Here is a 72,089-nt window from a genome sequence, read left to right on the forward strand (position 1 = left end):
GAATACCAACTTCGAAACCTAGCAACCAGCTGGTGGATTTTGATAAATAAATGATAAGAAGGCAGAGGTATGTTGATTGTTGGTAAGTGCTTAGAACAGAATTTTGTTTATAGTTCTTTGCCACAACAAATAGAAATGATGAGAAAGAAAACATACCCTGTAGAAGTTGAATATTTTGAATTAGAGAAATGCCTTCTTAGAATTTTCAAGTCTATTACAATTCTTTGAATTGTAGATGCTGAAAAGCTCAAGATTGAATGAATTATTTAATGGCTTGAATCCGCAGATTATGTCTGAATAAATGTTGATGACTGAAACATTTTGTTTAAAGACATATCTTTGTCTAAAAGAATTGAAGCTGAATGATGAGTTAGGAAAATGGAATTGTAGACATGAAAGAGTCTGTGAGATACTCACAACTCTATCTACAATTTGTATTTTAGAACAGATATGAGGTGAATGATATGAGAAGAAATCTCTAACTCTAGCGAATCGAGATGGATTAGTCTGATTCTGAATGCAGAGTATATTAGACATTATTACACTTTTTGTGGAAGAAGATATCTGAACAAACAGTGTAAGGACAAGTCAGACAGATGTGCTAAAATTTATTCAATGAATAAATAGCAAAAGTATATAGAGGATCAGAATGAAATTGCACCTGAGAATGAAATTTCAGGTAACAGATTTATTTTGTTTTGACCTGGTTATTATTGGTGCAATAGATACATAATAGCTGAAAGCTTATTATATGATTACCTCTGTATCAGAAAAGAGATTTTGTGAATTGAACTGAAGAATAGAACTATTGCTTCGATGAACTGAAACTGAACATGATATTGTTCATGTGAGAATTTACCTAAGTACTGATTAGTGATAGTTGCAGATTATTGAATCAATGGATTTTGTGATTTAACCAATCAGTATGATGATAAGAAGCGATAAAATTAGATCAACAGGAACATGATATGCATATGAATATGATGATATGATATAGAATCTCGAATTAAGATTCTATGATTTCGGTTTGCTATATGATGTTTGATTACAGAAATATTCCGAAATCAGTATATTCAATGCACGAGATATGTTCAAGATCTAAATTAGCATTGATAAGTACGCTACTGAATAGAGATTACAGATATGTTCCAGTAAGATTTTTTTGACTTTAGTTTAAGTTGTGAACTGGAATTCAATATTGAATTGAATAATTAAAGAATTTATGAATTACCGACTTGATGAGATTATGAATTGGATATTAATTTTGAGGTTTAGAAGATATATGATGATATGAAAATCAGTTACAGATGAGTCTTTTCTTTGATTATGCTGAATCGATTACATCAACTGGAGATATAATTCTTGAATGATTTAATATTGATTGGCTCTCATGGCACATTGCTTTCGTTTAGAGCCTGTGTTGATTTACTCATTCTGAGTTATGTGATGCAAGTGAGTTGTTTTCACTTTGCAGAGTTTGTTATCCAGAAGATTTGATTTTGGATGACCTTGATTGAGGGATTTTCTCAATCTTCATTTATTTCTTTTGATTTTGAGAATTATTGATCCTTTGATGTTATTTCGGCGTATTTAAGATTGTGACTCGTAACTGATAGAAGAATTTGAATATGATCCATGATTTTTGGTTTAGATGATATGAATTGTCGGTATTTAAAGATAGAAAAAAAGAATGAAATAGGCATCCGATGAATTGATTTCAGATTTCTGTGTATTCTGATTTGAATATTCAGATGAATATAACACCAATCAGAATGATTTTTTTCGATTGGAAGGAAGGCAGAATTATTCAAAAGATTAAAACAACACAGAAAGTAAACTGAAGTGATTAGAATTCAGTACAGAATGCCAGATTGAGATATGAATTGAAGCTTCAGATCCGAATGAATGAATTATATTATGATTGATTATTTGATTGTGCCTGATATTTCCGGAAAGAGATATCAGAATTTGAGGAAATTCACAACAATGAATTCAATATTCATTCGATAATTGTTTTATCAGAAGATAAAGCAAATAGAAGTAAGAGAATTAGTACGTTTTTGAAAGTTAAACGTACAGCGAATTTCTGATGAAGTTGAAAATCGTTGATCAGATGAGTTCAATATTAGTTTGGAAACTCCAAACATTGAACCAAGATTATAATTTGAAAGAATATTTTGCAACAACTACCGTGATGAAATAGTATAGATGAGGTAAACAGGTGGTAGATATGAACTGATTCATGAACATTACTGTATACGATGATCTGTCTGTATGATCAAATCACTGAATTATGATTAAATTCGTTGCAAGATGAACAGTAAGCCAGGAAATAATGTTTTAGATTGAAACATTGGGTTTACTATTAATTTTAATACAGAAGATCCGAAGACATTGAGTACTTTTTGAGGAAAAGGTACAATATATTATCCTTGAATGGGAAGATTAGTCAGAGATGATGAATCGAATTTGTGAGAATGAACTTTTTATCTGATATGATACCGAGTATCAACAGTTCTGAATATTTTGAAATCTGTGACTACAACATATTATACTATGATTAATTGATAGTCCGAATAGACTAATCAGAATTTGGCAGAATACTCTGTATGAGATGTGACGAACAACTATCCATTCAGATCCGTGAAGAAGATAGAGATATGATGAAAGTACGGGAATGATTAAAATCTATTGCCCGAATTAAGACTTTAGATTTATTTGACAGAATGTGGCATCGATTGATTGACTGATATTCTGAGAGTTGAATTCGATTGATGGATTATCTGAGTCGATTTTCCAAATATTGAGGATATTCTCAGAACTTTAATACCTGATTCGGTATTATTTGATTTGATATGTTTCCACTTGAAGATTATAATTCCTGTAATAGCTATTGAGCCGATTTTGAGATAATGTTATGATATTGAAAAGAACTCCGATTTCTTGTGTTGTAATGATATTACCGAGGTATATGACATCAGATCAGACATGATTTGTCGATATCCGATCGGAGTTGATTCGAAATACACAACGAATTTGACGATGAATTTGTATGAAATGAAAACGGAAAAGAAGAACCAGAATTAGTAATTGAATGATAGATATAACTTTGGAAGCTGAAACGGATTAGTTAAGCGACAAAGTTATTCTTGAAACATCATTCAATTCAGAATAGAGAAAAAGCAGAATTTCATTTACAGATTCAGAATATGATGTTGAATATTGAACTTCATTGAATAAGATGTCAGATGGAATTGACGATGGGAAAGATTTATTCTTTTCAGTTTGATACAATGAATCTGAATTGTTTCACGTATCTACTGAAAGAGTGGGTGCCCAGTGAGCCAACTTGTGGCTATGGGCTTTGATGACTCTTTGTAAAAACAATCTTTTGTTTAATGTAATTTACACTTTTATTAATGGCAATGACTTTATATTACTTCATATTGTTATATTGTGATATACTATTGTTGTTTTGATAAAGACCTTGAATATACCATAGTGTATGTAAGATGTGGTAGAACATGGAGATGTCTATCATGAAATACATCTTATAGTCACTGTATATTCTAAATTGTTCCTAGTCGATTGAGCCGTCCGATAATAAGGATAAGGATCGCTCGAGTTTGAGACTAGCATTTGCGATGCGGAGTACCACGTTTCATTGGTAGGGAACATAGAGATGTTCGAAGCATGCAAATGGATATTCATAGGATGAATAATCGAACTACCCTATCCGGACTTTCCAAGTGGTTATCACTTATCGAGTGGATAAAGTCCGCGGTTTTGGTTGTACACCATTAGTCCTTACGACTTGAAACATCATGGAGACTCTATATGCTAGTGCTGTGCTTTGACTCGTTTACCGACTCTATGGGGGTCATCAGGTGTCGAGATTGGGTACAGTTACGACACATATAGGAGTCGATGCATTGTTGTCAAGGATTCACCACATACTTGCGAGTGTGGATATCCTATGCGATCTGAGGAGATATTAGTGTGACGAATCTCTGGCCAGAGTACTTGATGTGATTTAAGAAATGGTTTCTTAGTAGCACATGCGATGTCACTAATTTGATCTTCAAGATGTATTGCATAGTTATCGAATCTTGAGCGACTCTCGATATACCAATGGTTGTTGATTCGATCGGGATATATGGATGAAGGGACCGTACTGTACGCTAACCAAAATCTACTGGTTCTTGTAGGCACTATCAGTGATACCTAGGGAATCATGGGGCGATGTTGCTAGGCGCTTTACCATGATTCGTTGGGCAAGTCGGAAAGTGTTGTTCCGAGTCACAAGGAGTTGTGAGCCCACGGCTAGCTGTATCCCTGAACCATTGAGGGTCACACAGTGTAATGGAGTTTTAATCCCCGTTGAGATAGTTAAATTTAAAGAGTTAAATTTAATGAACCAAGGAGTTGGACTTCTTAAATAAGAGTAAGGGAGTAGGATTTCCTAAAATGACATAGGGATGGACATTTTTGGAAACCACTGAATTCGGATTCAGGAAAATTTATTTTGACTTTAAAACGTGCAGAAATGGTTTCTGTGCACATTGGTGAAATCGTTTCATCAATCGGAGTCACGATGAATTTTATATTAATTTCTGAACGAGCGGGCGTTGCTTGTCGGGCCCCAGCTTATGATTAATGGGCCCTAAGGTGTTAGTGGCCTGCATTATAAATAAGTTATTGCAGTACAGAAATTACACACAACAGGTCATAATTTTTGAGACAGAGAAAATTTTCGAACCCTAGCTCTCTCTCTCTGTTCGGCCGACCCCTCCCCCTCTGCCCGAGATTTTCCGGTCTGTGATTTTGAATTGCAGTCTGGAATAGCGAATCAGATTCGTTTATTCTCTTCGCAGAAAACTTCTGATAGATTTTCTAGTGCAATCTATCAGAGGGATTAAACCTCTGTTCGTGGACCTGATTGAAGGAGTTCATCGGTTCCAGGGAGAGACAACAAGAGCAGATCAAATCTGTTGGTGTCCATTAATCTCGTTGCGAGATTGGAGGTAAAATTTAATTAATTGTTATTTGAATTTTACACACTAATAATTTAATCGTTGAACGGTTGATACCCACACTATGGAATTGTTCCATAACAAAATTTTTAAACTTCCGCTGCACCGGGTATCAATCGTGATTGATCTGAGAGCCGCGTTTTCCAACATCTACAGTAAGGAAATATTGATAGATTCCTTCTGTGTACTTGAATCAGACAAGAGGAATACTGAGAGAATTATATTCAGTACTTAGAGTACAACCGAACAGATTCGAGTTGAATGATTGAAGTGAAAATAACTTCAGATAATCATTCAGTCTATCAAACTTGATATTTGGCTTGACTACGATTTCGAGGACGAAATCATTTCTTAGAGGGGAGGAATTGTAAGGCCCGAAAATATTCAATTATTAATTATGGAATTTGAGAATTAAATTCCATATTATGGGCTAATATTGATTTGAGAAGTTATGAAAATGATAGATTTAATTTACGAGCTGAAAATATTTAATTTGAGAATATGCGGATTTTGAGAATTAAATTCCGAGAATTCTTAAATTAAAAGAATAAATATTCGATTTGAATATTTATGGAATTGAAGATTTAATTCCATGTTTCGAAAATTAAAGAAGATGAATTTGGAAGATATAACTTGATCAGGGACTGATTTGCACATACTGACATTTGAAGTACTAGAATGCAAAAGGTCAGGATTATTTAATTAATCCAAATTTAATTTATTTTAATCCGAGAATATTTAATTTGGGAATATTTAGAGTTGTGATTTAAATTCTAATATTCTTAAATTATTTAGGATTGAAATTGAATTAAAGCGAAGGCCGAGGACTGAAGTGCAATTACTGAAGACTTCAGGGACTAAATTGCAAATTATGCAATAGCTATCCAATTTAATCAGATTATTCAGTCTATTCACGTGTAAGAAGGAAGAGGAAAGTCAGAAGTCTGAACAGAGAGCCGAGAGCTCAATTTTTTTTCTTTGAATTCGATTGTTTCAAATCGCCGTAACTTTTGATCCGTTCGTCCGATTTCGATTCCGAAAGATGTTCTGGAATCCTTGAGACAAGTAATTCGATTTGATGTAAGTTTCTTCTTTGTTTATTAAGGTTTGAGAATTCGAAATGGACAGATATCAGAAACTTGTGTGGAAGTGTTGTTGTTGAGCTTTTAAACTTGTGTTCTTGAGGATTGGATTGAAGATTGATTTGTATATCATGTTCTTATGAATTTCCAACTATGATTCAATCCATATACCTGCTGATATGTTAATTTTGAAGCTTCAACAGCCGATATATATGTGAGAATTGTTAATGATATGTTCGAAATCGCCGAAGTAATACCGATATGCCGTCGAACTCTTGAATTGAAATGATTTGCTATTGTTTTTGGATTCTGAAGTTGCTGAACTATTGGCTGATGATTCCTTGTTATGTTTATGATAATAGCTGTTGGTTTGAAGAGTTGAATGACAATGAACGGATATGAAAAACCGTAAGAATGGAGTTGAAATTAGAAATGAATTCGATACCGTAACGATTCCCGATTGTCAATCGCTACGATGTTTGGTTATGTTTTGAAAACATACTGATAGTCTACAATTGAGCTAATGATCTTGGGATTGTATACTGATTTTGTTAGATGCAATCTTTATATTTCAGACATGCTACAAGCTCAAGCAACTCAAGAAGTCGAATTGTGAACCGAGGAAGTTCGCTTGAGATTAACTCGATTCTGAAAGGAATGAATTGAACGAAGATTAATGTACATGTTTTGAGGTTGAAGAATTCAGAACGGACAATATACGAAGGTAAAAGTGGACTACGATTTGATTGGGATTACAACTCGAGATGGTTTGTATCGAGTTCCCTTAAATCACATACTTGTTTGCTTAATTGCTCTTATGTGCTTTCATTTGAGTTGTTGAATAAGTTTTTGATGTTATGAATTCCTTGATGATGATATATGTTGCATTCATCTTGAAGACTTATTCCTTGATTTTGAAATGAACGGAAACGTTCGAATAGACGATTTGAGGAATCTTATATGTATGGCCTGGGTGGTTGATTTAGCCTAGCGTCTGATTTGCATATATGATTGCTTCAAAGTCTAGAGAAGGAAGATAAGTAACCCCACCTCGAGCGGGAGAGTCGGTGAATTAGTTATGATATCTACTTCTCGGGATCCCAACCGACGAATGATGAAATGAACCTTGTTTTGAAAACATGCGTTGTATTTACTGTTATATAATGATCTTGATATATGTTTGATATGCATGTTTAGTTGCTTTTACTGGGAAATATATTTCTCACCGGAGTTATCCGGCTATTGTTTTGTTGTATGTGTCATTGCAATAGGGGGATTGGAACAGGGCAAAAGCAATCATGAAGAACAAGGATTGAAGAGATATAGTGTGAGGATCCGAGTTAGGAGTTGTTTGAACTGTCATGAAGTTTATTGAGTCGTAAACATGATCATTTTAGAAGTTACTTGTATCAAGACTTGTTAAGGATGATCTAAAGGTCTTGTTATTATATTTGAAACTTGAGTAATGTTTCAAATATTTGACTCCAACATGTTGTATCTTGAACTAGTTTTTATATGACAAGATTATTGCATGTTTATTAGATTTTGATTATGTTGTAAAGCCTTGGAATGGTTTATTCCTAACAAGTATAGCATGTTAGAATGCATGTTAGATGTTATGATTGATTAAACCATGTCTAGACTTTTGTAAGAGATGATTTTGAATCAATTGTAGGCTTGATTTCATTTTTGACAGCAGCTGAGCCAACATTTTTTTTTCTGGTGTTGTGGCCGGCGCACGGGCGAGCTACTGCTCGCGCGCGCGCGAGCCAGCCCATGGATTCTCGGGCTCGTTGAACTGCGCGCGCGCGAGGGGTGATGCCCGCGCGTGCGCAGGGCAATCCATTTTAAAAAAAAAAAAAATTTTTTTACTCTTTTGTTTAGACATTGTTTCTTGTCTATTATTGGACATTTGATTAAATGAGAGATTAGAACTCGGGTCGTCACATCTAATCAAGTAGGACTTGTGCTCGATCGACGATATATTATACTCAGTTCATGTGTACATTGTGCTCAATTAGAAAACCATTGTACTCAATCAGATATTTTTTGTACTCGATAATTTCTTTACTTGTCCCTCATAAAGTATGATATTAGCTTGATCAATATTTTTAATCAATATGTTGGATTTACCTTGCACATAGACATTTTCACGCTATAACTTCATCCGGAAATCACTTGTGTCCCTTAGCTTAGTTAATATGACTCTAACTCTACATTATGCTCGATCGGCGATATATAGTACTCAATTCATGTGTACACGATGCTCAATTAGAAAACTAATGTATTAAATGAGATCAATTTTTGTACCAAGACACTGCTACAATATAACTTCATTTCGAAAATAACATGTGTTATTTAGAATGGTTAATATTGAAAGAGTGGTTGCCCGGTTAGCCAACTTATGGCTAAGGGCTTTTATGACTATGTATAAACAATCTTTTGTTTAATATAATTTACACTTTTTATAATGACATTTACTTTATCTTTTATCATGTTATTATGTTGTGACGTATTATACGATATTTAGATAAAGACCTTGAATATACTAGAATGCATGTAAGATGTGATAGTACATATGGATGACTATCATAAGACACATCTTATAAGCACTGTATATTCTAAACAGTTCCTAGTCAATTGAGCCATCTGCAAATAAGGATAAGGATCGCTCGAGATCGAGACTAGCATTTGCGATGCCAAGTACCATGTTTCATTGGTATGAAACATAGAGATGTTCAAAACATGCAAATGGATATTCATATGATGAATGATCGAACTACCCTATTCGGACTTTTCAAGTGGTTATTATTAATTGAGTGGATAAGTCCGCGGTTTTGGTTGTACACCATTAGTCCTTACTACTTGAAACATCATGGAGACTCTATATGCTAGTACTATACTTTGACTCGTTTACCGAATCTATGAGGGTCATCAGGTGTCGGGATTGGGTACAGTTATGACACATATAGGAGTCGATGCTTTGTTGTCAAGGATTCACCACACGCTTGCGAGTGTGGATATCCTATGCGATCTGAGGAGATATTAGTGTGACAAATCTCTGGCCAGAGTACTCGATGTGATTTAGGTTACTTGGTTTCCTAGTAGCACATGCGATTTCACTATTTGATCTTCAAGATGCATTGCATAGTTATCGAACCTCGAACGACTCTCGATGTACCAATGATTGTTGATTCGATCGGGATATATGGATGAAGGGACCGTACTGTACGCTAACCAAAACCTACTGGTTCTTGCAGGCACTATCAGTGAGATTTCCTAAAATGACATAGGGATGTGCATTTTTGTAAATCACTGAATTCGGATTCAGAAAAATTATCTTGACTTTAAAAGGTGCAGAAATGGTTTCTGTGCACATTGGTGAAATCAGTTTATCAATCGGAGTCATAATGAATTTTATATTAATTTCTATAATAATAGGCTTGGCTTGTTGGGCTTAAGTTATGGATTATGGGCCCTAAGGAGTTAGTGTCCTAATAGACATATAACTTAATCCAGTCTAGAAATTATATATATATATATATGTATGTAATTTTTGAAAAATAACACAATTCAAGTCTTGCAATTTTCGAAAATCATATAATATATTCTAAAGGGTTTTTCGAAAATCCTGTCCCATTTTGAGAGAATTCAGTCTGTGATTTTTATGAAAAATTACATTCTGAATTGACAGATCAAATCTTTTTAATCTCTTCGATAAACATCTGATTGATTTATAGTGCAATCAATCAGAGGGTTTCAGTTTTATGTTTGTGGACCTAATTCCGGAGATTGATCGAGCAATTCATCAGTTCCTGGGATTTACAACAAGAGCAGATTTAATCTGTTGGAGTCCATAATCAAGACATAGCTTGAAGAGGTAAAATATTAATTGTTATTATTATTTTACTTGCATAATTTAATCGTTAGGATTTGATACCCATAATATGGAATCGTTCCATATAAAAAAAAATTTAAACTTCCGCTGCACCGGGTATCAGATCTATGATCTGAAAATGTGTTACAACAGTGGCGTCAGAGACAGGTTGCTCTCAGATCAAACGATTAAATTAATCGATTGTACAAAATTTTTGAGCCTCGGGTTTTAGAAACGAAAACAAACATTTTTAAAATTAAATTTGATGGGCAAACCGGGGCAGCGATTGTCGCTGCCCGGGGCCAGGGCAGCGATCGGCGCTGCCCAAGGGCAGCAACGGGCTGCCCGAGCCCATGCCCCACGAGGGGGCGGGGCTGCCCGGGAACGTCCCGGGCATCCTGGAAAATTAAAATTTGATTTTTAATTAGAATTTTAAATTTTTGAAATATTAGTTTTTGGTCCGATCGAAAATTGTTTTTGATTGGTCCACGAGGCATCGGGTCAAATTGTTTGAGTCCGAAATTTTTAAAATTGATTTTTGGATAAATTTGAATTTTTGGAAAATTTATAAATTTTATCCGTTAAATTAGATTTTATAAAATTAATTATTTTGGTACAATTGATGATAAGATATGATCTTATGAATATATTAGATAAAATTTGATTTTATCTTTTTAATTATGTTGCCATTGCATGTTATCCAATTATTTAATTATTAAATTAATTATTGGATAAAAGGATGATCGATTGCCATGACCAATTTCGTAGGTGTATGTTAGGTTGTTTACATTTGGTTTTATTGTTGTTGGGTTTTATTAATGGGCTTGGTTTATGGCCCAATTTGAATTGTCATTTGTAATAAAAAGTGAGTCTGGTTTATGGCCCGTTCCCACCCTTAAATATGTATCCCCTACATGTTATCGAAATTTATTGTAAATTTATTAGATTTAGTGGGAGATAAAGATTTGAAGACAATGGTGGGCCCAACAGATAATAAAAACCGAAGAAATGTAAATTGGAAGCTCAATGTAATAGGATTGCATTGCATACTTGCATATCACCTAGGATTGGACTTAGACTCGTGATTGGCAACCACGGGTCGATTAGTTCTTGGGATCGATCATCCTTTAAATAATATATATGATATTATTATTGTATGCATGTTTAGACTAAATTGCATGAATTCCGCAAGTATACAAATATGATATGATGAGATAATTTTTTAAAATTAAAAATCCCTCATTTTAAATATGATTTAAAACTGATATCAAGATAAACAAAAGGGAATTTAAATATTATTTAAATGTTCCTACCTTCCATCAACGATCAATGTATGAGATGATACCCGCGGGCACGGTTCGGCTCATATTATTGGGGGGGGCCATTCGTCGGAAAGCTGTACATTGGATCGACACATGTTGTAAGTTGGATGAAACTCCCATGGGATTGGCTCATATTACTGGGGATCCACATGGCGACCGTCCATCACAACTTAGTATTGATGGGTCATCTTGACATGTTACAATAAACGACGTCATATTATTGGGCCCTTATTGGACATGAGGTAAAAAACATGGGGGTTGCTTTGGAAGCAATTGGGCTCTACCTTTTAAAAATTATGGTTGGCTGATATTATTCGGGACTATGATTTGTCAATTGGACTCCACGTTTCCACTAAGGAAACCAGTTTTTCGTTTTCACTAGAGGGTAGTGAAATCGTTAAAATAGTGGGAGTGAAATTCATAAAATAAATCTTGCCATATTTTATGTCTTAGTAAATTAATTAAGCAATCACTGATTATTGTCTGTTTCTTTTCAGTATTTCATTACAATGAATTCACGCAATCCACTATTCTCAATTCTCGAACAAAACAAACTGACTGGCGCAAACTATACGGAATGGTTCCGTAAGTTAAAGATTGTTCTAAGTTCGGAAAAGGTTTTCTACGTGTTAGAAAAGCCTCCTCCGAAAGAAGCCCTGGCTGATGTGAGTCCGGAAGAATTGGCCAAACTTGACAAATGGTGGGACCATGATATCAAGGCCAAATGTTACATGCAGGCTTCAATTTCTGATGAACTTCAGAGGCGATTTGAGAATGCAGTGAATGCTGCTGACATTCACGATACTCTCAAGGAACTTTTTGGAGCTCAGTCAAGATCGGAGAGGTATGCCACCGTCAAAGAGCTCATGACATGCCGCATGCGACATGGGATTTCGGTCCGTGAGCATGGAGTACACATGATTGGGCTCATTGAAAAGTTGGTAACACTCGATTTGACATTGGAGCATGAACTGAACGCGGACTTGTTACTTCTTTCTCTTCCTTCGTCATTTGACGGCATTGTGATGAACTTCAATATGAACAAGATAGAGGCCACCCTTGAAGAGATGGTCAATATGCTTGTGACTTATGAGGCCACATTAAAAAAGGATAAACCGGTACTCTTGGTTGGTTCCTCTTCTAACTCTAAGAAAGGGCCAAGTGGAAAGGGTAAGAAATATTCTGCCCCACCCAAGAAAATTGTACCAAAGAATAAGAGCAAGACAAAGGCTTCAAATGGGAACGGATCTGAAGACGTTTGCCATCACTGCAAGAAACCCGGTCATTGGAAACATAACTGCAAAGTATATCTCGAGCAGTTGCGAACTGCAAAGGGTATGTTTTACATTGAAATAAATATTTCACTTAATACTACTTCTTGGGTATTGGATACCGGATGAGGATCTCACATTTGCAATGATTTGCAGATGATGACAAGAAGTCGTAAGCTTAGGATGGGTGAGACCCAGCTAAGACTCGGAAATGATTCTAGAGTTGAAGCCAAAGCTGTGGGAGACGTTTATTTAGTTTTGCAGAACAATTTTAAGTTACTTTTGAGAGATGTTTTATTTGTGCCAGATTTGGTTAAAAACATTATTTCTATTTCTATGCTTGATAGAGATGGTTTTTTTTCCAATTTTGTGAATGGGATTTGCAATATTTACAAGAATGAATGTTTGATTGGATGCGGACAACTTGAAAATGATCTATATAACTTAAAATTAAAAGACGTACCAATTAATTATGTTGATAAACCGGCAACAACAAATAAAAGAAAAAACGATAGTCAAAACCCGGCAAACCTTTGGCATGCTAGGCTAGGTCATATTTCCTCAAGGAGGATGAACAAGCTAGTGGGAGAAGGCATGTTTGATATGTCTGATATTAACTCTCTACCAACTTGTGAGTCCTGCTTAAAAGGAAAAATGACTAAAACTCCTTTCAAAAGAAAACCTGAGCGTAGTCAAAATCTATTGGATTTGATCCATACAGATGTTTGCGGCCCATTTAGTATTGGTACTAAATCTGGTCACACCTACTTCATTACCTTTACTAATGATTATTCTAGGTACAGTTATTTATATTTGATGAAATATAAGTCTGAATCATTTGAAAAGTTCAAAGAATTCAAGGCTGAAGTAGAAAATAAACTAGGTAAAAGTATTAAAGCACTTCGATCGGATCGAGGTGGAGAATATTTAAGTACCGAGTTTTTGGACTATCTAAAAGAGAATGGGATTCTCTCTCAGTGGACTCCTCCTATGACACCTCAGCTTAATGGTGTTTCGGAGTGTCGCAATCAAACTTTGTTGGACATGGTTCGATCCATGATGAGCTTCACTGAGCTCCCACCTTCGTTTTGGGGCTATGCGCTTGAAACGGCGGTATTGTTATTGAACAATGTCCACACTAAAGCAATGGATAAAACTCCATACGAGTTATGAAATGAAAAAGCTCCTAAGTATTCGTACTTAAGGATTTGGGGATGTCCTGCTTACGTGAAGCGGACAGTGGGAGATAAGTTGGATAGTCGATCCACCTTATGTTATTTTGTAGGGTATCCGAAGAATTCAATCGGTTATTATTTCTATAATCCTACTGAAACAAAAGTGTTTGTTTCGATGAATGCCACCTTCATGGAGAAGGAGTTCTTACTTGATAAGAAAGGCAAGATGATGGAACTCGAAGAAATTCAAGAAGAACCCGAGATACAAAATAACGATCCCACACCTCAGGAACCATTAAACAACACGCCTCTTTCTAGAAGATCCGAGAGGACTTCTAGACCACCTATTCGATATGGTCTACTTCTTGAAGGGGATCAAAATGAACCCGACATTGGATGTGATCCAAGAAACTTCAAGGAAGCAATTTCTGAGGCGGATTCGAATTTATGGCTTGGAGCTATGCAGTCGGAAATAGACTCGATGCATACAAACCAAGTTTGGTCTTTAGTAGATCCTCCGGATGGAAATTGTTTCAATAGGGTGTAAATGGATCTACAAGAGAAAACTTGGGCCTGATGGTAAGGTACTGACCTACAAGGCACGATTAGTAGCAAAAGGTTATACTCAAAGACAAGGAGTTGACTATGATGAAACTTTTTCACCAGATGCAATGTTCAAGTCCATAAGAATCCTTATTGCCATAGCAGCTTGGTATGACTATGAGATATGGCAAATGGATGTGAAGACTGCATTTCTTAATGGAAACATTAAGGAAAAAATCTATATGATGCAGCCCGAGGGATTCACATCCATGGAAAGCGAGCATAAGGTATGCAAGCTTCAGAAATCAATTTATGGTCTCAAACAGGCATCAAGAAGTTGAAACCAGAAATTTGATGAAACAATAAAGGATTTTGGTTTCATTAAGAACCCGGAGGAACCATGCGTGTATAAGAAAGTAGTTAAGGATGCTGTGACATTCTTAGTACTTTATGTTGATGATATCCTACTCATTGGAAATGATGTAGGGATGTTGCAGTCAACAAAGATATGGTTATCAGGTAGATTTTCGATGAAGGATTTGGGTGAGGCATCCTATATTCTAGGAATACAGATCTATAGAGATAGATCTAAGAAAATGATAGGACTCACTCAAGCTACCTGCATCGACACTATATTGAAGAGGTTCTCTATGGATGAGTCCAAGAGAGGACATCTACCTATGTGTCATGGAGTTTCTCTATCCAAGTCTATGTCTCCCAAGACTGACGAAGAGATAGAAAAAATGACACACATACCATATGCATCAGCCATAGGTAGTATCATGTATGAGATGATATCTACCAGACCGGATGTAGCCTTTGCTCTGAGTGTCACGAGCAGATATCAGGCCAATCCCGGTCAAATGCATTGGAAAGCTGTGAAGGATATTCTAAAGTACTTGAGAAGGACTAAGAATATATTCATGGTTTATGGAGGAAGAGAATTGAAATTGGAAGGCTATACCGACTCTAGCTTCCAAAGTGACGTGGATGACTCGAAGTCAACCTCTGGATTTGTATTCATGCTCTATGGAGGTGCTGTATCTTGGAAGAGTTCCAAGCAGGACACCACAGCGGATTCCACCACTGAGGCAGAATACATTGCAGCATCAGCTGCTGCTAAAGAGGCCGTTTGGATGAGGAATTTTGTTCAAGAGTTGGGCGTAATTCCTGAAGCTGTTGGTCCAGTCCCGGTGTACTGTGACAACACTGGTGCCATTGCTCAGGCAAAGGAACCAAGGTCTCATCAAAGATCCAAACACATACTGAGGAAATATCACATCATCCGGGAGATCGTGGAAAGAGGAGACATCACTGTCGAGAGTGTGGCCTCTACCGACAATATTGCTGATCCACTTACTAAGCCCTTGCCAGGACCATTGTTTGACAAACATCGCGAATAAATGGGATTACGTATTATGACTAGTTGGCTTTAGGGCAAGTGGGAGATTGAAAGAGTGGTTGCGCGGTTAGCCAACTTGTGGCTAAGGGCTTTTATGACTCTATGTATAAACAATCTTTTGTTTAATATAATTTACACTTTTTATAATGGCATTTACTTTATCTTTTATCATGTTATTATGTTGTGACGTATTATACGATGTTTAGATAAAGACCTTGAATATACTAGAATGCATGTAAGATGTGATAGTACATATGGATGACTATCATGAAACACATCTTATAAGCACTGTATATTCTAAACAGTTCCTAGTCAATTGAGCCGTCCGCAAATAAGGATAAGGATCGCTCGAGATCGAGACTAGCATTTGCGATGCCAAGTACCACGTTTCATTGGTATGAAACATAGAGATGTTCAAAGCATGCAAATGGATATTTATATGATGAATGATCGAACTACCATATTCGGACTTTCCAATTGGTTATTATTAATTGAGTGGATAAGTCCGCGGTTTTGGTTGTACACCATTAGTCCTTACTACTTGAAACATCATGGAGACTCTATATGCTAGTACTATACTTTGACTCGTTTACTGACTCTATGAGGGTCATCAGGTTCGGGATGGGTACAGTTATGACACATATAGGAGTCGATGCTTTATTGTCAAGGATTCACCACACGCTTGCGAGTGTGGATATCCTATGCGATCTGAGGAGATATTAGTGTGACAAATCTCTGGCCAGAGTACTCGATGTGATTTAGGTTACTTGGTTTCTTAGTAGCACATGCGATGTCACTATTTGATCTTCAAGATGCATTGCATAGTTATCGAATCTCGAACGACTCTCGATGTACCAATGGTTGTTGATTAGATCGGGATATATGGATGAAGGGACCGTACTGTACGCTAACCAAAACCTACTGGTTCTTGCAGGCACTATCAGTGATACCTAGGGAATCATGGGGCGATGTTGCTAGACGCTCTTATCACGATTCGATGGGTAAGTCGGAAATTGTTGTTTCGAGTCACAAGGAGTTGTGAGCCCACGGCTAGCTGTATCCTTGAACCATTGAGGGTTACACAAGTAATGGATTACTAATCCCTGTTGAGATAGTTAAATTTAAAGAGTTAAATTTAATGAAAGAGAAGTTGGACTTCTAAACTAAAGGGAGTGGAATTTCCTAAAATGACATAGGGATGGACATTTTTGTAAATCACTGAATTCGGATTCAGAAAAATTATCTTGACTTTAAAAGGTGCAGAAATGGTTTCTGTGCACATTGGTGAAATCAGTTTATCAATCAGAGTCATAATAATTTTATATTAATTTCTATAATAACAAGCTTGGTTTGTTGGGCTTAAGTTATGGATTATGGGCCCTAAGGAGTTAGTGTCCTAATAGACATATAACTTAATCCAGTCTAGAAATTATATATATATATATATATATATATATATATATATATATGTATGTAATTTTCGAAAAATAACACAATTCAAGTCTTGCAATTTTCGAAAATCATATAATATATTCTAAAGGGTTTTTCAAAAATCGTGTCCCATTTTGAGAGAATTCAGTCTGTGATTTTTATGAAAAATTACATTCTGAATTGACAGATCAAATCTGTTTAATCTCTTCGATAAACATCTGATTGATTTCTAGTGCAATCAATCAGAGGGTTTCAGTTTTATGTTCGTGGACCTAATTCCAGAGATTGATCAAGCAAGTCATCAGTTCCTGGGATTTACAACAAGAGCAGATTTAATCTGTTGGAGTCCATAATCAAGCCATAGCTTGAAGAGGTAAAATATTAATTGTTATTATTATCTTACATAATTTAATCGTTAGGATTTGACACCCATGATATGGAATCGTTTCATATAAAAAAAAATTTAAACTTTCGCTGCACCGGGTATCAGATCTATGATCTGAAAACGTGTTACAACAAAAGTGACTCACTTTATTTGTGCTCGATCGACGATATATTTTACCCAATTCAAGTGTACACGGTGCTCGATTATAAAACCATTATAATCAATCACATCTTGTTTGTACCAAGACACTACTACAATATAACTTCATCTAGAAAATCACTTGTGTTCCTTATCATGGTTAATATGACTCATTTTAGTTGTGCTCGATCAACGCTAAGTTATACTCAATTCACGTGTACTTTATGCATGATTAGAAAACGAGTATACTTAATTAAATCTTTTTTGTATCCAAAAAATCACTTGTGTTCCTTAGCATGGTTAACATGACTCATTTATACCTTACATGCCAAAAATTTTATCTCATATGATTCATCATTATTGAAGTTTTCTTGCCAATACTATTTGATGGTTTTGGAGTAGATAATCATCCTTACATGCCAAATATTATGTCAAGGTACATATCATACTTTTTAGGGACAATACAGAAAATATCTAGTATAAAAAACAACAAAAAATTGAGAACTCGTTTTGGGTCCTCTATTTTCTGTATTGTGCTTGATAAATTAGGAAATGTGTTTCTGATTTAGCGCACCATATGATTTATATGGTTGATCAAGGTGCATATGATACTTTTTATGAACAATATAGAAAATATCGAGGACACATTGAAAGTAATCGAGCTCAGAACTAGATAAAATGAGAACTCAGTTTGGGACCTCCATTTTCTGTATTATATTTCATAAAGTAGGAAATGTGTTTATGCTTTGTCCTTCCTCCTGCGTTTTGGTGTGGAGTATTCGGTTGGCATTAGTGACCTTGCCGTCAAAATTCCGCGTTAAAAATATAAAGTTCAGTTTCAAGTCCATGTCAACTGGTTGGTCACTATGAGGTAAGCCAAAAACAATTGAGAAATCTGCTAATTTGAAAGGGATAATGTCATCACGAACAACAAAAGAACATGAATCAACCTCAAATCTATTTAGAAAATAATCAATCCGGCCACTACTTATTGCAAGGGCCAACATATCAATCCATTTTGCAAATGGAGTATCATTTATTGACTCCCCAGTTGCTCGCCTAATATTGACTTCAATTCTCCCATCACAGTTTTAAAATAAGGAGGGGAACATCGTGAAAATATCCATTTCCTCTCTTCTTCTCATGATGATCATTAATTGATCTCTCTTTCACAACCATTTCTATATTAAAAATCAGAAACAAATTTATAAAAATTATTATTATAAACACAACTATGAAAAAAGAAGAAGAAACAGAAGCTAAAATACCTTATCAATTAAACGTTGCACGTAAATATTGATGATAATTTGCGCCTTATATACATATATATGTGTGTATGCTTGTGTTTCTTTCAATTTATAATAATATGCATAACAATTCAAATAATTGAATAAATAACAATATCAATCTTCTTGATTTTCAACTTAGTGAGCCGAAAAAAGATACAAAAACGTCCCTCTAAATTTTCTTGCATTACACCACAACAGTAACCACAAAAAAAAAATACTCGAATGCCCAATAGAAATTGAATTGTACAAAACACAAAAAATTTCGAATTGCTTCCTTGAAATCAAGCACTGCACCTCATTTCTTAATTTCAAAAATTTTTGGAAAGAGCAATCTAATGCAACTAAACATCAACGGAATTGCAATATCAAACACAAAACCTAGAAATTGGGGAAAATAGTTGTCAATAAGCTAAAATAAACAATTATAATTTCAAAACCACGAAAATTTTTGTAGCAAAAGATAAATACTCATATTGAAACTGAATTGCACAAAACACTACAAATTTCGATTTACTACCTCAAAATCAATGCAACTAAAAATAGATTGACTAGCAGTATCAAGAACAAACCCTATAAATTGGGAAAAATTGGTTTTCAATAAGCTAAAATAAAAAATAATAATTTGAAAACCCCAAATTTTTTTCAACAAAAAACAAACGATAGAAATTGAGAGAAATGTCTTGGTTTTCCTTCGTACCTTTCCTCGATTTCATCTTATTTGTAGTTGTATCACATTTCTTCTTCATTGTAGCTTCTGCCGATTTGTCCTTTGCTTCTCTTTCCTCATTTCATGTGCACGAGTCTCTTCATTCATTCTTCTTCGTGACAATTATGTTGTGGGATCTGTAGAGGAAATGGAGAGAGAAATATAATGTGGATCTGTAGATGGGTATTTGTGGGTTTGAATTAAATATGAGGACAATTAGGTCTTTTGGCTTTCATTAGGGAGTTAAAACATATAAATGATTTTGTTGGGGAGTGAAGATAAATCAATTCTGAGCTAGGGACTGACAGCAAAGTTCAGTATTCCATTAGGAATTTAAGTATAATTTACCGCTAAAACAACATGTTTTATCCAATTTTTATATTTTATTTTCTCTATTATAGGTTAGCAAAATACTTATAATAAAAAAAATTGATAGCAAAGAGGGCCCGAATTTTGATGTTTAATTCGGGTCAAAAAACTTTCAGGTACGACACTGGTTGCTCGTAAACTACAAGGTTGAGTTGTAGCTACTTTATCAAAATATCTAGTTATGATAATATTTTAATTCAGATATTTCAAACAGTTCATCAATCTGATTATCATATTTATATTATGAAAAAATTGTTTTTTTAGTCCTGTATGTTTGTCACTTTGCGATTTTGGTCCTTTATATTTTTAGATTTCAGTTTTAGTCCACTATCTTTATTTTTTTGGCAATTTTAATCTTTTTTTCTGATGTGACGCTGATGTGATACCTATTCAGTGCTGATGTGGAGCTGACGTGTATAGTGTCACGTAAACATTTTCGAATAACAAGGACTTAAAGTGTCAAAAATCAAAACATGCAGGATTAAAACTGAAATATGAAAACGTAGAGGACCGAAATCGCAAAATGACAAACATAAAGGACCAAAATTGAAATTTTTCCTTAGATTATTCTCCAACCTCGGAACAAGTTTTGCTTCAATAATTCCCTTGTGGTTAATTTCACCTTGCAATTGGTGAAAATCAAATACATAATGTTTGCTCTATTATCAAATTAATGTCGTCAAATAATTATCATTTTCTTCCATTTTATTGGGAGAGCCCTAAAGGTCATTATTGAATTCATTTTTTCTTTTTGAAAAATTTCACTACAATAAAGGTGCAAGAAACATACTTAGGTTGTTTCAAATGATTCTACTTACAATTATAGTTAGATCTATATATTCCATAAAAAGAATACCCCTTTAAATAATTATCATAAATTTAGCCAATTCTAATGACTCAGCCCATTGAAAACAGTATCAATTATATGTCAATATTCTTATCATAAGTTGGCACTCCACTTATGATAACACCACCAAAACTCATGAAACGAATCATCATTTTATAATAGATAAAATAATAATCATAGAAAGCTTGAAAAGACGCCATTATCAGTTAAAAATAAGTGTGTGTATATATATATATATATTGGAAGCTGCCAAAGTGTACACTAGCTAGGAACACTCCATTATAAGCTCTAATTCATGGGCTCACATTAGTATTTGTCTTGTTTTTTTGTGCCACTTTAATGGGTTTTTATTAGTCTTATCAAATCCATGCCACAAAGGCAAAAGGATGTCGCTTCATGAGATGTCTATATAGACAACCAACCTCCAAAATATATATATATATATATATATATATATATATATAAATATTCAGTAGTCCAACAAATAATGCTCATTTTGTATTCGACCACTAAAATTCGATATCGTATTCAGGACCGATCCTAACAATTTTTGGGCATGAGTTTAACTTTTAAAAGAAGGCCCTAAATCATGATGTGTGTTCATATTCTTTTAGACTAATAACAAATTTTTCGATTTAAGAAATGTGCAATAGTCAAAATATTTTTATTTTAATTGAGTAATAAGATCAAACATGTCCAAAATGATTACTATAAAACAACTCATCTAACAGTTTAGAGCTAACAATATTGATCAAATTGTTCAGGAATTTTTTTTCTCAATTAATAGCATAACCAATTCATTCAATCTTTTCATATAATATGGTTTATTGAAGAAATGTTTTGAAAAGCTTTAAATTTGAGAAATTTTGTTTTGCACTTACAACTGTAAAAAAGTATAGTCAAGATTTTATAAGCAATATGAGTATTTGAGAAATATCTATCAATTTTTTTTTCAGGTAATTCACAAAACATCCATTGTCGATTTTGTTTCTCTTGGTAATGAGAACTTCAAGAATGTCAACTCCGAAAATAAATCATGCTCATTAATATCAGAACAACCCTTATGAGTCAGAAAATATGTTTTTATATTGGTCCAATTACACTAATATATAATAAATTTAGGAAATAAAATTGTTTTCTGTTTATATTGGGCACGAAAAAAATAATTTATATTTGAAAAAAAATATCAAGAGACATAGGAATAATAAACTTCATAAATAAATTTATCAAAAAACCCAGAAATAATAATAATAAAAAGTTTATATTAGGAAGTAGGCAAAGAAAAAATAATTTCCTGAGATATGAATGAAAAAATCCCAAGAATAATTAATTTATATTGGATAAATTTACACTTTTATATAATAATTTTTTTTTCAAAATTATGGGCCCCGAAAAAAAATGAGCCCGAGTCGGACGACTCTTCGGACTCCAAATAGGAAAAGCCCTGACCGTGTTTTAGTGGTGCAAAAAATCAAAATAAAAAACAACTAAAACCCGACACTGAGTTTTAGTGGTCGAGAACGAAATGAGCAAGAATTTGTTGGGCAGCTTAAAACTTATATATATATATATATATATATATATATATATATATAACATTTTCTCCAATTCTTATTAGTAGAACTGTCAATTTTAATCCAATGACTATTGAATTCCGAAAAATTCTTATGAAAAAGTTTTACGAGTCAAGTTTGTGAAAAAAAACTCTTTGTGAAACTTGATCACTATTAAAAATATTAATTTATGCTAAAAAAAATTAATTTTCATTGTATATTTGATCAAATCAACCCGTTTAACGATTACAGATCTATGAAACTATCTAACACGAAACTACATCAAATTCGAAACGTGTCCTACATATATATAAAAAGCAACGTCTGTTCCGTAGCATGTAATAAAGTTCTAATTCTAAGCAAAGACCCTACAATTATTATTAATTTTTTTAGTAATTTTTTGACATAATGATGAAATAGAAAGTCCTAGTGAAAAAATATATCATAAAAGATCGAACTTTTATCATTTTATCAGAAATATTATAGTTAGTTCATTGCATAATTCAAATATTTTAGACGGTAGCATGAACCGTCATGACATCCAACAAATATCCATTAGCAATAAACTAAAAATAATTATATAATTATGCGGTTAACATTGAGAGTAAGGTAAACAAAGAACTATTTGATTGTTGAAAAAGTTTTCATAGGACTAAAATTAATAATCATACCGCAAACGACAAATTGCCACGCAACAAACGACACTTTGTCTGATGTTATTTTATTATCCTCTGCACATAATTCTTTATATCCATGGTGTCACATAGAAAATAAAATATCTACGATGATACTGCATAAATGGGCCCATCATATGTTTAGGCTTAATTGGAGTTTACAGTCAAGAAACAAGGCCCGAGTTCAAGTCTAAATGTTAAGATTGGCTCATGGCGGTAGGTGGTTGATGCAAGACATGTTGGACTAAGAATGAGAGTGGGAGTTGGAGTTGTGGATGAGTCTAGGAGTTGAAGATGACGATGACAGAGGAGAGTAGCTAGGGTATAGCATATCTGAGGTGGGTGAGCTTTTAGCCTAAGATTCATCTCAAGGACAAAAGCTCTTAGCTTCAGCCTCGCCTCAAGGGCGAGTCCCGGATGAACAAGCGTGTGAGTCTCACTCACGTGGTCCCCTACGAAATGTGTGTGGTCCCCTACCTTCTACTCTATAAATATCGGATTTGCTCACTTCATTTGCAATTCATTACTTTCATTTTTTAGGGGCGTCCAAGCTCTCATCTTCACTCATTTATTTCCGACTCTGACTTGAGCGTCGGACGGGCTACGCTGGGACACTCTCCCGGCCCCCTCTAACACTTTTTACTTGGTTTCAGGTTCGCTTACGGACTTGGAGCTTTGAGCTTAGATTGGACTCGGATCATCAAATTTTAGTTAATATTATATGATTTTCTCGTTTATTTTGGCATACTAAGTTATCACAGTTGTTACTGTCTCACAAATAAAAAGATTAATATAATTTATATCTATAATAAAAAAATGATATTATTGACATAAAATAATATTTTTAATAAATCAAATCGAAGACTCGTCTTTAAAAATAGAGCTCGAATTTAAAATAATACTCTTCTTTTGTTTTTATTAGTTCAGAGTGCACTATCTTCAATTTATTTCACTATAACATTCTACAACGTTCGATGTCCCCACCAATATAATATTTATAATCCAACACCAAATATGTATATATTTCTATAAATTATGTGACGTAACTGACGTTTGTCTTAATATATATTTCCACATATAACAGAGCTGTCGAAATACGAGCCACCGGTGGGTTGGAGAAGGCTATCTCATGTGGACTGTGGTATGTTAGACGGGTCAACATATCAGATTTTTTTTAATAAAAAATTAAAATTTAAAAAAGCCGAAAACAACCTCAATACTTGAGGTTTCAGACAAATATGAAACATCTCAATGATGCTATACAATAACAAGTACAATATCATTAGGGTGTTCCTCCGTCGGTTCGATTTTCTATCAAATCAATTCGGTTATTTTGATCAGTCGATTTTGATATAATCATTTTAATTAATATTATAAATAAAATATAATATATCGTCTTTTAAATGATGTCTTTGTAAAAAAAAAAACCTAAATTCAATGTCTAAATAACTTAAATGAACGACAATTAACTCAAAATTATTAAAAATGATTCTTTATTCACTAGATATCATCTTTTAAAATATATAAATATAAATAAATATATAAATAAAATTATTAATTTAATAAAATTTTGGTTTTTTCATACGATTCGATTTTGAGATATTTAATCCAAAATAAAATTAAATAAATTTCTATTTTAATATTTATATCCGAATTTCAAATTTCGGTTCGATCTTTGGTTTTTTCGATATAAATTTACGGTTTTTTTGGTTTATCTGAAGTTTGAATACCACTAACTTTCACAATTAAACAAAACATACAAAATTCCATCTCACCGATTATATCTTGAATAAAAAAAAAACAACATACTCGATCAATAAAAACTTAAATAAAAAAGTAATCATAATTATAAAAAATAAATAAAAGCACTAAATTAAACATTATAAACACATCAAATATTAGTTTTAAAATTTTAAATGCATACTCTAAAAATAAATATTGATTTTAACATTTATATCCGAAAGTAAATATATTTGCTATTTCAAAATAGGGTATTTAAAACACACAATATCAGATATAATAAATTATTATTTTTAATCAAATCGTTTGAAAAGTATCAACAAATACATTTTCATAAACAACTCTTCTTAACAGGTTGAATAGATGCTACCCGCAGGGCAGTGTCCTGCGGGTGACGTAGCGGCTCATGATTGGTTAAAATCAGTGGATCCCACGTGGAACCCACTAATTTTGACCAATCATGGGATTACACATCACCCGCAGAGTAGTGCCCTGTGGGCGGCATGTACTAAACCCTAAACATACTTTCATCATATTTATCAAAACTGATACTCGAGATCCCGTAAGAACTACCAATGACCCCTACTACCTAGCCACTGGCATCACACACAAGAAATGAAACCTTAGCGCTAAAACAAACATCAGATCAACTCCAATACTTTTCGGGCTAAAAATGGCCAACGATCATAATATAGAGCAACCATGAACTACAATCCCAAACTCGAAACTGTGGACCTGGAAGGCTGGAGCTAGATGTACTTTACACCTTAAATACTCAAAAACCATAGCATACAGGCCAATGCTCGAGGAATAATAAGACTCCGCCTTACGCTTCAAAGGCAAGTACAGGTGAAGCCCTTAGATAAAAGGCACACCCTTGTTCACGATGCAGTGGAGTTTATTAGCAACTTTAGGTGCACGTTAATACAGGAGCGAACCGACAACGAATCTGACAAGAAATGCAAGAATATATCCATTCATCTTTCATGTACAAGCATATTATCGTTCGTTTTATCATTGTTCAATAGTTTTTTAGGGTTATTTTTTCTATGGCACCCAACTTCGTATGGGTTGCATACCCTCACTTCTCACACCTCTACTAACCATGACCAAGGTTTTCACAATTTCACCCGAATTCATGTCAAGCATTAAAAATGACCTCTAAACCAAGAAGTGCAGCTATTGTGTTGAAAAAACTATGGTATTGGAGTTCAATCCAACGGGGTTCAGAATAGCAAAAAACTCGAAAATCATCTATATAATACCAGACATAAACATCTACATTCATTCACTCGCAGCAATACATTCACTCAAAGCAAGTAATGGAGTATGAACAATAACCTGCAGCTATTGAAGCAAACATCAAATTCCATGAAAATATTTTTCCAAAGAGTGTAAATTTGCACCAAAATTTCACTACTGAGGTCGCATTAATCAATTCACACATCTAAGACATCTCAAACAAGAAATGACCGTAAATCAAAACATTCATATTAATATATCAGTTCAATTCCAAATTCAAGAAACAAAACTCCAAAAGTAATCTTTCGAAATTAATCAAAATTTAAAAAAAAACAGTAATAAACCAAACCCTAATCAAGCAGTGAGCACGACGGCGCCACCAGCCTCCTTAATCTTCTTCTCCGCGTGCTTCGAAACGAGCTTGGCCTTCACCACCACGGGCTTGTCAGCGGGAAGCAAACCCTTCCCCAAGACCTTGAAGTACCCAAACTGCGTCACATCAATCAACGGAACATTGTCCTTGGACGCCTTGTCCTTCACTTCCTGCGGCACCATCGACCAGAGCCGGTCGACGTTGACAGTGGGGCAGAAGAACTTGTTGCGGAGCTTGTGGAAGTAACGCATACCCACCTTCCCGAAGTACCCAGGGTGGTACTTGTCGAAGAGGATCCGGTGGTGGTGCATGCCTCCGGCGTTTCCCCGACCTCCGGGATGCTTCCTGTGCTTGCCGATACGGCCGTGACCGGCGCTCACGTGGCCGCGCTTCTTGCGGTTCTTCTTGAATCTGGTGGTCATTTTGCGGCGGCGATGGAGGAAGAGGATTCGGGGTTAGATAGCAAATGTTCGTGGATATAATATAAAGAGGACTCTGCTGCGTTAGGGCTTCGCAGGAGGTGTCTTATTTACCATGTTACCCTTGTTAAGCGTCCGAAATTACTTTTCAAACCACAATATTTTTAAAACATAATAATAAAATAAAAGTTGTGGTTTTGCGAGTAATTTTCATTACACTTATATTTTCGTTTCCTTTTTCCATATCACGTGAAATTTAGCCGTAAGTAAATACGCAACTGTCTAAAGTAATTTGCAGATGGTATCGAATAATAATGTCGGTTGGTTCCAAGTTGTAAAAAGATAACAATGTATATTTTATTATTTGTCTGTTTCAAACCGAATTCAACTTCAAGTTATTTCGTAACATGAGTTGCTATAATTATGAATATAATTATGCATTAAATATATATATTTCAATGTTTTCAAATATTTATTTTTTAGTATCACTAAAAATAACTTGCAAACATGTTCGAATCGTCGGAGTCAAACTCAAGGAAAAAATATTAACACATACCAACCATATTCGTTGTTTTTTTCCTAGAAATGTGTCTTCAAAAAATTATCCTCTACTTCGATTGTTTTAGTCTGAAAATTAATTGCAGAATGCATAAAATGGTTTTTTTAAAAATATTTATTTCATTCAAAAAGTAATGATATTTTTGTTTTGGAGAGGTATTTTATTTTTTATGACAACACGACGCAGAAAGTACAAATATTTAGATCTCTCCGCTGTTGAGTTATCTTAATACAAAAAAACCTACGGTTACGAATTAATGATTCAATTGTTGGGAGCTTGAACAAAATACACCACATAAGACTTGAAACACTTATACATTTATTTTTTTTTCCCAACTTAAATTCATATATTACTACTATTAAATCTCGAGACAAGGCATTGGCCCGGCCCTTGGAGCAAATATATATATGAGATCGATCCATACAATACAATCCACAATGTTTTTGACATTCTCAGGGAGTAGCATAAACTATCTGTATAACATGCGACCGGAGCAATGACTACAACACTTCGTCCCGGGCAAACGCATAGATTATAATGATCTCTTTCAGAACTCAGCAAATTAAAATAAGGCATTTTCTCCAGCAAGCGAATCATAGTTAAGTAAGATCTACCACGGCCTTTTGCCACTAAGAGGAATAGTGTTGGTTCCAGAAACCACACCACGGTTGCCAAAAGCTCCTACTCCTCGACCACGTCCCCATCCACGTCCTCGAATGTTGCTTCCAGAAGCTGCCAAGAAAGTTAACGAATGTATGTGTAACCAAACCCTTGAAGGATATAAAAAATTTCCAACTGAAGAATGCTTACCCCCCATGTTAGAGCCACCGGTTCGTGCAATAGCAGCGAGTTGAGGAGGAACAACTTGCCCGGCTTGCTGAAGGATTTTTACAAGCTCTCTTGCATGCTTGGCATTTCCATGAGTGAAAAATGTAAAAGCCATGCCCCTAGCTCCTGCACGACCGGTTCGGCCAATCCTGTGGACATAATCCTCTAGAGATGTTGGGAAATCATAATTTACGACACATTTTATGTCCTTCACATCTACAAGCAGCACAGAGAAAAATTGCATCAGATAAAGACACTCTTGGACAGTCCCCTTATCCCTGCACTCCTAAGATCCAAACTGTTCGAATAAAAGATTGAACACATTCTTTAGAGGTGCCTACCTAGCTTTACAGGGATAAGGAGCAGTTCCTCCACTATAATTCAAAATCGAATTCCAATGTTGTACAATCTCGCAAAATTCAACCGGCTTTCAAGACTACCAGCTTCCCGAGAGTGGATTGATGGGTGCATGAGATTCAACTATGTTACTCAGACACGCAGGAGCACACTGCATGCAGAAAAGGTCCAATCAATAAAAATTAGGTTTCTTAGGTGTCAACATGATCACCACAGACCAAAAACAACACAACTTAAGTTTCACTAAGCTATGATTTCCTTCCCTAAAATAGAGTGTAATTTAGTAAGTTTACACATTGGTAAATCTTGCCCCTTGCGTCTTTCTAAAGTAGCTGATATCTTAAGACAGTATACCATGAAGAGGAATCATTTGGAACAGTCTAAATTGCCACTCTCCTTGCTCTGCAACCAACTTGCAAAACAATCCTAAACTAATTCTGGGCCATCTGACCTATTCAAGACACCCATTCAAAGGATAAAATAAACTCAAAGTCTGAACGCAAGTAGGGATTCCTCCTCTGATATTAAAGGCACCACTCAAGAACAAAAGCGAATAAGTAGCAGCCAATACACACGATAGCACCACCTTCTGCACCCAAACCACATTATTCTCAGGAACATGGAGGACAGCCGGGAGACTTGCCCATATATATGGAAACCAAAATGTGAGACTAAAAATTTCCTAAGCTATAAGATTAATCCTACCAAGACCACGAGCTGCCACATCAGTGGCAATCATTATCGGGTTTCTGCCACTTTTAAACTCAGCCAGGACCCAATCCCTTTCATCCTGGGTCTTGTCACCATGAATAGATAAAGCTGGCCATCCATCCATTCTCATCTGTTTTGTGACTTGATCACAACCTTTCTTTGTCTCTACAAAAATTAATATCTTACTTCCATCCATCAAGTCTTTTAGCAATTTCATCAGCCTGCAGAAAGAATATGAAGTAAACAACAAAAGAAGTAACAAGGGAGAAGTAGAGCATTTATAACCAAAATTACCTGTTATACTTCTCCAAATCAGTCATAATTTCAACAACTTGGTGTATAGATTGGTTCGCTTTCAGATGCAGAGACCCAATGATAACCTGTTATACATCAACGTTATAAGATGTCATGTATTGAACTAAAACTACATACATTCTTGCAATCCTTATGGTGAATTCAATGTATGTAAACTGAGTACTATGGAAAATTCAAGACAAACCTTGTATGGATTACGCAGGAACTGTCTTGCCAAAGTTTCTACCTCCCTTGGCCATGTGGCACTCCAGTACAATGTTTGCCTGTCAGGACGTATCTGCATTGAGTGAAAATGATTAAGCCTCTCAACTTTCAGTAAAAGTTTCAACCAGTAATATAAAAGTAGTTCAGTAATATACCATGTTTTTATGATCTTTCTTTTGACTGCTACTACTTCTATGTTATAGCTTTCCAAAATATTATAAAGTACAGTATGCAGAAAATAATGGACCAAAATTCATATGATAAGATCGTAAAGAGGCACAAAAATATGAGCAACATTTGACTTGTCCAGATTATTAAAATGAAGACATACAAATGCCATGCATTATTTTTCATGTCATTGAGGCCCTTTTTAAAAATCCAGTCACGAGGTTATAAATGACAAATCAAACACAAATTCATTGCACTTGTAAATGAAACAGAAACTGCTTCAGTACCTGAGAAACAATTTTTCTAATTTGAGGTTCAAATCCCATATCTAGCATACGATCAGCCTCGTCCAGTACCAGATATGTCACTCTTTTCAAGTTAGTATGCTGGGCTTCCAGCATATCTATCAATCTGCCCGGCGTAGCAATGACAATTTCAACTCCTGATATTTTCAAGCAATTTCCAAAAACAAAAATCAGCATTCAGATATCTCAACTAATATTGAAAATTGAAAACAAATGAAACAGTGGAGGCACCTCTTTTAAGGTCACGAATTTGTGGACCTTTTGGGGCACCACCGTAGATACAAGTACTCCTTATGTTTGTATATGAAGCAAATTTTACAGCTTCTTCTTGAATCTGAACAGCCAATTCTCTAGTAGGTGCTAGTACTAGTACAATCGGACCTTCACCTTGTCCTGTTATTCTAGTTAATTTTATCACAAGATTGAATGTACACGGATAAAAGGTATACATCAGAATAAAAGTCGCACAAGGACTTACTCAGCCTGGGTTGAGCACCAACATGAACAAAAGCAGGAAGCAAATATGCCAGTGTCTTTCCAGAGCCAGTTTCAGCAATACCTACTAGATCTCGACCCCTTAAAGCCATAGGCCATCCTTGGGATTGAATAGGAGTTGGCTCAACAAAGCCCAATCTGGCGATGACCTCCAGGCAATAATCTGAAAAATAAATAAGTATAAGCTTAATTAAAGCAACTAAAAAGATTATAATCAAAAAATAAAATAAAATGAAACCATAAAATGGTTGAGATATAGGAACACACAAAATGATTAAACTTATAAGGGCCCGATAATTTATGTGCAACTTAAACTGGTCATCATGGCATATTTAGTGCAGAAAAGTTGGCTTGATATGATATACAATCCATACCAGGAAAATTTGCTTCTTGAAACATTCTTATTGGCTTGGGAACATCGTGGCCTTCGACAGTAATCTCCCGCCTCGCACGATACATCGAAACTTCTTGCTCGGTCATTGCCCTGACAGATGGGCTTTCCACATAGAAATCCTTTTTAAATCCAACTAAGCCTCTAAAATCTTGCTCTGGAAGATTAACATAATCCAAGTCGTCACCCCTGGGCCTACCCCCTCTTGCACCACGGCCTCCATCAAAACCACCAATGATAGCACCACGTCCACTGCCAAAATCATCATTCCTGCCCCTACTATGACCTGGATTAAAACCCCTTCCAGAGACACTGGCTCCCCTCCCACTGTCATGGCTTCTTCCGCCACCTCTCCTTTCTACAATGCCACCATTATTGAATCCTCCGCCTCCGCCCCTGTTGGAGAAATCACCACTATAGCTCACATTATACCCTCTTCCAACACCATGCTCAACAGAAGGATACCCACTAAAACCAACACTACCTCCTCCAGATCTTGCACCAAGTGCTGTATGTGGTGGTACCACAGGAATGGCTCCATAAGAAACATGACCTCTGCCATGATCATAGCTGAGTGGAGCTGCAACACTCGGCACTGGAGGCGGAATCTCCATTGGTGGCTGTCCCATGAAACCACTGCAGTACAAATTGAAATAACAGCACCACCAGAAAGGCCATCAACCACAGTACGCTCTCACTTTAATATGATATATGCAAATCAATTTGCCCAATTGCTTTAAATATAACACATTTAAAGGGAAAGAAAACGAAAACCAAATGAAAATGGAGTACCTTTTCACCGTTTGACTCATGTCATAAGTCAAATATAAGGATATCAATTCGCCCAAAATATGACAAATGGAAATAAAATAAAACGAAAACACAATAAAAGGGGTAACCCTAATACAATAAACATACCAGCATAATGAATCTAAAGGCACAAAATTACAAACCAATCATCAACAAATAAGACAGAATTGTGCTAAATCGCTACAATAAACCTGAAGCTAACTGGAAAAATTCACACACGAATACTGATAAAACAAAAATATAAATATAAAATACAAGAAAAATACCTTCGGCGCTGACGATAGGACGCTGCGTCCTGGAGCCTGGGATCGTAATTGTTGTACATGACGAGATGGAGAATTAGGGTTATGGATTGCAGATTGAGAGGGAATCAGGAAGAAAAATAAAATAAAACGAAATTGGACGCGTAAATGTGTAATTTATTTTCTATTCTAAATTACATGTTCCTCCCCGTAGTATCATTAAATTACGAAACTTCCTCTCCGAAACTCTTAAACACTAGGTCACCCCTAACCTAAAGTATTTGTGCTTTGCTCCCTTGACTTTTGAAAAATCCACTCACCTCCTCTTTTCTAATATGGCTCACTCGCCATGGGGCTAGAAAAACCCGTTGCTTTCTCGTCTTTTGGAGGAGCGAGGATCTCGTCTTTCGCCTACGAGGATGTGGTGGGCTTCGCGCGATGAAGCTCACCACGATTTTTCTTTAAAAAATTTATTAAATGGTTTGAAGAATTTGATCTTTTTATTTTTCAAAAGAAATGGGAAAATAAAATAGAAGGGTTGGGATAATTTGTCCGTTGTAGATCAACGGCCAGATCAATTTCAACTTGATTTTTTTAAAAAAAAATATTAAAAATAGGAGAAAAAATAAAAAAAAGTCCGATTTTTAAAAAAATTGAAAAAGTACAAACAACCATATTCTCAAAAGTCAAGCATTTTTCTATAAATTGGTTTGAATACACCTAAAAAATTTAACAACTTCTTCCACTTGAATTTCAAAAACTCAATATTCTTCAACTTTCATTTCATTTTCAATCCAATTTCGAAAAGTCGATTCATGGAGAAATAATGATCTAAATACTTTTTCATCAAATATTTCTCAATTCACCGACAAGCAAATGTTGATTTTTATATTCAACCAAATTCAATTCTCTCACAATCTGATCTAAATCTCACCTCCTACTTTTGAAACCACGTTTACTAATCCTCTAGATAAAGGAAAGAATATTGTTGTTGGCGATGAGGTTGATGACATCAAAAGGAACCTTGGACTAAGGTCGAAGATGAACATTTCGCAAAGCATGGTGCAACGTTTTCATCAATCCGACATGGCAATGATCAAAGCAACTCGATTTTTTGGAGATTAGTTTGGAATGAACATAAACATGAGTTGTCAAATGGATGGAAAGACGAGTGTTTGTGTAACACCCAGTATTTTTAGTACGTAAATTCGCATGCATAATTAGGGATTTTATTTATTTAGAATTTTAGATTACGGGTTAAATAATTATGTGAAATTATTTGTGCATGTTTTAAGTTATTTTTAAGCATTTAACCCATAACTAGTGATTTTCATGATTTATGGGAATTTAATTATTTTATCGCATAGACGGGACCGTGGACGGACGAGATGACAACTTTCTACCCAAATTATTTTATGAGTCTTTTAGGAGCCCAAAAAAATTATTTTGAATTTTATTTCCTCAAAATTATCAGTATTTAATTTTATATAATTTTAAGAGTCCATTTTTATCCAAATTTAGCCAAAATATTGACTTTTAATTATCTTTAAAAATCCCATAATTTAATATTTCGAGATTTGTGATATTTAATTTAAGTTATCAATATTTTAAAAACTTAGGAACCTTTGTAATTATGTTATTATCTCCTAGATTATCTATTTTTCCAAAATTATTATCCTAAACTACCCAAACCATCGCCCAAATCCCCTATCACACGCTCATTCCATCTTCTACTCACCCTAAGCGCCCACAGCCGCCTCCATCACCTTCCCAATCGGCCATCAGGCCCTAAGTCACCATAACCGATTTTTGTTGAAGCTTCAAGTGGTTGTCGTCGTCCCGTCGTCCCGGAATCGTCTCCTACGCATTCTAGCTCTCATCGTCGGTGATAGGCATGTTTTTCTTTCTCCTTTCTCGTACCATATCAGTGTTATATGTGTGTGTTGTGTGTGCATCGAAATTCTTCAAGAAATTTCAGAAAAGGAATCGGTTTTGATGCTTGTATCTTGTTCATGTATGTTGCTTGATCATGCTCACGTTTTCTTCATCCATGGTGCGTCCAGCTGCTGGTCAGGGGTCCCTAGGTCACGTGAGGGTGGTCTAGACTTGAGTGGCTCGAGTGGGTCGAGCCAAATAAGCCAAGACAGGAGCTGGTTCGAGTATGCAGAAACTCGCGCAGGTTTAGGGTTCCGAGGAAGAGAGGTTCGTTCTCCTTCGCCATGGTTTGATGCGTGGTTTGTTGGATTTGAACCCTTTAGATGTGGGCTAGGTTTTTGGTGTGGTTATCCGGCCAGTGGGTGGCCGGAGCAGGGCGGCCGCCGGCGTTCTTTGCAACTGCTCGCAGTCGCAGCAGTATAGGGAAGAGGGGTGTTCGGGTTTAGGGTTTAGAGTGGATCCGGGTCGGGTCTGGAAAGTCATGGGTTATGTTAGTTGGGTCCGGGTTCGGGTTAAGTGAGTCGGACTCGGGTATTTTTATTTTTTAAGTTTTAAGTTTAATTAAGTGTTAAATGGGCCTAATTAAATCCCAAAAATTTAATTGGGTTCCATTTAATTATTTGGGTTGAATTTAATTGTTATTGGGCCAAGTATGTGCTAATGAGCTTTAATTAATTTGTTGGGCTTAGAAATGTGTTAACGGGCTTAAGTATGTTAATGGACCAGTCTCAGTGTTAATGGGCCAGAATTTAAGAAAATGGGTTTGAGTGTTAGGGGCAGCAGTTCAGTACAAACCATGAAAAAATGCATGTGTCCTAAATATATATTTAATTATTTTATGCATGAATGTTATTTTAGTATTTATATGTTAGTATAAAAATTAAATTAAATATATATGAAGGACACACATTTTATTTAAGTACATGCATTTATGAAATAATTTTATGGCATGATTTAATGTTTAAGGTTGAGCTAGAAAATAATTTTTATGTTGGAAGTTGAAGTAGTGTGACAATTTAAGGGGGACAAGTCCCCACATGTTAAGGGCAGTTTACTGTCAATTTAAGGGTAGTTTACTACCAGTAAGAGGTGATTCGTCACCGCCGCATACGTTGGTTTTAAGAGACTGATCAGTCGAACTTTTTAAGTTTAAGGTTACACTACGAATATGACCATGCGATGTTAGAAAAATGATATGCTCAACAATGTTATGTATGTATTATATGATTATATTTAAGTTCAAGTTTAAGTAAGATTTTAAGTCATAATTCATGATTTTTTTTAAGCATGCTCATTCATGTATTCGTTATGTATTAGTATTCCAGTGATTTAAATTATTTTAAACCCTCGTTATGTTAGCATGTTGGGCCTCTAGGCTCACTACACTTATATGGTGCAGGTGAGTGCGTAGAGGAAGATGTAGTTCCTACAGGTGGTGAGGACGTATGAGCAGACATACAGTGATCCCCCGTGACCGTCGGCTGAGTCTTTACGAACATTTTAAGAATTTTTAAACTTTGTTTCTTATTTATTTCTTTTATGTCTTTCCAGTGGTGAATTTTAGTACTATTTTTATTAAATAATTTTTATTGCATGCAAACTTTTAAGGGAATTGTTTGACAGTATTTTATTTAAGTTTGACTCGGTTATTTAAGTAAAAATGTTGCATTTTATTTATGTTATTTTTAAATCTGTTTATTTTGTGCATATATGTATGGGCATGTATGTACATCTATTTTACTTAGTATTATTTTTAAAAAAAAAAAAAAATTTCGCATATATTATTTTAGAATGTTTGGGTCATTTCAATTGGCATCAGAGCCGCGTTCTTGGAGGGGTCATCACTGCTATGCGAGCTCAGAAATCCACGCTACCGGTTTGTAAGTTTTAATTGCTTTTAATATGATTTAGTCGTATCATGTTTAAGACTTAAGCATTTATGTTAGCAGAAAATTTCTAAGTACTTAGTTATGCATGTCGATTTACGTAAAGAAATATGTGGTGGTGCAGAATGCCTCCGAGACCAGCTAACAGGCGTGAGGGATCCCCACCATGGCAGAACCCTCTTTCAGCATTGGAGCAGGCCAATGCAAACATGATGGCAGGGATTACTGCTCTGTTGGAGCAGCAGGCAGCACGTCCGAGACTGTCCCATGATGAGGATGTGGTGGAGAGGTTCCAGAAGAAGGGACCAAAGGAGTTCGCAGGTGCCACAGATCCACTCATTGCTGAGGGGTGGATCCGTTCTTTGGAGAGCATCTTTGCTTACATGGGGTTGACTGATGCGGACAAGGTGAGGTGCGCAGTGTACATGCTGAAAGGTGATGCAGACTTATGGTGGGAGAGTGCATCACGAGGAGTGAATCTGACTACTTTGCGATGGACAGACTTCCGGAGGATGTTTTTCTCCAAGTATTTCACTGAAGACGTGCGCAGTAGCATGATTCGAGATTTCATGAGTCTCCGACAGGGAGACAAGACAGTTGTGGAGTACATCCGACAGTTCGAGAGGGGCTGTCACCTTGTTCCGTTGATTGCTGACAGTGCACCTGAGAAGATGAGACAGTTTATTGAGGGGCTCAGGGCAGAAATCAAGCATGACGTTCGCATGGCGGACGTCCCCACTTATGAGGCTGCAGTCAGTAGAGCCTTGCGTTCTGAGGAGGGTAGGAGAGAGATCCAGAGGGAGCAGCAGAGTAAGAGGCCGTTTCAATCTGGGTATCAGCGACCATCTTCGCAGCCTCCTGCGAAGAAGCAGTTTACTGGGCCGTCTAAGGGCCCGAACCAGCAGAAGCCACAACAGCAGAGACAGCAGCCTAGGGGCGGGGCCCCTAATGCTGGAGGATATCCTACTTGCCCGAAGTGCCAGAAGATGCATCCAGGACCATGTCTTCTAGGAGCGGGCGTCTATTTTCATTGTAAAGAGCCAGGGCACCAGATGGCCAATTGCCCGAGGAAGAAGAACACTACAGGGAGAGTGTTTGTGATGCAGGCTGAGGAGGCAGACCCAGATACCTCCTTGATCACCGGTATATCTTACCCCTAGTATTTTATATTTTCTTCCTTTGGTTAAGAATTTCGATTTTCTTTGTGGAATAATTTGTTATTTGGGTTACCTATCTGCATGCTAGAATAAGAAGCATGTTTTGCTTGTGATTAGAATTAAGGGTTATTAGTGACTCATCTTTGGGAGAAAGTTTAGTAGTGATATGAAGTTGTTGGGATTCTTCTGCGTGCAGGGAGAATTCTAGTTGGAGACAACTCCACGTTTGTGTTTCTAGATTCAAGGGCTACGCATTCGTTTATCTCCCTAGAGTTTATCAGACGGATAGGCATCACACTTGAGATTGCCGACAGTGGTTATGATGTCACTATGCCGTCAGGACAGATTATTTCTACCTCTAGTGTCATTCAAGAGCTGGAGTTGGAGCTATAGGGGCACTCCATTCGCGCAGATGTAGTGGTTTTGCCGTTGAGCGGATTTGATTTGATATTGGGTATGGACTGGTTGACAGTCAATGGAGCTTCGATTGATTTTCGTCGAAGGACAGTGTCAGTGAAACCGCCGGGAGGCGACCCGTTTACTTTTCATGCATCTCAAAGCAGTGATATTCCTCAGGTAATATCTCTTATTCAGGCGAGGAAGATGTTGAAACGGGGTTGCCGAGGTTTTCTAGCGAGTATTGTCACGGCCTCAGAACCAGCTAGTAGATCATTATCAGTGATAGAGGTGGTTCGTGATTTTTCAGACGTCTTTTCGGAGGATGTTGTAGGGATTCCACCAGTGAGAGAGGTGGAGTTCAGTATCGAATTATTGCCAGACACGGTTCCTATCTCAAAGGCACCATACAGACTTGCTCCTACCGAGATGAAAGAGTTGAAGGAGCAGATTCAGGAGTTATTAGAGAAAGGCTTTGTTCGTCCTAGCTTTTCTCAATGGGAAGCTCCAATGTTATTTGTGAAGAAGAAGGATGGCAGTATGAGACTGTGCATCGATTATCGAGAACTCAACAGAGTCACGGTGAAGAATAAGTACCCACTGCCGAGGATAGAGGACTTATTTGATCAGTTGCAGGGAGCTTCAGTGTTCTCCAAGATCGATCTGTGATCTGGTTATCATCAGCTGCGAGTTAGAGATGCAGACGCGTCCAAGACTGCTTTCCGGACACGTTATGGGCATTACGAGTTCTTAGTGATGCCATTTGGGATGACCAATGCTCCAGCGGTTTTCATGGATCTCATGAACCGGGTATTTCAGCCGTATCTTGATCAGTTCATCATAGTCTTCATTGATGATATCTTGATCTACTCTAGAAGCGTTGAGGAGCATAGGCAGCATCTACAGACAGCCTTGCAGACTTTGAGGGAGCATCGTTTGTTTGCCAAGTTCAGCAAGTGCGAGTTTTGGCTTGAGCAGGTGGCATTTCTTGGCCACATTATTTCTAGAGATGGGATCGCAGTGGATCAGTCGAAGGTTGAGGCAGTGCAGAAATGGGGTATTCCGAGGAATGCTTCGGAGATTCGCAGTTTCTTGGGTTTGGCAGGATATTATAGGAAGTTCATCAAGGGTTTTCCTCTATTGCAGTACCCTTGACTTCCTTAACCAAGAAGAATGCGAAGTTTATTTGGAGTTCAGACTGTCAGAGGAGTTTCGATCAACTGAAGAAAGCACTCACTACCGCACCGGTTTTGGCGATTACAGTACCACACGAGGAGTTAGTGGTATACACTGACGTGTCTAAGCTAGGTTTAGGCGCAGTACTTATGCAGTGTGGTAAGGTTATTGCTTATGCGTCAAGACAGTTGAAGATTCACGAGCAGAACTACCCGACACATTATTTGGAGTTAGTAGCAGTGGTCTTCGCTTTGAAAATCTGGAGGCACTATCTGTATGGTGAGAAGTGCAAGATTTTCACTGATCATAAGAGCCTCAAGTACTTCTTCACTCAGAAGGAGTTGAACATGAGGCAACAGAGATGGTTGGAGTTGGTGAAGGATTACGACTGTGACATTAGCTACCATCCAGGTAAAGCTAATGTAGTGGCCGATGCTTTGAGTCGGAAGTCGTCAGTGGTATCGTATTTGACAGTGCAGTTACCACTACAGAGCGAGATTCAGAGGTTTGATTTGGAGTTTTACTCGAGTGGTCATGCACCGAGCTTGTCAGTGTTGACGGTGCAACCGATTCTACGATATCGGATAAGAGATGGACAACCTACTGATGAGGAGTTACAGCGTTGGAGGCAGAGAGATGAGGCCAAGGGTGGTCTTCTTTATACAGTTGTGGATGGCATTGTTCAGTACCGTTGTAGGATGTGGGTACCGAACGTCGATCAGTTGAGAGCTGAGATTTTAGCAGAGTCTCACACATCCCCGGAAGTATGAAGATGTATCTAGATTTACAGCTATTGTATTGGTGGCCCGGGATGAAGAGAGACATCAGGAGAGTTGTGTCAGAGTGCTTAACTTGTCAGCAGGTCAAGGCAGAGCATCAGCGTCCAGCAGGACTTCTTAGACCTCTTCCTATTCCGGAATGAAAATGGAAGAACATTACGATGGACTTTGTAGTTGATTTATCGAGGAGTGCCAGAGGTTGCACAGCTATTTGGGTGATCGTGGATAGACTCACCAAGTCAGCTCATTTCTTGCCAGTGAGGACTACTTACTCATTGACACAGTATGCAGAGCTTTACATCAAGGAGATTGTTAGACTGCATGGCATACCAGTGTCGATGGTGTCAGACAGAGATCCGAGATTTACGTCTGCGTTCTGGAAGAGTTTACATACAGCATTGGGAACTCGACTACTGTTCAGCACAACTTTTCATCCCCAGACAGATGGTCAGTCTGAGAGGGTGATACAGATTCTTGAGGACTTACTGAGAGCCTGTGTCATCGATTTTCAGGGCTCATGGGAGACGAGATTGCTGTTAGCGGAGTTTACCTATAACAACAGCTTCCAGGCGTCTATAGGTATGGCTCCTTATGCAGCTTTGTATGGGAGGAGATGCAGATCTCCTCTTCATTGGGATGAGGTTGGAGAGAGGATCCTATTGGGTCCTGAGATAGTGCAGCAGACTGCTGATATTGTGACTCAGATTCGGGATCGCATGAGGACTGCTCAGAGTCGTCAGAAGAGTTATGCAGATACTCGACGACGAGATTTGGAATTCGCTGTAGGTGATCACGTATTCCTGAAGGTGTCACCTATGAAGGGAGTAGTACGATTTGGCTGGAGGGGCAAGCTTAACCCTAGATATATAGGGTCATTCGAGATCTTGGAGAGAGTTGGCACGTTGGCCTACCGTTTAGCTCTACCACCAGGGCTAGCGGCAATGCACAATGTATTCTATGTATCCATGCTTCGGAGATATGTCTCTAACCCGTCGCATGTGTTGAATTACGAGCCCTTGCAGTTGCCACATGATCTAGTTTATGAGGAGAGGCCAGTGCGGATCTTGGCTAGGGAGGAGCGGAGACTTAGGACGCGGGTCATACCGATGGTCAGAGTCTAGTGGCTGAATCACTCGGAGGAGGAAGCTACTTGGGAGACCGAGGCAGACATGAGGACTCGCTACCCGGAGTTGTTCGGATAAGTACTTTAATTTCGAGGACGAAATTCAAATTAAGGGGGGGAGAATTGTAACACCCAGTATTTTTAGTACGTAAATTCGCATGCATAATTAGGGATTTTATTTATTTAGAATTTTAGATTACGGGTTAAATAATTATGTGAAATTATTTGTGCATGTTTTAAGTTATTTTTAAGCATTTAACCCATAATTAGTGATTTTCATGATTTATGATAATTTAATTATTTTATCGCGTAGACGGGACCGTGGACGGATGAGATGACAACTTTCTACCCAAATTATTTTATGAGTCTTTTAGGAGCCCAAAAATATTATTTTGAGTTTTATTTCCTCAAAATTATCAGTATTTAATTTTATATAATTTTAGGAGTCCATTTTTATCCAAATTTAGCCAAAATATTGATTTTTAATTATCTTTAAAAATCCCATAATTTAATATTTCGAGATTTGTGATATTTAATTCAAGTTATAAATATTTTAAAAACTTAGGAACCTTTGTAATTATGTTATTATCTCCTAGATTATCTATTTTTCCAAAATTATTATCCTAAACTACCCAAACCATCGCCCAAATCCCCTATCACACGCTCATTCCATCTTCTACTTACCCTAAGCGCCCACAGCCGCCTCCATCACCTTTCCAATCGGCCAGCAGGCCCTAAGTCACCATAGCCGATTTTTGTTGAAGCTTCAAGTGGTTGTCATCGTTCCGTTGTCTCGGAATCGTCGCCTACGCATTCTAGCTCTCATCGTCGGTGATAGGCATGTTTTTCTTTCTCCTTTCTCGTACCATATCAGTGTTATATGTGTGTGTTGTGTGTGCATCGAAATTCTTCAAGAACTTTCAGAAAAGGAATCGGTTTTGACGCTTGTATCTTGTTCATATATGTTGCTTAATCATGCTCACGTTTTCTTCATCCATGGTGCGTCCAGCTGCTGGTCAGGGGTCCCTAGGTCGCGTGAGGGTGGTCTAGACTTGAGTGGCTCGAGTGGGTCGAGCCAAATAAGCCAAGACAGGCGCTGGTTCGAGTATGCAGAAACTCGCGCAGGTTTAGGATTCCGAGGAAGAGAGGTTCGTTCTCCTTCCTCAGGCCTTGGTTTGATGCATGGTTTGTTGGGTTTGAACCCTTTAGATGTGGGCTAGGTTCTTGGTGTGGTTATCCGGCCGGTGGGTGGCCGGAGCAGGGCGGCCGCCGGCGTTCTTTGCAACTGCTCGCAGCCACAACAGTATAGGGAAGAGGGGTGTTCGGGTTTAGGGTTTAGAGTGGATCCGGGTCGGGTTGTTGGGTCCGGGTTGGGTCTGGAAAGTCATGGGTTATGTTAGTTGGGTCCGGGTCTGGGTTAAGTGAGTCGGGCTCGGGTATTTTTATTTTTTAAGTTTTAAGTTTAATTAAGTGTTAAATGGGCCTAATTAAATCCCAAAAATTTAATTGGGTTCCATTTAATTATTTGGGTTGAATTTAATTGTTATTGGGCCAAGTATGTGCTAATGAGCTTTAATTAATTTGTTGGGCTTAGAAATGTGTTAACGGGCTTAAGTATGTTAATGGACCAGTCTCAGTGTTAATGGGCCAGAATTTAAGAAAATGGGCTTGAGTGTTAGGGCCAGCAGTTCAGTACAAACAATGAGAAATTGCATGTGTCCTAAATATATATTTAATTATTTTATGCATGAATGTTATTTTAGTATTTATATGTTAGTATAAAAATTAAATTAAATATATATGAAGGACACATTTTATTTAAGTACATGCATTCATGAAATAATTTTATGGCATGATTTAATGTTTAAGGTTGAGCTAGAAAATAATTTTTATGTTGGAAGTTGAAGTAGTGTGACAATTTAAGGGGGACAAGTCCCCACATGTTAAGGGCAGTTTACTGTCAATTTAAGGGTAGTTTACTACCAGTAAGAGGTGATTCGTCACCGCCGCATACGTTGGTTTTAAGAGACTGATCAGTCGAACCTTTTAAGTTTAAGGTTACACTACGAATATGACCATGCGATGTTAGAAAAATGATATGTTCAACAATGTTATGTATGTATTATATGATTATATTTAAGTTCAAGTTTAAGTAAGATTTTAAGTCATAATTCATGATTTTTTTTAAGCATGCTCATTCATGTATTCGTTATGTATTAGTATTCCAGTGATTTAAATTATTTTAAACCCTCGTTATGTTAGCATGTTGGGCCTCTAGACTCACTACACTTATATGGTGCAGATGAGTGCGTAGAGGAAGATGTAGTTCCTACCGGTGGTAAGGACGTATGAGCGGACATGCAGTGATCCCCCGTGACCGTCGGCTGAGTCTTTATGAATATTTTAAGAATTTTTAAACTCTGTTTTTTATTTATTTCTTTTATGTCTTTCCAGTGGTGAATTTTAGTACTATTTTATTAAATAATTTTTATTGCATGCAAACTTTTAAGGGAATTGTTTGACAGTATTTTATTTAAGTTTGACTCGGTTATTTAAGTAAAAATGTTGCATTTTATTTATGTTATTTTTAAATCTGTTTATTTTGTGCATATATATATGGGCATGTATGTACATCTATTTTACTTAGTATTATTTTAAAAAAAATTCCGCATATATTATTTTAGAATTTTTGGGTCGTTTCAGTTTGCATTGCAAAACAAAATCAGCGAACTTGAAGCACTCAACCAAAGTGGATCTTCATTTGATATGAAGCTGTGAATGCATAATTTTTATAAAAAAAATTCAACATATTCCGAACTTTTTTTTAGTATGCTCAAACTCAGAAGATGTACGAGCAAGATCATAGTCATTCATGGTTCGAAGATAAATCTTGGTTAATGTTGAAAGATCAATCAAAATGCATGGAAGATATGGTCGTTCGATAAATTTGCAGGAAGTTCGACGAATACTACGAAGAAGCTGAAGATTATTGTTTTTTTTAGTATGCTCAAACTCAGACGATGTACGAGCAAGATCGTAACTATTCATGGTCCGATGAGAAATCTTGGTTAGTGTTGAAGGATCAACCAAAATGGTAGATATTGTCGTTCGATAAATTTGTAGGAGGTTCAACGAATGCTACGAAGAAGCTGAAAAATATTGGTGGTGAATTATCTTCATCTCCTTTCTCCACATCATCTGATACACAAACCGTCGAACAAGGAGACGACATCCAAGAAGTGAGCAAAACCATTAGGCCGGAAGGAAGGAAGGCCTTCAAAAGGGTCATGAGAGGAGAAGGATCGAAAGATGCAAACATGGTAGAAATTTTGAAACACAATACATGAAGCAGAGGGAAAAAAAAAAAAAGACGATGAGATGACTACTTTGACAAAAGAGCATTATGCAACAATGACTCAAAATATGGAAAAGAACTTTGAAATGAGGATGATGAAGCACGAGATGAGGGAGAGGGACTGCATATGGAGCAACAAAATCGAATCATGGAGAAAGAATGATCTTTAATTAGTAATTTATTTCGTATGTATTTCATTATATTTTATTCGGTTTTAATCTTCTAAATTTATTTGTCTTATTTTTTATTTCATGTCTTTTTTTATTTCGTGTATTTTTTATCCTGTGTGTTTTTGTATTTCAAGTAAGTTTTAAATTTTAATTATGTGTATTTAAACTTTGTTATATTGATGTGCAATTTTATCATGTTTTTAAAAATATTAAATATAATAAAAAAATAATATTTCCACATCATTGCTACAATATCACAATATCACTGCAGAAACATACAATGATGTTATCAATGCTGACACAATCATGCGACCGAGTTATCAATATTACCACATCAACTTTCTCACATTGTTGAACATGCTCTTACTATTTATATGATTCATTCGAAGTAAAAAATTATTTTTAAATAAATTTAGGTAAGATGGAGATATCCGTCTCATAAAATTAACAAGTAAACTGAATTTATAAAAGTTTTTGTGTTTATCAAAACATACTATTAAAGTTATTTAATTTACTGTCACGAATGAATTAATACTAAATTATGAAAAATCTAAATCTATCTAATTACATTAAAGTTTTCATTACACAACTAAATTAAACTCGACGAAACCAACAATATCTTAAGTTTAGGAAAATCTCTTGTTCGAGATCCATTTATAATAAATCTCTTCGAGGATTATAAAAATTAATTAATAACCACGAGAGTGTACAAAAATAGTCTTTCATTCTACTTTGGCGGAAAAGCACACACACTCGAAAAAGTTCCTTTCGGAGTGTCGAGTGGCCGTCTGAGACTTGTGCACCTTGCAATGGGTCTCCATCTTCTTCCCATCGTATACAACTGTCACTTCACAAAATTCTGGTGCTTTCTTCTGAATGTATTCTCCTTTTCCTATCCCCTTTCTTGCTAGCCTGAAAACAATTCATGATCATTTGCCAATTAAACACATTTTCTTCCCCAGTCGATAATAGGATATAGTTTTTATTATCACAAAGATTCTGATGAAACGATCTAACATGTCAATTTTATAAGACAATATCCTCTTTAAATTGGGCCATAGAAAATATTAATTTTTATTGTAAACATGGACAGAGTTGATCCGACTCAAAAAAAAAATTCATAAAATTGTCTAACAAAATACACCTAAGATTTATTGTATACACTATAATATACATAACATAATACGCTGTGCCAATTGCCAACTGTCAACTTTCACACAACCGAATAACAATTATTCAAAGGAGAAAAAAAAAAATTGTTTAATAAATAATCAAAAGGGTTAATTATATATATACCTTATCTTATGATATTACGAAATTGCGAAAAATTCACTATTATATTAATTAACTCCTTGTTTTTAAAATTTGAACAAACATATTCATGAAAACACGTACGACCAAAGGACTGTGTTCTCAAAATTTGAAAACATAAAGATATATGTGCTCTAAAAATGAAAATATAAAAATTTAATAAAATATTCATTTTTTATAGGAAATTTTTAACATTACGATCGAGGATTTCCCAGAAGTAGTTTATGTACACAAACCTAATCAAAACTTAAAATTTATTTAGATAGATGATAGGCCAACTCATCCCTCCCTAACCCATAACCTAAATGAGCTAGCTACTCGTTTTCAAATAATTAAGTTACTAAAAAATTAGAACCCAACCCGTCTTTTTCTTGAGATATGTAGGTTGGATCAGTCTAATGGATCGAACCTAAATTGACATCTCTATTGACATTTACTTGTAACTATTCCATACTCTTTTTTATCAATATATATAATTTATTTCTACTTACAATAAGAACAAGGGTTACCAGCTTGTAAAGGGTGATTGCTTGGTACCCACAACAAGATGAGTGATATTAGCAACTGAAATGAGGTCTAATATTGCTTTGGCCGATGCACTGCTTTCCACCAGCATTGTGTCCACCGGAATCTGCATCATAAACATCATGTATATACACAATTTTCCGAGAATACGCGATGAATAAATCTCAAGAACCACCCAACAAGATCCCAAGATGGTCCTAATTAATTTTCCAAACTATTAGTTTGATTAACTCTAGAAAGATATTCTACGTCTCCCATTTCATCGAAATACCGGAGACAGATCGCGCATACTTTTGATTCATTGCAGAGGTTGATGTATTTTTGCAAGAGATGCTTTCTCCTATTGCTTTCTTCCTTGATGTAAACCTGCACCTGATCTTTGCTCAACTGGCTTCTTGATAGCCTTCCCACTGCCACACAAAATTGCGGGCGATGTTTAGGGACGATTTTCGGGTTTAAATGTAATAGTTTCTAGCTAAAATGAGATGCCAAAACATTTATTAGACAACTCTTGAGTCAGCACTAGTCATGCAATTATTCAAGCAGCATGTGATTCGTGATCATATATTAGAGTCTGTTTGGTCGGAGAAGTCATTAGACTAATAACACTTTTTTCTAAAAAAAAATAACTCTTCTCTTAAAAAGTTTAGTGTTTGGTTATAAAAACATTTTAAAAAACATTGAATTTTTTTTAAAATAAAGTTTAGTGTTTGGTTATAAAAACTATTTTAACTAAAAACTTAAAAATGTTTTTTTAGAACTAACATTTTGAGTTTTGAATAAAATTTTCAACTTTTCCTATCAAGAAATAAAAAATAAATAAAACAAGAGAGAAAATTGCATATATCACCCCTGTAAAATCCCGAATTTGCTAATAACTCCCTATGAAATTTTTTTAAGCTAATAACCCCCTGTGATTCTAGATTTGTAGCATATAGACTCTTTTCAGTTAACAATTGACAAAAATACACTTGCTTAAATAAATAATTAAATTAATTTTGTTTTATAATTCTATATTTAATTGAGTAAAATAATCAAATTTTATTTAAATAACTATGAAAATTATATATAATTATTTTATCATAATCTTTGTCATACACGAAATATATTTTAATATTAAATTATCTTATAACATTAAGGGCATTTTAGTCATTTTTTAGCCAGAAGGGGGTGTATGCTACAAATTTAGAATCATAAGGGGCTTCTAGCTCAAAAAAATTTCATAGAAAACTATCAGCAAACACACGATTTCACAGGGATGATATATGCAATTTACCCAAAAAAAAAACAGTACTTTTCAATATTTATCCAAACTTAAAAGTAGCTTCTACTCTTTTATCAATGAAAACATTACTTAACTTTTTTTAGTTTTTTTTTTTAAGCTACAACTTCTATATCCAAACTTACCCGGTTAGCCAACTCGCTAATCCACTAAGAGCCCCCATAGCACCCGATCGAACTCCATCGTGACATATGTTGAATATTAATCCGGGTTCTTTTCCGAATACAACCACAATCTTGGGTGGTGAATCTAGCAAGAACTCCAAACTAAGGTAGTGTTTGCAACCTCTAAAAATAAGTGATTATGGAGATTTTTTTCATTAATTTGTGAAGTGAATCTCCATAATCACTTATTTTTAAAGGTTGCAAACACTACCTTAAATATCTGGTGGACTAGAATATCCATGTTATGACATTCGAAATATGTTGCTCAAATTGGAATACATGTTTTTTTGCCGGCCTAAAATTATGGCACGCTCGCATCTACAAATTTTGTGCAAACACATGTCCATTCATCAGAATCCTAAACAAACCACAACACCCAAAATAGTCATAGAAAAAGAGCACAAAACTGGAAACCTAGCTTATATATATCTGAAGCAAAGATAGAAGGAACTGAAGGAACCGCACCTGGGGTAGGGATGTAAGCGAGGGGCGCGAAGACGTGCACCAGAAAAACGCGACTTCCGGGGGACGTCACGGCATGATCAAGTGCCCATTTGACTAAATGCAAGTCGTTCTTTCCGACCGCAACATATACATCATTGGCCCCTACATCTAGACTGGTCACTATGCTCATGCTTTCCTCTCCGATCTCTACGATTTCGGGCGACGGTGCCGGCCAATTACGATACTGCCCCTCCTCTATGGACATGGATTTCTCTCCTTCCATGTATGTTAATTAAGGGTCTTCCTGGCTCTATATGCTTTTACTTTTTCAACAAAAGAGATTCATGCAACAAGAAGAAAAGTACAAATTGAGTAAAGGGATGAAAAAAGGGTCGTTGCTTTCTAAGCTATGAGGATAAAAAAAGACATAAAAAAATAGTTTTGGTGATGCTTGTTTCTCCTTTTTTATATGAAAAATAATTTTATTGAAACTAGATACATAAGGTGAGGAAAAAGTCTTGAGTTGATTATAATATATTTAAAATTTTCCTGAATTTTCAATATTTAAACTGTCAAATTATCTTTTAGTAACTTGTAATATAATAAATGTGATCGAACACTTATCGTTTTACTAAAATCTATTATTAATGGTGATAATAATGATAATCAAATCTTTTAAACTATATATATCCCACCAACGAGACCAAGTTAGATTTTTACGTGAAATTTGTGGGTTGTAAGATGTCACAATCCATTATTTTTTATAATCAACAAGTACTTTGGTTTCCTTTAGTGCATAGCCACATGCCACCCCCACTAGGAATTTGGGTTGCCTGGAAGAGACATTATCAATTTGTACGTTGTTCGTCTTGTGGAGATGATTAGTGGAAGCTTGGGGGCATACTTCAACCACTCTTTTTTGGAAAAAAAGTTTTTCTCTAAAAAGCGCGAAAAATTATTTTTTTAAAAAAAGACACGAAAAAACAACGATTAAAAATAAAATGTGAGCAAAATTTTCGTTTCGGATAAAAAAGTGAAAAAACGATTAACTTTTTGATGGATCATATTAAGCGCTAATTTAAAATAACAAAATGGTAAACAAAAAAAACACTAAATACATTAAATATATTGTCATGAACTCTTCCTTTCTTTGCGACAAAAGGATTCCACTTTTTCATACAACGATCGACAAAAAGTTTTACTTCACACTAGTTGTGATTTGAGACGTATGTAATTGATATATAACTTGAAAATTTATTTATTTATTCTTAAAATTTTTATATTTATGTGTTATTTAATCTATTAATATAGTTATATAATTAAAATTATAATAAAAGGTAAAACATTTTTTCGTGTTTGATCTTGTACTAAACCCATTTTAATTGTAAAACTTAAGGTTTGATCGTGACATTTTTTAATTTAGAACATTTGGAAAAGGTTTTGGCTAAAAAGATAATTGGGTGAATGAGTTTGAATTATTAACGATAGAAACAAGCAAGTGGTGGTGATATAGCCACTTCTCCTTCTCACGCAAACAGTACTACCTAAGAAAATTTAATCAGTCATGTTGTCGTGAATAGATAATCTTAGGAAGGTGAGAACAGTGCCGTATTTGAGATTTTCTTGGTCTTAATCGAATTTTTTGAACATAGGCCTCCTTAAAATGAACTATGAATTTTATCATTTAAAACTATAAAATATAAAATAAAACATACAAATTTTAGGAGTTATTATTTATATATAAAACTCAAAAAAAAATAGAACATTCAAAATATTAATGTGATTTTAAACCTAACAGTATCTTTATATATCTATATATATATAATAATAGAACTGATTTTTTTGGGCTCCCTCCAATCTTGGGCCTTGAAGCGAATGACTTCATCAGATTGTGCTCAAGTCCCGCCCTGGGTGAAAATCGAGATATCATGTTTGAGTCTCGATTATAACAAATCTCCTCGTATGAACAAACAAGTTAACAGTGGTGAGATGATGTGACTTGAATGATATTAGGATGATAAAGCAATATAATTCAATAAGATCTAATTATGCACAATCTTACTTTTTTTTTGTTGAGCTTAACCAAACAATGAATATAATAAAAATGAATAATCAATCAATATCTTATTATCTATATTAATTAATGATATCTAAATATACAAACACACATGCATGCGTACGAGTATATTATATTTTTGTAAAAGATACCATAGTGGAGTAGTGGTCATTGTGTTGATGGAGAAATGTTAAAACAATAAATATCTTGTTTGGGTTTCAACAGTAATGAAGCTCAATTCAAGGGAAAATTACAGCCCACAACTTATTCACGTATGTATTACGAAATACAAATTTATACTTCAATGATCACAGCCCAATTGGAATTTATGTGAACACTTTAATTGGGCTGAATAAACAAATATAAAAAAGTACCTAAAAAAGCCTAGCAATTAGTTTTAATACAAATATTGTTTTTGGAATTTAGATCACGCAGCCATTAGATCATGAGTCCATTTGATTCAAAGAGGTGTTGGGTACAACACCAGATACAAAAGTATTATTTTTCTACCAAAACTAGATACGTCAAAAATGAGCTAGCTTTGCTAGGTCTGGTAAGCGTCAAACTTCTTTTTATGCCAAAACTAGATACGTCAAAACGAACTTGAATATTTAAAATAAATATAATTTACGATAATGTGGTTGAAATTAGTCTTACAAGTATCAAATGTTTTTGTGCAAAAAAAGGAAATCACAAATTTCACAGATCAATTTTGTAAAATATATTTCAGTCTGACTCGACACATAAAGAAACGTTAACTTTTATTTTAGATATGAATTGGATCGACCCGTCTCACATATCTATATATAGATACGTGAGACGGTTCATAGAAGACCTACTTAAACAAATAATGGATATCACTATAATTTCATTATGAGTTTCACCAAATTAAATCAGTTCTTAAATGGTATCAATTTTTAATTAAATAGTAAGATAAATGGATACTAATATAGAAAATTTTAATCCATAAGTTATTACTGAATTACAGTTAAATTCGTCTAATATTAGGGTAACGATTTTTTACGTTGTGAGTTTCAAATTTTTTGTTGTTGCAGTGTTTTTATTTTTGGGGATAATTAATAGGGAAAATTGCATATATCACCCTTATGAAATTCCGTGTTAGCTAATAACCCCCTGTGAAAATTTTTTAAGCTAATAACCCCCTGTGATTCTAGATTTGTAGCATACACACCCTTTTCAGCTAAAAAATGACGAAAATACCCCTACATAAAATAAATAATAAATTAAATAGTTCATAAAAGTCGAGGGCATTTTCGTCATTTTTTAGCCAGAAGGGGTGTGTATGCTACAAATCTAGAATCACAGGGGGTTATTAGCTTAAAAAAATTTCACAGGGAGTTATTAGCTAACACGGGATTTCACAAGGGTGATATATGCAATTTCCCCTAATTAATATTAGGGTAACGATTATGCGAAAGTTTAAACTTCTTGTAAGTAAATTTGAATAAAATTTCATCTATTTGGTTAGAACTTCCCAAGTAAGTATATATTTAACATTCTTTCAAAAAAAAAAAATTATATATTTAACACAAAAGTTCCTCTGAAACGATGTCACAAATTAATTATGTGAGAATAATGTTAGATTACATTGTACTTGTACATTAGCGTGTGACATATGTCTGGGTTTTTCGAGTTGGGAAAGAAACTTCTTGTAATTAAATCTTCATTCAGTTATCTTATTTTAAATTTGTGATTTTGGTGTCAAATATCTAGATTTTGATGATTTCTAAAAATCGAGTTTTCCTGAAATCTTTTTATTTGAGTGAGGATAAACTTGTTAAAATTCAGTCTTGAATCAATATCTTATCTTAAATTTAAAACTTTGACGTCAGATATGCTCAGACATCGACGCTTTCTAGTGGGTGGAAACTTGTTACGATTGGATTTGGGTCGTGAATCAGGTTTCTTATCCTAAAAATAAAAATTTTGATGCATTTATGTCTCAATTAATTTTGAACTAATCATCGTATGATGTAATATTCTCTTGATCAAGTAACACAAAAATTCATATAAGACGAGATCACAAGTTAATTTTGTGATATGAATCTCCGACCCAACCCATTGAATAAAAATATTATATGAGTGTGTTTACTTGACTTGATAACCATAAGATGAGTTTATTAATTCAATATAATCCATTGTTTACTTACAAAAAATCATTTTTCTTCAAATATCAAGGCCCGTAATTATACATTGAATTTCATTGGATTTCTCATCCTTAATTACATGAGGTATAACATATCCTTCACAATATTTATGGAAAAAATTATATAGAAATCCTAATATACCCTTCTTTAATTCTTTTTTTTTCCTCCTAATTTCTCATATTTTTTATGACTCATTTTATCAATTTTATCTATTTTTAAAAAATACATAATTTTATACCCAATAATTTTGATAAGTGAAAATGACTCACTTGTCCCAAGTGTTGAAACAAATTTGAAATTTGGTGAATAAATTGGAGGGAAAACTTATTTTGGTTTGTCCCACATTGAAACATGTTCAATGTATTGTTCACCTTATATAATCCAACTTTGGATTATGGGATTGGGCCCTTAGGGCACCAGATATTTTGTAAAGGGGCAAGACGCTAATCCATGCAACAAACACACGCGCGCGGCCGGCTCGGTGAGGCGAGGGGGGTGGGGTCTTATGATCCTATTATTCTTTTTTGGATAAAATTTGGTTCAAAAATAATATTCTATTATTTAAGTTGAGCGCTTTCTACAGTCCGAAAGTTGCGTCTCTTTCTGGGCTTTTTTTGTCATGAGTTGCATCTGTACGCCATAAAAATGTGTTCTTTGGAGTCATAGATATACTGTTATAACACAGATATAGTAATCTGGAACATCTGCTAACGTCAGGGGCGGACCCAAATTTTTTTTTCAGGGGGGGCACAACTAATAGCGAAGTCATGTGTTGCTCTGTCGGGTGGTAGTTTGGGTGACCAGTTTGTTTTCTCTATTTTGTATACATTAAATTTAGTTCATTTTGTCATATTTCTATTAACAATTTTAAAAATAAAAAGATACAAGCTAAACACATTTTAAAAATTGAGATATTATAGAAATTTAATTCAAGTAAAAATAAAAATTTAACTATGTTAAACGATGCAATTCATTATAAAAAAATCATGAATGCATAATTTATATCACTAAAAGACAAACAGAAAATTTAAAACATTGTCATCAATTTGTAAAAATTTATTATATAATTATTTGATAAGTTCCTAAATATTTATAATTTTCAATGTATAACACCAATATGAGTTAAAATTGACATGCATGTACTATATTTTCTTTTATTAATTAAATAATATATATATAATAAAAATTTATTTAAAAAAATTGAGGGGGGCCCGTGCCCCCCTGGACCCAGTATGGGTTCGCCCCTGGCTAACGTGATACATCAGATTTCTCTGCAATTCTTCCTTTTTTTCTCACAAAAGAAAAAGTTGATATATATATTTTCGTTCGACGAACATCGAGATATTTGTTGTGCTGCTATATCTCGATTGTATAGTCGTTGTATCTTAGAGACGATTGCCGCCAATGTTGAGCACTGTTAACAGGCAATTTTGTCTTGCGGATAGAGAGATTCTATCGTCTCGACTAGTTGCTGCATTTGTTGCTGTTGCTGTACAAGTTTTTCGGAATTCGGAGTACACCTTGTTAACAATTTCTATGAGACAATCTTACGAGTCACTTCGTGATATGAATCTCCGATCAAACTAACGAAAATGTTATCTTTTAAATCTAATTTTTTTTCCCGCACATATAAATCAAGTCGATCTGTCGCACAGAAAAAGAGTGGTTTTAAACCTATTAAAATAGTGTTTAGAAAAACTTCAAAAAAACATTGCTATATTTTTATTTTACACAATTCACTACCCAAAAAAGCAATATCACCACCTTTGCGGGCTAATTTCATTAATATCCCCTGTGAAAAGTCTAAAAGTCATAAAACCCCCTAAAAAATATTAATTGGCTAATTCATCCCTCAGTTTTCTAAAATATAGCGCATTTCACCCCTATATTATACAAACTCGGGCACATTTATACCCTTTTATAGGGGTTTTTATGCTAATTTTTTTAAAACATAGGGTCTAACATGCTATTAATTTTACACAGAGTGTTTTATGCCTTTTAGACTTTTCATAGGGGGTGGTGATGCAATTAGCCCCCACCTTTGCTATTTATTTATTATTTATTTTTCCTAAATGGACTCACTCGTCAGTACATAAAACTGAAAATCGTCGTTGAAATGTCAAAGTGAAAGAGAGAGGTTAGTTGTGTCAGGAAATGGCGGGTCTCGGGCCCAGTACAAGAACCCGGCCCAGTATCGGCATCACCCGTTTCCACGTGCCACAAACTTAAGGTAGCGACACTTAACGGCTAACACCTCACTACTGCCACGAATCTCAACTGCATTGGACCGGGCCATCATTTCAAGGCTCCGTTTGGGGGATTTGTGAAAATGAACATACTTAGCTAAATTCGAAATATTTTACTAGAGGATGAGTTTATTGAAGAAAAAAGAATTAATCTCCATGTGAAAAACTCGTGTTAGGAAGTGTTGATTGGAATTTGGAAGCATCAATAGTTCACATATTTCATCTATTTGAACACTATTTATGAATGAATTTTAAGCACCGTTTGATTAAATGATAACACATTGATTGATTAATAATCATTGTTTTGTCCAATGCTTGGCTCAAGTTCTTCCAAGGATTAGTTCCATGCACCATTGTCTAATTCAAGTATATTGATTTAAAATCTTTATATTATTAATCCATTATCATCCAATTCATGAACCAAACAGTGCCTTAAATTTACTGATTTTTGCATCTAATTAATTCGTGCATTGAACATTTTGTGGTAGAATTTCATAATTGGATATTTTATAAAATTGTTGATGTAATTTTGAAATTTAAAAGAATTTATAAGTGAAACGATTGATCAACATTTTTCATTTCAACTACAAAAATATAATGAACATCTAATGGGTCATTTTTGGAAAAAATTATCAATGAAAGCTATTTCGCATCAATGAAATATTATTCAATTTTGTTTAATCTTAACATAAAAAAATATTTTTTCATTAATTGAGTCGAATAAGAGATACGTTTCATAAAATTAATTTGTGAGACCGTATCATAAAGATTTTTGTTACTAAAGTAATATCAAGTCAAAGTGCGAAACAAAAACATAATTATTTCAAAAATACAATAAGTGTAATGTCATGCAAATAATGAAAATGAGAGTTGATCATTATAATCTCCTCAGTATTTTGTTTAACATATTGTCAAATTACATGATTCAAAGCATTTAAACGTAAGTATTTAAATAGATTAAAGCAATTTACGTTTAACATATTGTCAATTTCATGATTCAAAACATTTAAATGCATTTAAGGTAGGTTTGCAACTTCTAAAAATAAGTGATTATGGATATTCTTTAAACAAATTTGTTAACAAAATATCCATAATCATTTATTATTAGAGGTTACAAACACTACCTAAAATAATTAAAGCAATTTACATATTAGAATCGAGTGTATAATATACACGAGGCTCCGTTTGGTATGTTGGATAAACTCTTGATTGTCTTGCAATCACATGTTTGATGTAATCATTGATCATAGATAAAAATAAGGATTGATTAAAAGTTAGATAACTCATTGATAACTCATCAACACATTTTACTTTTAATTAAGTTTATCCACATGGATTATAAAAGCAATTTACAAAACCACCCCTTCAATATAAATAATAAAAATAAATAGGTTAATAATTGAGAGAGAAAGAAAGACATTTTGGTCAATTTAAATTATTTCTACTAAGTTATCCTACTTTTAAAAATCATATCAAACATAAAAATAACTATCAAATACATACTTATATTTTCTTATCCATCACTTATCAATCAATATTTTATCCAAGAGTTATCTCATCTATGTATCAAACGGGACTAAACAAAACAACACTCGACCCAGAAAAAATGAAAATAGTTTCGGGAGCCAAACACTTCCTAAGCCTGATTTCAGAAGCTCTGAGAAACTCCAAAAAAACCAAGCGAATATCCCTTTTAAGGAAATTATTAAATATTAATTTATTATTTTACGTCAAAATTTGATTTTGCAAATCTCAAATCCAAAAAAGACTATAAATACTCCTCCGTGAATCCATTTTTTCAATCCAAAGTAAATCCCGAAGTCTCAGCATCTTCTGGTTTCTTCCAAGTTATCATTCTAAGAAAATTCATCTGCAAAATGACTCCATCATCGAATTCGAGCTCCGGTGGAACGGAATCGGTCAAGTTTCTCTACAGTTACGGCGGTAGAATCATCCCTCGGCCAATGGACGGCGAGCTCCGTTACGTCGGCGGCCACACTCGTGTCCTCTCCGTCGATCGAGCCGTTACCTTTTCAGGTATCTGATTTTTCCGTGTTTTCGTAGAATCTGATTGTGTTTATGCAATTTTTGGGGAGTCTGAGTTTTTTTTTTCGGATTTGTTTCAGAGCTGATGGTGAAATTCGTGGAATCGTGCGGATTTTCCGTGGATTTGAGGTGTAAGCTACCGAGTGAAGATATGGACGTGTTGATCTCAATCAAATCCGACGAAGACCTCGAAAACGTGATCGCCGAGTACGATAGAGTCTCGCCGGGGGCGAAAATCAGGGCGGTGCTATTCCCGATCAAATCGGCGAAGAAGATCTCTCCTCCGTCGTCTCCAGTTTCGTGTTTCGATTTCCCTTCCCCGAAGCCGCTGCAGCGCCTAACGGAATTTCCGCCGCTCACGTCTTACCACGCAGGTCCGCCGTGCGCGGCTGTGTATCGGTGCTGCTCTCCGGCTGTAAAGTACCAGAACGGCGTCGGGAGACAGCGGTACGGCGGAGGAGTGAGTCCGAGTAATCTGCAGAGCGTACGGTACCACAATTGTTCTCATTGTCATTAAGCATTGGAATAAGGAGACACAAGGAAAAAGCAAAGGGAAGCAAATTTTTGAACGCTTCATTTGTTGCAAGTGAAATCACACAGTGAATTTCGATCAGTTACTCAGTAAATTTGTGGAATTGAAAATTGCGTATTATTTTTAGGATGTGTCAATTTTATTTGTTCATATTCAAGTTTGGGATTTGTGTTAATCCGAATCGAGAACTTTGGAGAATTTGTTAGGATGCTGCTTTCGAATTGTGGATTTGTGGATATAGAAATCGAACAAATAATACGGGGATCGAATATATTTGTTTTTTCGACCTGAAATGAATTCTAAATAAAATATTTTTACTATTAAAAAGATGATAGCAAATAATTGTTAGATTTCAAAATTTTAGATTGCATAGATATTGGTGAAATATATTTGATAAAAGAACGAGCTAGAATTGCACGGTGTTTGTGTTACTCGATTTTAGTTCGATAATCGTCCATGTTATTCGATTCGAGTGGATTACAAGTTTACCATTCCATTTTCATGGATCACAAAGTGGACGTAAAGAGTTATTGTTTAATCAAAACATGATGTTTGAATTATTGTACATATATAATGTCAAATATTTACGATTTTATTATAATTTGATTTTCATGGATTGTACGTAGAATGAATAATTATTGTTATAATTACCAAAATGTGATGTTTGGATTATGGTATGATTTAAAATATTATTGTTCTTTGATTTTCATGGATTACAAATCGAGTGGAATCAAAGATTGAAAAAATTATTATTGTAATCACAGATTACAAGCCGAGATTATTGCTGAAATCAAAACATGACATGTAATATAGGATATAATTAACATATTTGAATCAAAAACATTATTTTTTTTTTATAGAAAATCGAAGTTGATGCATGTGAAGGTGCCAAAATGGCAAAATGATAGCGAACCATAGCATATCAAATATTTTAAATTATAAAAAAATTTCAAACATTTTTTTCATTTTGCCATTTTGGCACCGTCACATGCATCAATAAAAAAATAATGTTTGAAATTTTTTTATAATTTAAAATATTTGATATGCTATGGTTCGCTATCATTTTGCCATTTTGGCACCTTCACATGCATCAACTTCGATTATTTATTTTTTTTAATGTCGCCAGGGTATTAATAATCAGTTAACTACAATAAGATGAAAATAATTCACGATTCAAAATAAAATAATATAAATTATATAATCAAGAACTTCAAAAAGGTGGAATTATGGATGAAAGATATAAGTTTTTTTTTTAAAAAAATTCATATTATTTCCATTTATTTATTTTTTGAGCATTTATTTCCATTATTTAAATTAGGTGGGAAATTCGAAACAAAATCCTGTAAATGGGACCGGTGTGTATGGAGAATAAAAAATCTTAATTCTCAATTACCCTATACGTCCACGTGCCTGTACCTTGCAGCGACCATGTGTTCACTACAGATAATAATTAATTAAATCGGTAGCGGTTGAGGCTTTATCTACATTCTATAATAAATTTTATATTTTACAAAAGTTTGCATTAAAAAAAAATATTATTTGCTTCGAACAACCTCGAAAACTTGTAAAATAAACATTAAAAAAAAATGATGTTGGATTACGCGTGCAGGAATGTGAGAAATAATATAATGAATGATTTTGTGGGAAAACCTCATACGTCATGAATTATGGCATTATATTTCATGATCGGTTCACTAAAGCGAGTCGTAAAATACAGACATTACAGCTTAATAGGTAAATCAGATCTCTATGTGGATAACAAATGGATCAGTAAAAAAAATGATGGGCCTGATTTTCATATATATATATGATATGAGATAATTGTAAACAACTCCTCTTCTTAAACTCATGAGCTTAATAATTTGATTGGCTGATAAATTAATAGGTACGGTATCTTATGTCCACGGACCACGATCGCGTAAGATGAGGATTTGCTCTGTCAAAAATAGGGTTAATTGCATCCATATCCTTTATGAAAAATCTAAAAAACATAAAATTCTTTAAAAAATATTAATAGGCTAATACATCCCTTAGTTTTTTAAAATGTATCACATTTCACCCCTATGTTATACAAATTCGGGCACATTTATACCCTCTCATAGGGGTTTTTATGCTAATTTTTTAAAACATAGGGTCTTACATGCTATTAATTTTACACAGGGGGTTTTATGCATTTTAAACTTTTCACAGGAGGTGTGGATGTAATTAGCCCGTCAAAAATATAAGAAAATAATTTATAACATTTTCCAAATACCCATTAATATCTTATAATTAGTTAGTAAGCAACGCACATTAATGAAATATTGAAATATGAGACAGAGTTTTCAACTTTTTGTTAGCATGAAATTTTTCATTTGAAACTCAAAAAAAGAAAAAAAAATATGGGTAAATTGCTTATAAATCCCTAAACCTATAATCAACTTATTTATAAATCCCTACCTAATTAAAACTTAGTTTTCACTCCCTGAAGAGAGAAACTTTTTCCACAAATCCCCAATATACCCTTATTTTAAAAAATAAATATATATATATATATATATAAATATAATAAAAAAATGGATAATAAAAACAAAACTAATCCAAATAGTATATATATAAAAATTCAAATTAAAATCAAAGAACATAAACCATATCATATACATGTTTATGTTGATACAGGAACAAGTATGTGTTTAGGAAGCAAACATATACTTTCAAATCATTATTGAAAAAAATATGATAAATGATTAAAAGTTCGAATAGGAGATGAATCAATAATCATGCTTGATACAGTAGCAGAAAAATTAAAAATAGAAATTAAGAAAACAAAATTTGTAATACTCATTATATACCAAATAGAATCAGGAATGGACATTATAATAGGAAATAACTTTTTAAGATAATATCTTCCTTTTACACAATTTGAAAATCACATAACTTTAAACAAATGATCATCAATGATTTACATTCCTAAAATACGAACAACATATCGTGTAGGAAATGAAAGATTTACAAAGAATTTTCATAAATAAAATACAAATCCAATAGAACTAAAAATAGAAAATATTTTAACGATTAATCCTGAAAAAGAAATCATGAAGAAATTTCATGATATTTGTTCTGAAAATCCTCAGGACAAAATTAAGAAAAGAAAACAATTCATTGCTTCAATAAAAACTCAAAGACCCTAATATCACAATTCGTGAAGCACCAAGAAGATGTAACATGGATGATGTAAAAATATTTGAAAAGGAGGTTCAAGAATTATTAAAACTTAAGATAATCATCCCTAGTAAGAGTCCACACTCTTCACCAGCCTTTTATGTCAGTAAGAAAGATACTGATAAGAAAAGAATGGTAATTGATTATCGAAAAATGAATAAAGCAACAATTATGGACGAATATTATATCCCAAATAAGAATGATTTACTATCTTATATAGGAGAAATGAAATATTTTTTCAGTCTAGACTGTAAATCAGGATTCTGGCAAATTCAGCTAGAACCGCAAACACAATTACTTACAACATTCAGTTGTCCAAAAGGACAGTATCAATGGACTGTATTACCTTTCGAACTCAAACAAGCACCAGGTATCTTTCAAAGATATATGGATGAATCTTTTAAATCATATGTAGATTTTTGTTGTGTTTACATAGATGACATATTAATTTACTCAAAAACACTAGATCAACATTATAAAGACCTCGAGACTGTATTAGATATTTTTCATAAAGATGGAATTATACTTTCTGAAAAGAAAACACAATTGTTTAAAACAAAAATAAATTATTTAGGACTTATGAAATCTATCTTATTTCTAAACCATTTTTAGTAAGAACAGATAATATGAATTTAACATATTTCAAGACTAGGAAAATATCAAGAAATGCAGGGATAAATGCAGCAAGGTTAATTAGATGGCAATTGGAATTGAACCATTATCAGTTCGAGATCCAACATGTCAAAGGAACGGATAATTTATTACCCGACGCATTAACCAGAGAAGTTCATCCAAATTATACTATTCGTAGTAACGGAATAACAAAAGAGATCCTAAGTAATCCAAAAAATGACCACGAGTCATCCGAACATGCCTTAGAAAGTATGGGGAATATAAATTGATGAAATGAGATTTATATTCAGAGACATGAATTATTTTATGACTTTCAGTCATCCGAACATGCCTCAGAAAGCATGGGAAATATAAATTGATGAAATGAGATTTATATTCAGAAACATAAATTACTCTATGAGTAAATAATCAATCTAAAATTGGTTCAATTCTTGCAAAAGAATTCATAAATACAATGATACGCATAATAAACTATCCGAGTTACTCACGATAAAGAGTTAAATTTCTAACCATTTATCTATATATATATATGTTTTCCTGTGCAGGATGGACACATTAAATCAATTAGAGGAATTATTGATCGACATACATGAAGAAATTCAAATTCTTCAACAAAAGAAAAAATATGTAAAAGGGAAAATTCAGAGGATAAAAGAAAAGATGACAACCTCGTCATCATAATCCTCACCAAGAACACCAATCAAGTTAGCAACTTCATTTGACAAAATAATAGAGATGAATGAAAAACAATCAGTGGTCACAGCCAACACTGATAACAAAGAAAAAGAAAAAGGAAAAGAAAAAGAAAATAAGAAAGAACCGGTGGTCACAGCCAACACCGAGAAAAGTGAAAAAGAAGAAATGACGTTTAAAAGCGCCCTTGAAACAAGAGAAAGAAAGATGGTCAATCTGCGATCACAAAAACCAATTTTTGAAAAAAACAAATTTTCCAGAAAAACTCAAAACTGAATTGTTTGAAACACTAAACTATTTGAGAATAGCCAAACTGTAGTAACCCATATTCCATTTTAAGATAATAATATGTTAAACATGATTAAGGGTTGGTGATTAACCAATTCCGGGGTTTAATCGGACTTCAGAATCAAGAATTTGATTTTCATTTTTTTGAGCCAGTTCGGATGGTCCGAAGAGAACTTCGGACGGCCCGAACTCAGCAACTCGGGGGCTCCGAAGATGGCTTGTTGACTTCGGAGTTAAGGCAAGTTCGGACGATCCGAACTTAGGATCGGACGACCCGAACTCCCTCATGCCATGCAAGTAGGATTACTCAGCCATGGATTTTGACAAGTGTCGGACGAAGAGAAGGTCGGACGATCCGAACCTGAGTTCGGAGGCTCCGAACCCGACGTGGCTTGCATGCATGCATTAAGTTGGATCGGACGATCCAAACCCCAGTTCGGAAGGCCCGAACTCGTCCAAAAATTTTTCTATAAATAGGGGCCTTCAGATTCATTTCTGATTACGAATTTCCGAGTTTTCTTCTCCAGTTATATAGTGTGAGTTATACACTTGAGGGCCCTATCGGTTATAATAGAGGTTTTGGAATAACCAAGGAGTGGTTATAGTCATCCGGGACTAGCGACTTCAAAGGGCTATCGACGGATGAAGGTATGGTCCAGGAATCTATTTAAGTTTTGGGAGTACTTATTAGCTTAGTTAAGGCTTATAGAACTTGTGTAGTGATACAATGAACTTCTGAATATAGGCTTGGAACCTAGGATCCTACTATACTTGAACTAGCTTAGAGGTACGTACACATTGACTGAGATTGCCAGCGTGTATACATGTTTATATGTTGCATTTATTTGGCATTATTATATGGCATGATATATGATTTATCGCTTTCTATATTCATATGTCATGTGCATATACACGTTGAGCCTATACCTTGATATACCTGATTATAGAGCCGCTCAGCTCTATACTCGATAGTCTGTCACTGAGAGTACCGCGACGGCGGGGACATTTATGTCTGACTACTCTGGTGTACTTGACGAGTGTGGTTGCACCCAGAGGTTGATCCGTGCGGTGGCAGCACTCATGTGGTACCGGTACTGAACATGACTTTTCAGATGACCCTTTACCAGTCATCATGTTGCATCACTATATACATATGTTTACTCATGTTTATGTACTGGGCGTTAGCGCTCACGTCTTAGTTATTATCTTGGACACCCTATTCCATAGGGCAGGTCGCAGGAGGGACGGAGCTGGTAGTTCAAGGCAGGACTAGGGAGCAGGAGCCTTGAGGAGTTTATTATACAGCGGGATTCGATATAGCTGTATAATGTTTACTTTTAAGTTTTTCGATTTGGTTGTATCACTACAGTATTAAGCCTGGATTTATTTTATTAAGCTGATATGTAATTTATGGATTATGTTTCCGCACATTTTACTCTGTTAAGTATTTTGCTGTATTAAGTTTAATGCATGCTATTAGTTGCCAGTTAGTAGGTGATTCCATTCAGGGTCACTACACAAACCATCTGCAGGATCTTGACTACAAACTTGTGATACACAGAGCATATCAAGAGCAAGAACACTGCAGGGTGCTCCAGCGCATGAAGTCGCAAAATTCTTTTCAAATGGATTATTAAGTGGATTAGAAGTCAGTCCCAACAATCAAGAGATAAAACTATTTCCATATCAACTGAGAAATAGTATTATCCAATTCAAGAAATCAGTCTTCAAGGAAGATCCAGTGTTAACATTAAGTATTCATTCAACCCTTCCAGATTGGGAAAATGACAAAATCTATCAACCGATGATATACATTCGATGTCGAATAAATAAAGACAAGTTCTTATTTGAAGGATCAAATGAAGAGAAACCAATAATGGATATCTCAACACTTCCTGAGATAAGAATAAAGACATTGATTGACATGATCTCAAAGACAGGAAAGATTGATGGAAACTCAAAGGTTAAAATAAATTTTGCAACCAGTAAAATTTTATTAACCACTGGACACAAGGAGACAATCCAAAAGAAAGAACAAGCCATGTTAGCTCAATTCGAAGCTCCAATCTATGAAGCAAGAGTTGACATGACCCAAGAAACCCAACAAATGCTATGTCAAAGACTAAGAACAATGATTTCCACTCACAAATGTGGACATTCCCAACCCATTCAGACAGAAGAAACAGCTGTCAAAGAGGACAAACCAGCTATCAAAGAAGACAAACCAATAAAAAAATGGTCCGAATGTACCAGTGATTCAGAAAGTGACACAATGTAAAAACAAATGAAATCGTGGACCACATCACATGTGAAAGGCATCCACTCAGATGTAAAATGAGCTGTTTTCCATTATGTAGTGTCGGATGGTCCCCCTCTTCCTTTATTTTTAATAATGTACGCGTTTCTTCATGCCTATAAAAAGGAGATGTTTGTGCTGTAAATGAATAAGTGAAGTTTGAGTATCTCTCTCTTCTTAAGTTTCTTACAATCTGGTTCATACAAGACGTATGAAAACTATCAGAAACTAAGAAACATAAAATCAGAAACAAAATTAAGCCTTATGGCTAATAACTAAACAAGCAGGGCGTAAGGAGGATAAGGTTGGAAGCCAACCATTGAAGACTCATGGTTAGAGTAAACCTAAAAATCCATAGAGCAAGTACCAGTTGATCAAGTGATCGTTAAGGAAAAGCAAGGATTTGGCCTCTGCTCAAAACCAAGACTCATTCAATCAAGGTAACCTTCCCAAATCTTCTGCAGCCCTTAATTTAAAGAAATAGTCAAAATACATTAATCATGTCATCATCCTTTATAAGAAATGGAAGATTAATAATAAAAAACTGGTTTGAAATATAAGATGATCATGAATATGATACATTTCATGAATATCGTTTAAATACTTCTGATTTAACCATATTTGAATCAATTTATCAATTAAAATTTGTAATAATAACCTATGAATGGAACCAAATTAATCTGAAAACATTTATCTGTTATAAATGAATTAGATCTGTAAAACATGAATGAGAAATTCATAAGAATTCCGCAACCTAGTATCAGAGCGATTATTAAAACAGATTACTAATGCCTGGATTAACCTTAGATATTGAGATTAAAAATTTATTTGATAAAATAATCTTACTAAAAGATTCACGTCAAATAAATCAATATTGGCTTAGAATAAAAGATCTACAAACCCTATATTTCAAAAATCTTAAAAAGGAACATTTTTCAAGCATCTGGAAAATGATAATACAAGAAATTGAAGAAATAACAATCTGTTATGAATAAGAATAAACTTTGTTATCAAAACCCGATCAACAAGAACAAAATAATAAAAGTAACAATTTTTACTAAATGAAAAATATATGAAAATACAAAAGCAAATATCTTTAATTTATATTCTCAAAATATAAATTTTGATATAGAAAATTGTGAAAACAATTTGAAACATCTCAAGAATTTTCAATCTTCAATTGATATATTCGAAGATTTTCAGAATCTATTAGAACAAATAGATTCAACAAAAAGACGTCTAATAGCTTTAAGAAAATTAAGAAGTTCTATCATCTGTTAAAATGACAGAAGTAACAATTTCAAATCAAAACAGCCAGATTAATGAATCTGAAGAAAACCAAGAGTATAATTTGAATATTATATTTAATCAAAGTAAGTTTGCTGAAATACATAAAATAGGATTTTTTAATTCAAAAACTAATCTAATAGATCAACCAGAAATATTAAACAATATTTCAAATTTTATTAATCCCAGAAAAAATTTAATTTATTATTCGATTCGTACAAAAGAACGATCATGTAAAATAAATAACGAATTAAGGTCTAATACTCTGAAATTGTTAACAACTCAAGATATCGATACCATCATGGCAAAAGCCAGTGAAAAAGAACGATCTGAACTGAAATATGTTCATATCAGAGGAATTAAAATAATAGTATCAGCTCACTACCAAGAAGGAATAGATACACCAATTGAAATCACAGTTCGTGACAAAAGGATACGTAATTTTGAGGATTCTATCCTTGGAAAAATTGAAGGAAACTTATGTTATAAAAAGATGAAAGTTTGTATTTATCCACAATACAATATATCTCTTTTTGATAAAAACATAAATGACGTTTTCACATTAGATTATTACTTTTATAGAAATAATCTTATGTTAACAGGAAACCATCCGATCAATATAAACTATGTTATCGGTTTAGCAATAAGTAATAATTCTCAAACATGAATAATTTCAACAAAACCTACTATTTCTATTGAAAGAATGTTTGAAAATATTACAAGAATTGAACACCCTCGAAAAGCATTTATTGAAGAAATAAATCCCTATAAAAGATGGAGTTCAGATGACCTCCAAATCACAAAACAGTCTGTACCAAGAAGATCATTATCATTTGCTAGAAATGATGAAGATATTCTTGAAAAGATTGGAACCATGAATCAAAATATTCTTAAAATTAAACAAGTTATTGTTAATGAGTCAACCTCATCGCAATGACGTCTTTAATAAAATTAGAAAAAGATCTAGGAGATTTAGAAAATAATATTAATAAGATCAATCTATCAATACAAGAATTAGAGAAAAATTTCAAAGAATATATTGATTTAGCAACGACTAGATTAATAATTGAACAAGAAATACATAGTAATGTAATATTAAACTATCTTAAAGAAGTTCTTCCAATAGATAAAAGAAAAAGGAAAATGGAAGATGAACCACCATTCAAAATTGAATCTTGTTATAGAAATCCCTTTAGTTATGGCAAACATAAGTATGAAGATGTTTAGTGAAACAGACCAATCTGATTTTGAACAAATAGGAGTAAATACAGAAGAATTATATCATTCACATCAGGAATCAGAACAATACAGAGATATGGATATTTCAGAATCAGAATCTGAAGATGATTCTAGACCACGATTAAATCTACGAACGAATGTAGAAGGCAGTGGTGGAAGAGATGATGAAGAATTTAAATATAACAGAGACCAATACTTTGGATCTTATAAAGATGTTAGAGATATTCTTAGAGAATAAAAAACATAAGGATTTGTGAAACAGAATATCTTAGATTTAGGTTGTTCAACAGCTAAAGAAAAAAAAATCAAAGATAGATCATTGGGCAAATGAACTATCAGTACAAATTTAATTAACACCATTATTAGACAAAAGTAAGAATATTCAAGTTTTAACTCATGAGATGATAAAAATGACACTGGTAGGAGCAGTAAGAACTTGGGCTGAAAACCTAGTAATTACTAATCTACCACAAGGAATGACAGGACATCGATATTTCGAACTATTTGTTGATGCCTTGTACCAAGAATTTTTAGGAGTTTCTAATAATGACGCGAATTTAGTAGCAAAAAATATAGAACTAAATAGAGCAATCTTTATTCTGGATAATATAAAATTATGTAATTTATGTTATCTAGAAGAATTTATATGTGATTATGAAACAAACTATTATCAGTTAATAGATGCTGATAAAAAAGAACATTATAAATTAAGTATTTTTAATAAAATACCTAATATACCAATAAATAGTAAAGATGAATTCTTAACTAGCGCTTATGCCAAAACACTAGGAGGAGCTATTAAATTTATTAAAGATGTTATAACAAAGAAATGTCATGAAGTAACATTAAATAAAAGAATATCCAGATCTTACAAACAAAACAATAAACTTTGTTGTGACAAAATGAAATTCACAGTAAAAGAATACGGTTGCAAAACAAACATGTCACACAAACATTTAAAACGACAGAAACAAAATAAATTTAATAAACCTTATAAATATTTTAATAAGAAATTTATTCTCTATAAGAAAAAGAAATTTAGAAGGAATTTCTTCAGAAAACCTTATAAAAGAAAATTTTATAAAAAGTTTGATAATAAAAAACCACCTTGCCCAAAAGGTAAAGGAAAAATCTGCACATGTTAGTTGTGCAATGAAGAAGGTCATTATACAAATAAATGTCCAAAACGAAATGAAAAGAAAAAAAAGTTAAAATTTTAGAAGAATTATACACTCTTGGATTTTATCCAGTAGAAACAATTGAATGTTAATCAGAAGATGAAAATATTTATTATCTTGATGAATCAAGTAAATCAGATTTCGAATCCGATTTCACATTTGATAATTCAGAAAATAATAATGATTAAATTAAGAACAAGGACATTTTTGGAAAAAATTAAGCAATAAGGAGTTAAAACAAAGTTTAAACAACTAGGGAGTAAACACAAAGTTAAGTTTGAATTTGGGTAGTGATTTGTAAGTTGCCCAAAAAATATCATTTGACAAGTTTTTTTTATTTATTTTAAAAAAAATCGTTTATAGAATATAAGAGATAAAGAAACAGTTGATAATCCAAAAATTTCAAATAAATTATAAGTTCAAATTTTTATTGGTAAAATTTGTTCGAATAAATTATTTGTTTAATTGATTTTTTTTTTGTTTTAATCATATTTACTTAGACAATTACTTTAGATCACTAAGTAAATATTTTCTATATATATTCTTTTTAAAAAATGAAAAAAAATTCAATTTCTTTGAATTTTTTTTTTTGAAACCTATTCAATTTCTTTGATAAACCAACATGAAAAATAGAAACAATAATATTCTTTGGGACCACACAAGTCCCTAGAGAAATTTTGTACCACTCCGTCCATACATATTCACCGATTGTTGAAAAGTATATTTAAAGACTATAAATAAATTTTGGGATAAGTTCACCAACTTGGCCAACTAAGTTATCGGAATATAAGCCGAGATTATATGAATGTAGTGAACTTTGTTCCATGGGGAAAAAAAGAATAGATGTCTTTCAAGTTTCAATACATCTTTTGTATACATCTTATATGAATGCAGTGAAATTTGTGATGAGTCGCTGTGAAAAATCAAACTTATAGAAAATTATACATTTTATCGGACGATAACACACAAACATGAAATATTTATATAAATTTTGTTATAAAATAACAACAAACTCATAAATTATTATAAGATGGTATCATGGATCTATATTGGTAAGAATGGTCGACAATACTCATATTTGAAGTGAGAAACAATATTTTTTTATGCGATAGATCAAATAAAAAATACATCTCACAAAAGTGAGAGATTATCCCATAAGAGATTTTTTTATAAATCTCATAAGAGTTTTTGTATAAATTATATCTCGATTGTGTATAAGCATATGATCACGTAATCCACTGAAATTACTAATAAATTAGGAAGAGCTTTGGTTACAAAGTTTACCCTTTAAAGTTCTACACTTTCCTTGGAATCTCAATTGTACAAAACTTTTCTTCTATTTGACAAAAGATATGAGCCAACGTAAAGCTTTGGATTGTGCAAAATGGGCTTGCAAGTTGACACCAGGGCATGTTAAAAAGCTAGACGGCAAAACTATCGAGAGCCAATAACATGATTTGGCTAATATACAAAGAACATTAAACGGAGATTGAGATGATCAAATTGGCAGAATTTTATTAAATACTTGCATCACAATTCACATATTCCGTTTGTAGATAGGGTTTATCCCACCCAGAGGACACTAGAGAAAAATATGCATTCGATATTAGGAGTCTGGTGTGTTTTCACGTTTCTCAATGTAATGTTCCTAAAAATATTGGGTTTGATCAAACACGAGCCCATTAGTGAAAATTACCTCATGTTAAGGAAACCGTGATCAATTCGGCCTCATTATACCAATGCCCAAGCCTCGTGAAATTCCAAACCATATACAAATTTATAAAGATGAAGCCCTGATTGAGCCCATGTGGCTGACCCTGCCAGGGGTGAAACAGGGCCGACCCAAGCCCAAGAATGAAACGCCCGATCTAGACTTTTAAAACATTGGGAAGATCCGCAAATCTTTAAAGATAAAAAGAGACCACAATAAATATGAGTCAGATCAAGACTAGAGCCAGAGCCGTCAATTTGGGTTAAGCGGACTAGAGCCGTCAATTTGGGTTAGGCCCGCCAGGTTGGCCCGGTCCGCCACATAATTTAAGTGGGTTGGGTTGAAATTTTTTCAACCCAACAAAAGATGGGCCTAGATGGGCCAACCCGTCAAGGCCCGCGACCCGCGCGGGTTGGCCCACCGCGGGCCTAGAGAATTAATAATTTATTTTTATTTTTATTGTGATATATGTATTTTTTAATAAAAGTTGTGAATTTATTTTGTTTTAATTACTTTATATAAAATTTACACACATGAAATCAATAATTAAAATTTTTATTAATGTGTTTCTATTAATATTTATTTATGAAATGATATTTATAATTAATTATAATATTATTTATTTATTTTTATTTGTCGTGGCCAACCCGCGGGCCGGCCCGCCTAACCCGCAACCCATTTTGGGATGGGTTGGGTTGAGGATTTCCAGCCCGCCAGGATGGTGGGTCGGCCCGCCATCGACCCGCCAAAAGGTGGGTTTTTGGTGGGCCGGCCCGCCCCGCCGCGGTTTGACCTGTTTGACAGCTCTAATCAAGACCATCGAGTCGGCCAAAAGTCCTAGTCGCAGCAATAAGTCAATGACTGAGTCTCACTCTCATAAATCTCCAACCTTGAGTAGAATTATTGTCTAACAATACTTACACAGGTAACTAACTCCTCCTGTTCCAATAAACACCAGATATTTTTCATAGTTTCATATCTTCACCTTACACATTTTCTTGCTTTCTCAGCACTACTATATTCTTGCTCTTTGCATTAATAATCAGAGCACTGACTTAAGCAGGATCACGTCGAAAACATCTTCGGTGCCCCTTAGAGATGTCAAAATGGGTTAGGCCCGTCGGGTTGGCCCGCCCCGCCATAGAAAATTGGTGGGTTGGGTTGGCAATTTCTCAACCCTCCTAAAAGGTGGGCCGGCCCGCACCGCCCCACCTAATGGTGGGTTGTGGTGGGTTGCAGGTTGGCCCGCAAAAACCCGTCAATTTACACGTGAGCCTACCGGATAGGCCCGCCCCGGCACCTAAAATAGGTGGGTTGAGTTGGTGTTTTCCCAGCCCGCCCCGCCCCGCCCCGTCTAATGGTGGGTTACGAAGGTTGTGGGCCGGCCTGGCCCGCTAGCCCGTTTTGACACCTCTAGTTTTCTTTTCTCTTTTTTAATAATATTATTTTATAAAATGTGTACAAGTTTTTTTCAATGGATTGATTTTGAATATTTATTATATATTTAATTGTAATTTAATTTTTTTTAATATTTGAATTAAATAATACATTAAAATAATTTTATTATTATTTTTAAATTAATAAAATTAAAGATAAAAAATTAATATTATTATTTCGAAATTAATTATAATTTAAATATTTTAAAATATATAAAAAAATTTATTTAATATAAAATAATTTTTTATTATTTAATGGAATGTGAAACCCATAAATAATGAGTGTTAATGTTAATAAGATTGTGGGTGAAAATAAATATGTGTTATTAATAGTGAGACCTATGATTTTTGATGATGTTGAGGGTAATATTGTGTTAATAACGTCATAGCATTGTGGATGCTCTAAACGCGAGATCTATGAGGTGAATGTTTCGGGCTTAATTTTTGGGGGTTTGCAAAATATTTATTTTTTCAAGCATACTCTCTCCGTCCCATATATATTTTCTTCTTTGAATTTTCACACAGATTAATAAAAATGTATTGAGAAAGCAAATTATATATAAGCTTCCTATTTTATCCATATTCAATGTATTAAAAAATGATTGCACAATTTTGAAGGTGTAGTTAATAGGGGTATATTAGTAAAGAAGTGTAAAAAAATATTACTAAATATGGTATATGACTATATATTTGGGACAAACAAAAAAGAAAACGTAGACCATATAATTGGGACGTAGGGAATATAATATAAAAATGCAGCTACTATTTCTTACTTCCTAAAATAATGGCCCAAAATAAAAAAAAAAAATCGGTCATCTCAGGTTGGCCCAAACCGAACCCCGAACTTGATTAATTTTTAGGTCAGTTTTTGTGTTCAACCTGATTTGATCCAAGACCAATAACTCCCAACCTAAACTCAATATTTTTTTGGCTCGATTCGAGTTAGCCAAATATGTTTCATTATTTGATATATCTGAGAAATATATATATTTGCAAAAGGGGCCTAGCTAGAGGGGAGTCATTTTCATGAATCTAGGTGTCTCCAACTTTAAGTTCCCCGATTTGTTTGAAAATTTAAACCAATAATTGAATTTGGACTTGTGGATTTTGAGTAAGAATT

At 34.4% G+C, this 72,089-nt stretch overlaps 4 protein-coding genes across 6 annotated transcripts; 1 reads left to right on the forward strand and 3 right to left on the reverse strand.

Annotated features, from left to right (window-relative positions):
* Nucleotides 1-26,306: 26,306 nt before the first annotated feature.
* Nucleotides 26,307-26,924, reverse strand: LOC140865095 (large ribosomal subunit protein uL15x). Its single transcript, XM_073269601.1, has one exon. The coding sequence runs from the start codon at nt 26,872-26,874 to the stop codon at nt 26,434-26,436; it is 441 nt and encodes a 146-aa protein (XP_073125702.1). The 5' UTR covers nt 26,875-26,924; the 3' UTR covers nt 26,307-26,433.
* Nucleotides 26,925-27,727: 803 nt separating this feature from the next.
* LOC140894568 (DEAD-box ATP-dependent RNA helicase 20) lies at nt 27,728-32,462 on the reverse strand. 3 transcript variants are annotated; one of them, XM_073303117.1, is made up of 10 exons: nt 32,281-32,460; nt 31,188-31,840; nt 30,797-30,976; nt 30,550-30,711; nt 30,301-30,455; nt 29,826-29,918; nt 29,621-29,706; nt 29,321-29,547; nt 28,241-28,474; nt 27,728-28,162 (listed from the first exon to the last, which is right to left on the reverse strand). In XM_073303117.1, the coding sequence occupies exons 1-10, from the start codon at nt 32,337-32,339 to the stop codon at nt 28,041-28,043; spliced, it is 1,971 nt and encodes a 656-aa protein (XP_073159218.1). In that variant the 5' UTR covers nt 32,340-32,460; the 3' UTR covers nt 27,728-28,040. The 3 variants fall into 3 exon arrangements, 1 of the variants encoding a protein (XP_073159218.1); XR_012153864.1 differs by lacking the exon at nt 27,728-28,162 and adding an exon at nt 28,600-28,766 and having other exon boundaries at nt 28,428-28,474; nt 28,970-29,547; nt 32,281-32,462; XR_012153863.1 differs by lacking the exon at nt 27,728-28,162 and adding an exon at nt 28,600-28,766 and having other exon boundaries at nt 28,428-28,474; nt 32,281-32,461.
* Nucleotides 32,463-44,842: 12,380 nt separating this feature from the next.
* Nucleotides 44,843-48,340, reverse strand: LOC140867567 (U-box domain-containing protein 52-like). The gene is made up of 4 exons (XM_073272639.1): nt 47,981-48,340; nt 46,361-46,479; nt 46,054-46,175; nt 44,843-45,145 (listed from the first exon to the last, which is right to left on the reverse strand). Exons 1-4 carry the CDS (start codon nt 48,240-48,242, stop codon nt 44,956-44,958), a joined length of 693 nt encoding a protein of 230 aa, XP_073128740.1. The 5' UTR covers nt 48,243-48,340; the 3' UTR covers nt 44,843-44,955.
* A 7,910-nt stretch (nt 48,341-56,250) lies between these two features.
* Nucleotides 56,251-57,304, forward strand: LOC140867332 (RAF-like serine/threonine-protein kinase PRAF). The gene is made up of 2 exons (XM_073272408.1): nt 56,251-56,466; nt 56,556-57,304. The coding sequence occupies exons 1-2, from the start codon at nt 56,307-56,309 to the stop codon at nt 56,990-56,992; spliced, it is 597 nt and encodes a 198-aa protein (XP_073128509.1). The 5' UTR covers nt 56,251-56,306; the 3' UTR covers nt 56,993-57,304.
* Nucleotides 57,305-72,089: the final 14,785 nt, after the last annotated feature.

Source organism: Henckelia pumila, chromosome 4, assembly GCF_033568475.1.
Source record: "Henckelia pumila isolate YLH828 chromosome 4, ASM3356847v2, whole genome shotgun sequence".
NCBI lineage: Eukaryota > Viridiplantae > Streptophyta > Magnoliopsida > Lamiales > Gesneriaceae > Henckelia > Henckelia pumila.

Excerpts from the sequence above, each read along its gene's own strand:
- LOC140865095 (XM_073269601.1), bottom strand. The coding sequence starts at position 26,874 with ATGACCACCAGATTCAAGAAGAACCGCAAGAAGCGCGGCCACGTGAGC.
- LOC140867332 (XM_073272408.1), top strand. The coding sequence starts at position 56,307 with ATGACTCCATCATCGAATTCGAGCTCCGGTGGAACGGAATCGGTCAAG. Across the intron at positions 56,467-56,555 it reads TCGAGCCGTTACCTTTTCAG|AGCTGATGGTGAAATTCGTG; the intron begins GTATCTGATTTT and ends GATTTGTTTCAG.
- LOC140867567 (XM_073272639.1), bottom strand. The coding sequence starts at position 48,242 with ATGGAAGGAGAGAAATCCATGTCCATAGAGGAGGGGCAGTATCGTAAT. Across the intron at positions 46,480-47,980 it reads CGCTTACATCCCTACCCCAG|TGGGAAGGCTATCAAGAAGC; the intron begins GTGCGGTTCCTT and ends TTTGTGTGGCAG. Across the intron at positions 46,176-46,360 it reads ACCTCTGCAATGAATCAAAA|ATTCCGGTGGACACAATGCT; the intron begins GTATGCGCGATC and ends TTTATGATGCAG.
- LOC140894568 (XM_073303117.1), bottom strand. The coding sequence starts at position 32,339 with ATGTACAACAATTACGATCCCAGGCTCCAGGACGCAGCGTCCTATCGT. Across the intron at positions 29,919-30,300 it reads TTAGAAAAATTGTTTCTCAG|ATACGTCCTGACAGGCAAAC; the intron begins GTACTGAAGCAG and ends CACTCAATGCAG. Across the intron at positions 28,475-29,320 it reads TGTGGCAGCTCGTGGTCTTG|ATGTGAAGGACATAAAATGT; the intron begins GTAGGATTAATC and ends TGCTGCTTGTAG.